Source organism: Mizuhopecten yessoensis, unplaced genomic scaffold (assembly GCF_002113885.1).
Source record: "Mizuhopecten yessoensis strain PY_sf001 unplaced genomic scaffold, ASM211388v2 scaffold1779, whole genome shotgun sequence".
In the NCBI taxonomy this organism is placed as follows: Eukaryota; Metazoa; Mollusca; class Bivalvia; order Pectinida; family Pectinidae; genus Mizuhopecten; species Mizuhopecten yessoensis.
The window spans coordinates 727,212-799,300 of record NW_018404217.1 but is presented as its reverse complement, the minus strand read 5'-3'; the positions used below and the strand labels follow the sequence as shown (position 1 = coordinate 799,300).

At 35.8% G+C, this 72,089-nt stretch overlaps 1 protein-coding gene across 3 annotated transcripts; it reads left to right on the top strand.

Annotated features, from left to right (window-relative positions):
- The first annotated feature begins 18,074 nt into the window (after positions 1–18,074).
- On the top strand, positions 18,075–68,390 carry LOC110440704. Of its 3 annotated transcripts, none has more exons than XM_021483866.1 (4): positions 18,075–18,251; positions 55,455–55,683; positions 56,233–56,271; positions 67,397–68,390. In XM_021483866.1, exons 2-4 carry the CDS (start codon positions 55,473–55,475, stop codon positions 67,531–67,533), a joined length of 387 nt encoding a protein of 128 aa, XP_021339541.1. In that variant the 5' UTR covers positions 18,075–18,251; positions 55,455–55,472; the 3' UTR covers positions 67,534–68,390. The 3 variants fall into 3 exon arrangements, with proteins under 3 accessions (XP_021339541.1, XP_021339534.1, XP_021339547.1); XM_021483859.1 differs by lacking the exon at positions 18,075–18,251 and adding an exon at positions 38,458–38,696; XM_021483872.1 differs by lacking the exon at positions 18,075–18,251 and adding an exon at positions 46,198–46,320.
- The last annotated feature ends 3,699 nt before the right edge of the window (positions 68,391–72,089 follow it).

The window sequence follows — 72,089 nt, the reverse complement described above, 5'->3', positions numbered from 1 at the left end:
CTACTTAAAGGTCGATGTCATTTAAAGTTATGGAAGGTGCCTGCTGAAGATACCTTGCTCTTCACAGCACTGCTTTTAAGTGTACCTAATTTCATGGAAGATGACCCTTTGACTAAGTCTCCGTGTGTTGATATTGGCAGCAGCAACAGACATTTACAACTACCTGGGGTTTGAATGGCCGTATACGTGTCCAGATACGAGACAGCGTGATTCACCAAAGGCAAAGTTGGTGCCGCGAGGACATGTTCATCATTGTACTCAGCGGCCTGGATAAACACTATGATTTGAAATACCAAAATAAAGGTAGGAACCTGTACACGATATTGGTCTGGTACTCGTCTACGTTCTGGTAACCCCTTTAGGCACGCCTCCTGTGTTCATACTTTACCTTTATAATCAAACTAAACTTTCATATTCAAAACAACTGACCTTGTCACTTGAACAGATAGCTAATTTTAACTAGCAAGTTAAACCGGTGGCAAAAGTTACCATTGACAATAAGCTCACACAAAATAAAATAAAATAAATAAATGAAAGACCAGTGATAGCGGAGAGAGATTTGGCATTCAGATACTTTTTTCATATTTAAAGTCACAAATTAAATGGAATGGTTGATATTTTTATATGTTTTTTTTTTCACGCAGAAACCAATCCATAGATATATATACAAGCTCGAGCCCGAAATTGATTGGTATTCTGTCTTACTCGTGAACTGTGGTATTTCTCGAAATCTATTAAACAAGTAAGATGGGTTACAGTATTTTATTACTTGATATTTAAATTCTAAAGATCATTGTCGTTTTTCTCTCGGACACAGTGATAACTGCATATTATGTGCTCATAACACTTTCCTAGAAGACAACATATGTCATAGTGCGCTTGCCCTTTCATAAACTATAAATTAAATATTATTATTATTATAATAAATTATTTTAATTATTATAAATTACAGTTTATTCATCAGTTGGGAAACCCGTCCGACTCTAAAATGTCAAAACCTGCTATTGTGACAGGCACCGACGGACACTGTGCAGTAATAAAGTATTTAAATGCATCACATGATAAAATCTTGATGTTTGATGTTATAATGGGGGTTTTGACATTTGCTGTCACGTTTAGTAACAAAATTACACAACTACGTACTTCTGTCTGAATATTTAAGAAATACAATTATTGAAAATATAGTTGATTGGCCAAATTCCTTAAATGAAATAAGTGAAATTGGACAATTACTCTTCTACAGGAATCAGGTTTTGTCAAATTGATACACGGATTTAATATTCAACAATGAATATCTGATATTGATATATTTCTCTCTAGAAGTTAAAAAAAATCTCTCAATTATTTTATATATCTATATATTTTTCTATTTTGTTACCACTTTGTTAATTGTGTATCGTTATATCGTCAGATAAAATGCCGATGCTTCTTCAATACTTTTAATAGACTTCATATCAGGACAGCTAACGTTATGTTATGAACAGCAGTGTGGTTTAAATATAGATACATGTATATAGCGTAAATTTACAGACATCTACAAGTAACACATCTATTTTTAATCCAGATAGTTTACATTTTTTTCTGAGCAGTAAAGCTTTAATCACATATTCTAATTTTAACAAGTTAACGTAGCATTTTATATAAATCAATGAGATACATGCTAGCGGTAAACATAAGCCCATCCTATTTTTAAATATTATCCATAGTCTTAAATATATATCTACATGTACATTAAATATTCGTAAAGCTGATACTTTGTAATAATATTCGTTTGCTTATTTTTTAAATTTTATTTTTGTTTATTTTGATATTTATTAGCTCAACCAATATGAATTTATGACCTATCATACTGTCTGTGTTTTATACTTCCCAGCACATATTAGGCAACAACATCCAAGTCCTTATGAAGAAAGGTACAAGTTGATATTATGCTGGCAGTTGTTCTTCACATTATTGTCTGATCTCCCGATGGGATTTACTAACAGTTCATCGTTACTGGAGAACAGAGATGTATGTACCAAAATTTAAACTCTAAGGAAATAACTAATCGAATAGTGTTAGAGCAAATGACATGAACGCCTTAAATGTGAAGATACAGTTGTAGAAACCTTGATCCCTGAGTACCTCAATTCTGTTAATATCTAAATGCATAGATAATCTGGAGAAATATATTCATCTTATTACCATCCCTACAGCGTGGTCTGGAGTTTGGTACCTATATGATTATCAGTGATCGGGTGGTGCAGAGGATAGCGCACTTGCCTTTCACCAAGACGGCCGGAGTTCGATTCCCCGATCGGACGTGAAAAGGTTGGGGTCACCTTCCCGAACACATGGGTTTTCTCCAAGTACTCCGGTTTCCACCCACGCGCTAACATCCAGGCCAACAAGAGTGATTAATTGAAGTCGAAATAACTTGTTTCATAATTGTTGTTAAATAAATAAAGTTTATATTATGAGAAGTTGATACATATACGTAAAAAAATGATTTGGACTCAACTGCACCGGAGTCTTTTTTATTTGAACTTAGTACAAAGGTAGCTTCACCTTCACTGGTGGGTTTTTTCTCCTTTTTTTGTGTGTGTGTGTGTGTGTGAGGGGGGGGGGGAGGCTTCAGTTCAGATGCCGTAGTAATTAAATAAGAGGAGAAGTCAACTGAACTTGACTACCACCTCCAAACTCACCCCACTGTATGACCACCACACCATGCTATGTTGGGATACTACCTTAACGGTTCTACATCTGTATTCTGTGCGAACGAGTTATTTTATAGTCGACAAGGCAATGACGCTATTTCCACTTTTGACCAAGTATTCTATCAATAATGGATGGTTGGGTAAAAATAGCAGCAGAAATACCGTTCTCGACCTAAAGCTCAATTGCTAATCACTAATAATATTTACAGTATTGGTCCACGTAAGTAATCTATTGTTAATTACTGCTGTAAAAGTTGGGATTTTGTGTTCTGTTAGTTTATCCGTAACGTGGTTATTTGGGAACACAAGAAGGAATCAAGAACTTCTCGAGCATTGTCAGGTCGAATATCTTAGATGAGTAACGACCAAATAATCAATAGACGTACGAGGAAATGGACCAAATAATCAATACACGTACGAGGAAATGGAGCAGCTATTTAAATATGTGTGAAGTATCTGACGAAATCCAAACAAAATAAACGTCTACTTCCGGTATCATTTGGTTATTACGTGTATTCATCCTGTATCATATGGCTATTACGTGTATTCTTCCTGTATCATATGGCTATTACGTGTATACTTCCTGTATCATATTGTTATAATGTGTATTCTTCCTGTATCAAATGGTTATAATGTGTATTCTTCCTATATCATATGGTTTTAATGTGTATTCTTCCTGTATCATATGGCTATTACGTGTATTCTTCCTGTACTATATGGCTATTACGTGTATTCTTCCTGTATCATATGGTTTTAATGTGTATTCTTCCTGTATAGTATGGCTATTACGTGTATTCTTCTTGTATCATATGGTTATAATGTGTATTCTTCCTGTATCATGTGGTAATTACGTGTATTCTTCCTGAATCATATGGTTATTACGTGTATTCTTCCTGTATCATATGGTTATAACGTGTATTCTTCCTGTATCATATGGCTTTTACGTGTATTCTTCATGTATCATAGTGCTATTACATGTACGTGTATTCTTCCGGTATCATATGGCTATTACGTGTATTCTTCCTGTATCATATGGCTTTTACGTGTATTCTTCCTGTATCATATGGTAATTACGTGTATTCTTTCTGTATCATATGGCTATGACGTGTATTCTTCCTATTCTTCCTGTATCATATGGTTATTACGTGTATTCTGCCTGCACACATGGTTATTACGTGTATTCTTCCTGTATTACATGGTAATAATGTGTATTCTTCCTGTATCATATGGTTATAACGTGTATTCTTCCTGTATCATATGGCTTTTACTTGTATTCTTCCTGTATCATATGGTAATTACGTGTATTCTTTCTGTATTATATGGCTATGACGTGTATTCTTCCTATTCTTCCTGTATCATATGGTTATTACGTGTATTCTTCCCGTATCACATGGTTATTACGTGTATTCTTTCTGTATCATATGGCTATGACGTGTATTCTTTCTATTCTTCCTGTATCATATGGTTATTACGTGCATTCTGCCTGCACACATGGTTATTACGTGTATTCTTCCTGTATTACATGGTAAAAATGTATATTCTTCCTGTATCATATGGTTATAACGTGTATTCTTCCTGTATCATATGGCTTTTACGTGTATTCTTCCTGTATCATATGGTAATTACGTGTATTCTTTCTGTATCATATGGCTATTACGTGTATTGTTCCTGTATCATATAGTTATTACGTGTTTTATTTCTGTATCATATGGCTTTTACGTGTATTCTTCCTGTATCATATGGTAATTTCGTGTATTTTCTGTATCATATGGTTATTACGTGTATTCTTCCTGTATCACATGGTTATTACGTGTATTCTTCCTGTATCATATGGTTATTACGTGTATTCTTCCCGTATCACATGGTTATTACGTGTATTCTTTCTGTATCATATGGTTATTACGTATATACTTCCTGTCTCATATGGCCTTTACGTGTATTTTTCCTGTATCATATTGTTATTACGTGTATTCTACCTGTATCATATGGTTATTACGTGTTTAATTTCTGTATCATATGGTTATTACGTGTTTTATTTCTGTATCATATGGCTATTACGTGTATTGTTCCTGTATCATATAGTTATTACGTGTTTTATTTCTGTATCATATGGCTATTACGTGTTTTATTTCTGTATCATATGGCTTTTACGTGTATTCTTCCTGTATCATATGGCTATTACGTGTATTATTTCTGTATCATATGGCTATTACGTGCATTAACCACTCATCAGTGGTAGTAAAGGTCAACACAATGGGGGAAAGTGCATGTCTTTAACAAATCTAGACTACTAGCACGGGGGTAACCCGATCAGGGTAACTGTAGTTACTCTCATCCGACGTGGCGGAACGAACGAACGGTGAGTTTTAACGGCTGTGAGTTTGCATATTTAACGGGCATATGTGTGACATGTATCAACTGACACCACAAGAAACATATTATTTCTGCGGTTTTGAAGCGTGTACTTGTTGTAAAGAGTATTTGGGAAGTAGATACTGAGCATCGAAAACAACGTGGGATATTGGTAACAGCAAATGTCAATATCGTGATGATATGGGTATCTGCTACTGCGAGATCTGCAGACTGTTGCTTAATTTAGAAAGAAAAAAAACATATAAATTGAAACCAGGTAATATCTGGACAGTTACTGGGTGTGTACGTCGTGTCCCGAGGGCTCGTCCCAATATCAACATTACACGAAGGAAAGAGACTGATCTGAAGGCTGTATACACATCCTACTCGTTTTACATTCCACTTTTCTCAGATACATTTACATACGCGCACACCAGCAGTGCTGTAATGGAATCTGGTCACACTGAGGTAATAACTAATTAAGTACATTTAAAAATAAAATAAAAAAACAGGCAGGGAAACTGGGTAGGTTGTGCCATGTTTTGCACAAGTGAAATAATTTACTTGCCGTCAAAAACGATCGATTATGGCGCAGATACCCATATCGTTGTCAAAATTGCCGAGTCAGTTACCTATATCATCGCATTCCAGTTACCTATATCATGCCAAAATTAACGATGTCAATACCAGCTTAAATACACAAATCATTCCAAACATACCACATCAAATTGTGTTCATATCGATAGAGGTTTCGATGCGTTATATCACAATGTTGATATTATGCTTAGAAATACGCTAATAGACAGCTGTCAAAACGTTTATGTCCTCCACCATGTCGGATGAGAGTAACTACAGTTACCCTGATAGGGTTATCCCCCGTGACTAGGGAAGGCATGGAATATTCAGAGAAAGTGTTTTTCTTCTGCCCACACAACTCCAACAACCTAGATGGAGTATACAATGGTCTTGGATGGGTGTTGCCGTATCTGTACTGTTGCATTCAAGTGAGGTGGCACTATAAATGATACGATTGGAAGCACGGTCCCACTACAAACAGAGCACAATACCTCTCCAGCACACACGCAGGCATACACACATAGGGAGATATTAGCCAGGTGGCATAAGACTAGTAGTTAGCGCCTGATTAGTCAGCTCCTACGAATTCCTCAAAATTGTATTTATCAATGCATATGCTAATTCCATTGATTGTATAAATTGTATATCTATATGTACTGTAAAGCGCTTTAGAGTGGCTTAGTTTAGCTAGATATGGCGCTATATCAAATGTTGTATATACTTATTATTATTATTACTTTGGGATACAACTCATAATTTACACTTGAACCAGTTTATCTAACCCTGCCCATCATAAATTCATACTAAGTGTCTAAAGCTTTAACCAAACCATGGGGTGCATAGACAAACAGCGCCGTCAACCATCTTGTTATGTATATATTCAAATAAAATAAGACACGAAGCTCTTATTGAAATTGGGTTGTATATGTAGAGATAACTAAGTCAGCATTTTTACTACAACATGTTGCCATTTCGTGTGTTTAGAACTTGTATAGGTGAACTCATTTTGTGACGAAACATACATTGTTAATCCTCTTTCAGTTAATTGCTACAACAATATACCTCGTTATTGGGGGTAGGTGGAGACACTCGGCGATAGGATGATACAAAAATTAAATCGGCCTTATTTTGATACTTTTGATATGCTAAATCACAGACAATCAATTAATCTCATGTTTTGAAAATTGAAAATAACCTGCTTGAAAAGACTTAACATAACAATTTTTAGCAATACATAATAACCATAATTAAATCTGTATAATATATCATAATTAAATAACCATAACAAAATCTGTATAAATAGACAGGAAAGAATTAGCACAGTTGCCTTTGGAGAAGGTATTAGTTATACGTAGACAGGTAGTGTGGTTACGGGAATACAATACTAACACAGCTCCCTCAGAGGGTAAGGTGTAAATAACGACAGGTAGTATAAACAATAGAGCAATACTTATATTAGTAAACTTCCCTTAGGAGCAGAACTCAATGTACATTAACATATAGGAACTTTTCTCAATGAAGCAAACTATCCTGCCTACTCCTAGCAGAAACACCATCAGATCGCAATTCCTTCGTGAGAATGTATACTATGAACTTTACAGCAATAAAATGTGTTCTCTGATGAAGTGTACAGTTACGTCAAACTTGGTATCTACTTTCACTTTTGGATGGAATGATATGTCAGTTTCCTGTAGGCGAGGGAGTAAGGAGTGAGGGAGGGAAGTTTAATCCTACCCACCACTCCACACCCATTTATAAAATTACCTCGGTAATGTTACAGCTTTTTGGCGTTACGAATTTATTTATTCACCAAACCTTTAGAAATCTAGCCTTTCCGTCATATCTGTATCCACTGATGGAAATGTATAATGTTTCCGCCCGAGAAAGTATCTAGTTCTATAATACATACTCTTAATACAAACCATCTGATAAATATACGTCACTGCACTGGGAGTGCAAAAACAAATGTTACGCTGGCTGAATTAGTTTATAAAAGCAAATCTCCCGCCATATTTCTTAAATACCGTAATTACATCTGTCAACATATAATATACATTAGAGATTAGCATAAATGTTAGACATTACATACCAAATGTAGTACACTGTACCACCAAGAGTGTTCATGTATTGTCACCCTATTGTCACACAGGTACCAATGTAGACATATCATATCATGGTCAACTGTTTTCGAATCGCAAAATATAATTAGGTACACATGTTTACATTTCATAAAAATACAAGTCACCCTTATTAACATACATTATTATATACTTTGTCACATAAGTGTTAACATATAAATAGACAACATTTGATATAGCGCCCTCTCTAGCTAACATAAGCCACTCTGATGCGCCTTAACATATCAAAGTATGAAAATAAAAATAAATTAAGATGAAAGGCAACTCTTTCGGCCATATTCTGTACAGTGTTTACAGTAACACTATGTAAAACTGAAGGCCAGTACAAAATTGACTCGCACATATGCACGAAACATTGTAGAAGAAATTCATAAACGATGTGATACACACGATTCTATTGCATTGTGAAGCATTGAAGGGGATGTATTCCAAAGCAAATACAACTATCAATAAATAACGACCTACAATACTATCGAGGATTGTACTGAGTAACCCCGGCTGAACCTGGTGACGTCATCTTAAAACAGCTAAAAGTTAAGGAATTCAACAAAAGAGTTAAGTTAATTTACAGCAAACAGAACAACATTATATTGTTAAATTTGTTCAGGGTTTAAAAAAATCTTAACTTGTTCGCATGATACTGAATGTTAAAAGAAAGTGTTAGAATTGCGACGATGTGATCAAAAAGTTATCAGAAAATTCAGGAATTAATATTACAAAACTTGCATTCCGACCTCGGTATTATTTCTGTAGCTTAGGAAAAGGAAGGCACTAAATATGGACCAGTAGCAGACAAGAAGACCTGAATCAGCTGTCACATGCCGCCATTTCTTCCGGTAGTAATGCACACACACTAAACGCCTGACCCGCATCCAACACAAGTGTTCGCTATCTCTACTACGCGACAAATAAAACATAGCACTTACGAAACCCCAAGAGGGCTATAAATGTCCAAGTGGTACAAAACGGTTAGCACCTGCTGGCTCTAAGTATCTTATTTAGATATCGTTGCCTTAAATGGATTTCAAATTTAGAATGAACAAATATGTGTTTATTTACTTAAATTTTATCAAAGAAGCTGCAACGGGGAGTGCGCATATCCCTACATGCAGCTGATAATACAGGGCTGGGATGCATTCTCGCCCGTTAACAATGCCGGAACAGTAAAGCGTTAGATCATAGCCAAACGTTTGATTTGTTATCGACGTGCCTCTTTGTCAAATTCTGTGATATGCCAATAATAGTGTCGCGTAATATGTCTATTTACTGTAAAATCCTTCGTTATTAGTTCGTAGGTTAACTGTTCAAACAGAACACACGGAGAAACGGAAGTGCAAATGATGGAGATCACTCCCCGATGGTACACCGCCGAGCCAGTTAAACGTTATACATGCAAAATAATACATAAACTCTGGAACCAGACACTAATTGTACTTTGTTTAATAATAAATAACAAATTTGAACATTATCAAATTAAATCGTCAGAAATATCATACATGTGTGAAGTGTAGTTTACTTATTTCGAAAGTAACAGTATCGCATGACGTAATTGTAGTTACAACAAGATAATTTGATCACGGTAACACCTCTATGTGCATTGAACATAACAATACAGAACGACCGGGTTAGATAACAGGATACCCTTAGCATACGGGTAGCGCCTCACAGCTGTCGGAAACACGATTTCGGGATCGTCATGTTTCTGTGGAGGGAGACTGGTACCCAGGTGAACAGTTGGCATTCCATATCCGATATAGGTTTAACCGGTCTCACTTGTTCTGAGAATTATTAACAACATATGTACTTAGTTACCTCTCCGCTCGTTCGGAAAAGTACATCTTGAAAGATTTAATGGTTCAGTGTTGATGATAACCAATCAATACATTTTGTTTATGATTTAATTATTCACATACAATGTGAAGTAAAGGTACTCAATTTCATCACAATGTCCTATTAGGAAAATACGATTCCATACAACTGACGCCAGTGCAGAATGATAAATGATTCCATGTAACACTACATGTAAGTGTACCCGGAAAACATAGATGGTACGGCCCTGTCTCACACTGCCTGTTATAATAATACTTTAATTACGCTGAAAACCAAATTGGTTTCCGTAAAATTTGGACGTTAGGTAATAAAACGCGTTTAAAATGGAAGTGTTCATTAGCAGGATATATCATTGTCCCTGTTTATGCCGCCCCTATAAATCACCTGACACAGCTGATGTTCAAATGTACTTCGTGACCTCTTCAGTTTTGTTTAGATACTATTTCCATTGAGTTTCCATCGCCAGGTCACACTTTATAAGACTACTCTCATTTTTTTCTATTTGCAATTAAGTTTAAAAATAATTTTAGTTTCCATTGTCATTACATGAGTTTTAAAATCAGAATATGGATTATATTAGACATTATACTCGCTTCGTTTCTGATTTCTAAGGATGTAGTAACTGTTATTTTTAATGCTTTTTATTTTTAGTTTCAACATATGCTGTGAACAATCCATATAGACACTTTCATATTGTGGAATAGATAAATTGCATATTGATACTTTGAATGATGATGAATGATTATACAACAGCGCCAACACGTCGGGTCAGTCTAAATTGGTAACTGATAGAAAGATGAGAACCGAAGAGAGTCTTCTTAAATTGTGTTATAAGTCCTATCAAATAAGCGAATCAAGTATGACCTGTTAACTAAATAGGAAATTCATGGTTTTATCTAAATAATTAGAAAAGGGAAGTTAACGATCGTGACGACTTAATCACAGTGTTTGACTAGTGAAGTGGCAATATTTATCACAGAGTTTGGTAGTTAGCAGATAATTATTTATTACAGAGTTTGGTAGTGAGCAGATTATTATTTATCACAGAGTTTGGTAGTGAGCAGATCATTATTTATGACAGAGTTTGGTAGTGAGCAGTTTATTATTTATCACAGAGTTTGGTAGTACGCAGATTATTATTTATGACAGAGTTTGGTAGTGAGCAGATTATTATTCATGAGAGAGTATGATAGTGAGCAAAGCAATATTTATCACAGAGTTTGGTAGTGAGCAGATTATTATTTATCCCAGAGTTTGGTAGTGAGCAGATTAATATTTATCACAGAGTTTGGTAGTGAGCAAAGCAATATTAATCACAGATTTTTGAAGTGAGCAAAGCAATATTTATCACAGAGTTTGGTAGTGAGCAGATTATTATTTATTACAGAGTTTGGTAGTGAGCAGATCATTATTTATGACAGAGTTTGGTAGTGAGCAGTTTATTATTTATCACAGAGTTTGGTAGTACGCAGATTATTATTTATGACAGAGTTTGGTAGTGAGCAGATTATTATTCATGAGAGAGTATGATAGTGAGCAAAGCAATATTTATCACAGAGTTTGGTAGTGAGCAGATTATTATTTATCCCAGAGTTTGGTAGTGAGCAGATTAATATTTATCACAGAGTTTGGTAGTGAGCAAAGCAATATTAATCACAGATTTTTGAAGTGAGCAAAGCAATATTTATCACAGAGTTTGGTAGTGAGCAGATTATTATTTATTACAGAGTTTGGTAGTGAGCAGATCATTATTTATCACAGAGTTTGGTAGTGAGCAGATTATTATTTATTACAGAGTTTGGTAGTGAGCAGATTATTATTTATCACAGAGTTTGGTAGTGAGCAGATTATTATTTATCACAGAGTTTGGTAGTGAGCAGATTATTATTTATCACAGAGTTTGGTAGTGAGCAAAGCAATATTTATCACAGAGTTTGGTAGTGAGCAAAGCAATATTAATCAGAGAGTTTGGTAGTGAGCAAAGCAATATTTATCACAGAGTTTGGCAGTGAGCAGATTATTATTTATCACAGAGTTGCTAATGAGCTGACACAAATTACAATACTCTAAGTAAACCTCAATATATAAAGCTGAAGAGAAGGCTGAAATCTCTCTAATTTCAAACACAAAACATCACCATGGTTGAAAAATTCGCTCACCGAAGTCATTGACTTGAAGAGCGGTTGACCAAAACCTATTTCATACGGAGAGTAGCAATGTCAGTTTTGTACAAATGTCTGTAATTTGTAACGTAGCAAATCAATCAAATATGATGATAATAAAATAAGTTTGTGACGAAACCTATTTTTAATAAGGATGGAGATTGGAGTTATCCAAATATCTTCGTAATACTTTTCCAAACATTCCGATCAAATTTGTTTGTAATACAATTCGCTTTTATTCTATTTGTTCTTATCACATGTTTTAAATGTATCACATCGGATTACATTTTTCCGCATGTCGTATGAGGCAATAAATATGTGGCCTTTCACAGAACCGTTTTTCTCTCTGCTTGAATGATATTTTGAAACAATTGCCTTGCTGTTACATTGTTATTCATTTTGTACTTGGGATTCTCATCTTTACATATCATTTCACTATGATTGCAACAAATCAATAATTGGCCCTGTGAAGAAATAAGAGACAGTACAGGTTACATGATGGACTGACAAGAGACCCGAAGCAATGCGCAGTAAACGCATGTTAAAAAACGCTTTTCTTGATGTGATTCACTCAATGGATATCCCTTATATTAATATACCACTACGTTTAAAGAAAATATCTTCTCAAATAATTCTCAAATATGACAATGTTTTCATCATGAAACAATTCAATCATAAGCAACAAGAAGTTTGATGCGGCAGTGTAATTATACATAATTCTTATTGTAGAAATGCAACACGGACCTTGTATAAGTTTAAAAACAATGATAAGGCCGATATGTTTTTGACTCTCTTTATTCGAGACCACATGAAATCAAACGGTTGAATGATTACACAAGAATAATTATAGTTCTAACATCAGGTCATAACTTAAAATCCCTGGAGGTATTTGTACTAACATCAGATCATAACTTAAAATCATCGGAGGTATTTGTACTAACCTCAGGTCATAACTTAAAATCATCGGAGGTATTTGTACTAACATCAGGTCATTACTTAAAATCCCCGGAGGTAATTGTACTAACATCAGGTCATAACTTAAAATCCCCGGAGGTATTTGTACTAACATCAGATCATAACTTAAAATCATCGGAGGTATTTGTAATAACCTCAGGTCATATCTTAAAATCATCGGAGGTATTTGTACTAACATCAGGTCATAACTTAAAATCCCCAGACGTATTTGTACTAACATCAGGTCATAAATTATAATCCCCGGAGGTATTTGTACTAACATCAGATCATAACTTAAAATCCCCGAAGGTATTTGTACTAACATCAGGTCATAACTTATAAATCCCGGAGGTATTTGTTCTAAAATCAGGTCATAACTTAAAATCATCGGAGGTATTTGTACTAACATCAGGTCATAACCTAAAATTCCCGGGGGTATTTGTACCAACATCAGGTCATAAATCATAATCCCCGGAAGTATTTGTACTAACATCAGATCATAACTTAAAATCCCCGGAGGTATTTGTACTAGCATAAGGTCATAACTTAAAATCCCCGGAGGTATTTGTACTAACATCAGATCATAACTTAAAATCCCCGGAGGTAATTGTACTAACATCAGGTCATAACTTAAAATCATCGGAGGTATTTGTACTAACATCAGGTCATCACTTAAAATCCCCAGACGTATTTGTACTAACATCAGGTCATAAATTATAAATCCCGGAGGTATTTGTTCTAAAATCAGGTCATAACTTAAAATCATCGGAGGTATTTGTACTTACATCAGGTCATAACCTAAAATTCCCGGAGGTATTTGTACTAACATCAGATCATAACTTAAAATCCCCGGAGGTAATTGTACTAACATCAGATCATAACCTAAAATCATCGGAGGTATTTGTACTAACATCAGATCATAACTTAAAATCCCCGAAGGTATTTGTACTAACATCAGGTCATAACTTATAAATCCCGGAGGTATTTGTACTTACATCAGGTCATAACCTAAAATTCCCGGGGGTATTTGTACCAACATCAGGTCATAAATCATAATCCCCGGAGGTATTTGTACTAACATCAGATCATAACTTATGAATCCCGGAGGTATTTGTTCTAACATCAGGTCATAACTTAAAATCATCGGAGGTATTTGTACTAACATCAGGTCATAACTTAAAATTCCCGTAGGTATTTGTACTTACATCAGGTCATAACTTATGAATCCCGGAGGTATTTGTTCTAACATCAGGTCATAACTTAAAATCCCCGGAGGTATTTGTGCTAACATCAGATCTGACTAAAAATCCCCGGAGGTATTTTTACTAACATCAGGTCATCACTTATAAATCCCGGAGGTATTTGTTCTAACATCAGGTCATAACTTAAAATCCCCGGAGGTATTTGTACTAACATCAGGTCATCACTTATAAATCCCGGAGGTATTTGTACTAACCTCAGGTCATAACTTAAAATCCCCGGAGGTATTTGTACTAACATCAGGTCATAACTTAAAATTCCCGTAGGTTTTTGTACTAGCATCAGGTCATAACGTATCATCCCGGAGGTATTTGTACCAATAAAGCTCGCGTCAGTTATATAGTTAAAGAGTTACTTGACATGTTCGACAAACCACACCAAGAAGAACCCCTGGTCATCAATGAGGTAAACAAAAAGGAAGGGAAAATTACCTCGGGCAACCTTGAAATTAACGGGGAGACATACAGAGGAAATTAAATCGAGCCTTTCATGGCAACACACATTACATACTTGACGTCGAGCATTTGATGTCGAGATATCAATCTTATTGAATTTCTAGGCACCATGGGCAAATTTAATTTGCTGGCACGCATTTTGTATCTCCGTGTCTATTTGCAGAGCTTGCTCGATTGTACAATGACTGTGAGGTGTTATTTCCGCTGTACCTAAAGCTTCCTATAAGATATATCAAAGTTGTACCCGCGTAGGATCACTAGCGTTACAGAAAATCAACAAGGCTACAAATTTAATTAATCAAAATTTAATTCTGGTATATACAAAAAAGGGAACATCGGAGATCCAGTAAACATGATTAGGAGGATAAATGAGCGACCAAAGGAAAGACACCGTGAACTCTTTCAAAATACAAAGACGAATTTTACTTTTATTCCTACTCGGCTGTGTATTTTCTTTTTTAATCACACAAAGTGACTGTTTTTGTATTCCATCAATTTAATTTATCATAAAATACAGATAAGGAAATGTAAATAAATAAATCAAACTATATTGATAAAAAAAACCTTCATGCTGGGGAAGGTGAACCTATACCTTTTCGCGTCTGATTAGCGAATCAAACCCGGCCATCTTACCGATGGAATACTCGGTACCAGTGCCTGGTCTGTTAGTCTCTACCGTCATGTATGGCTATATTAACTGTCAAGGGGATGGAAGGAGCCGTTTGAGCGACGGCATAAAGAAAATAGTTGGATGGAGTCCATGTTTGACCTTTACGAATATACTGATGACATTTGACTTAAAACTGGGTTTTTTAATTGCTTGTAACTTTCAATTTAAGCAACTCCAAAATCTGAAAATAACGACAAATTTAATGTCTAGAAGCTGACTGGCCGACCTTAACTGCTATTTTTGAATGACCATTACATTCAGTTATCAGTAACGATACCAAAATCACTGTCCACATAACAGGCCTCCTTGAAGACATCTATTCAAATCACTTTTTAGATGTATTTCACTGCACTGAAGTAAGCTGTATACGAGTATGTGGCACTGTAGGCAGACATTCTATTGTATCGAGGAAATAACCTATAGGCTAACGAGGAAAAGATTCGCTTTATCACGTTAAAGCCGTCAATGTATGTTAAACACCGTCAAAACATTATCCACAAAAATGGAAAACAACCCCTTATTAAGGAACAAATTATCGTAACTGTAGCATTGCATTACCAACAAGATCGTCTACCAATTGCCAGGGGGTGTACTACATACGCCTTAATCAGGTATTGTTTATACGAAACAGAGCAGCTACACACCGCTAAAAAATCTAAGTAGGTCTTAAAGGTTTTACATGCATCTGTTTAACATTTATGAGGGTATTCCATGATGCACGTTAGCTTAGAATCTATTGGGCAAAGATTTCTCAGCAGCAACATACCAGTCGCCTCTGCTTATAACTTGTACAGTTCACAGTTGATACGCTCCGGCTGTATGTGTAATGGATAACTACAACTATACGTGGACCTATGTTGACAGTTCTTCTTGAGGCGTTATAATCGTATATAGAACTGTAAAGGGGGTTTAGGTGTCTCCCCATTTTATGTTGTTTTCTTCCTTTTGTTTTGGTGCTTCACAGTCCATGTTATTTACTTCTTTTTCTTTTTGTAGGTTTTAATATCATGTTGCTATCATTTCCATTGACATCGAATTAAGATTGTTTCATTGTCTGTTGACTGAAATTGTTCACGAATATATCTTTAAAATATTTTATTTAAATGAAATCTAGTTGTATTATGATTGTTGGGTTGTTGTTTTTTTTGTGTGTTGTTTTTTTGTTGTTCTGTTCTTTTCTAAAACGGTAATGATTTTGAAGCAGTATTTGCCGAGTGCAGTATAAATTCTGTTTTTTATAATACAATGGGATTTTTTTTCAAGAGTACGTCAAATACGATGTTTATATCTCATTACAGGTAAACAATATACCAGAGTGTCAGCATACTCAGAAAACAAAATAGACCAAACCGGATACGACAGGATAATTCCGCTGTTTGATCATGACATTCAGGTTAATAATTCAAATACTCTACACTACAGGTGACACTTTTTAAAATATTCCAAATACAAAATAGTATATATAACCTTACACATTTGCAAATAACTTCCTTCAGTCTGACATTTCGAAGCACCACCAAATCGTTATTAGTTTATCTTTGAGTTCTAAAAGTCAGATGGTATACAAATTGACTTTTTGCGCTATACAACTCTCCAAACGGATTACTGGCGACAGGTTTTAACAGCAGCGAATTAACGTGCTTTGTAAGGATCGAAGCTGAAAGTCAGAGGTACGCTACAGCCCTTAGACAGTCGTGTATTGTCGACTCGGTACAACAGCCTATCGTCATGCTTTGTTTTGGCGTCTCTTTATTTCTGGTTGTTATCTTTTTGTTTCAATTTTAAATTCCAATGCTTTCCCTGTGTTCTTAAGCTGTCGTCGTGTTTTCATTCCACCATATTGACCTTTTGTTTTAGCAGTAAACATAACATCCAAACTGAACAAAAGAGCTAATTTTTAAAGTTAATAGCTAACCTTAATCTCAGTTTCTCACAAAGCAACGTGACAATGCGTATACTATAATAAATATAAATTTTACTTATCTTAGAACAATTATGAAACAAGGTTAAATCACGCTTTTAGGCCCGGATGTTAGTACGCGGGGCGTCTTAATATGGGAGGAAACTGGAGTACCCGGAGAAAAACCACGTGATCGACAAGGCAACCCTAATACCCTTTCACGTCCGATCGGGGTATCAAACCACGGTCGCCTTCATTAAAGTCGAGTACGTTATACACGCCACACCTATTATAAACGGTGCAGTGTTGGTTCAGAACGTGCAAAAATGTTGTTAATTGGTGTGTGCACTAGTGTAAAGTAGGTAATGTCATGCTATTAAAAAATGTGTGTAGATTAAACATAAATATCCGACATAATTGAATTAAAAATATATTTTCCTGAAAATAAAGCGACAATATGAATCTCATTAAAGTAAAGCAATTAAAAGTATATGTGAGGTAATATACAGAAAGAGTCAAACTAAAGTAGGCATGTTAGACTACTGTGAATGAATTAACGGAGTTTTAATGAGTCGAGGTCCCAAATCTAAGATAAACCCTCCTTTATATATATTCACTGATTCATCTTAACGTATAGCTCTTAGTCATTGAGCTTTATAGAAAGTTATACAAACATGATAGACATGAGTACATCAAAAATAGTCATGATAACAATCATAACATTTTGCAAGGAATCCGAAAAAAAATATTAACAACCTTGGATAATTAAATTTGAATTTATTTTTCACAAAACGAATCCGATTTAAACTTCGTAATTGTTAGTTTCTGGTATACAATAAGGAGATTTAATGTGAATATCATATAGTACAGAAAACAATCATGGGAGTAGTTAGTTCTGGGGCAGCTTATACACAATTCAATTGTTTCAGCACTTAAACAGGAGACACGTACCGATAGCGACACACGTATATCCACTAATCTGTTTATCCCAATTAGCGGCCGCGGCTCCGGCTTGGACAATGGCGGATCTCATTAGCAACCAGGGCATGTGGGGGCCGTGACGTCACTGACAAATTGTCATGCCAGTATATTTGTTCCGATGATTCTATGAGGCGGTCTCTTTTTCACCGCGAAAGTGTAAGGTGTGAGATAGGACGTGAGCAGGCCAGGATTAGAGCAATACACCTGTAGGAGTTATAGTAATCTATCTGTGAACTAAAACTAGCAGCCGACCCGACTGATTGTGCTCAACACCAAGGTAAGGTTTGTTGTCTATTCTGCATGTAAAATATAGCATTTGTTACAAAATATTGTAATATTTGGTTCTGTGGTACTTTGTAAGGATCAAATATGTGAGTTAGTTCATAATTATGTAGTAATTTCCTAGTAGATGACATTGACACAGTGTATAATACGCTCCTAACTAGACAGAGTCGTTCATGTTCAGTTATTTTTAAAATCTTGCTTATTGTTCTTTCACTTTTTTATTTACTATAATCCTTGTGTTCATCGAATAGTTAATATGCTAGAAACGAATCATTTCCTAAGTACGCCATTACATGCCATTAACACTAGGTGCGATTTGGTCCTAAGTTACATCAGAACATGTCTTTGACACAAGGCACGATTTGTTTGTTAGTTACATCAGCACATGTCTTTGACACAAGGCCCGATTTGTTTGTTAGTTACATCAGAAGATGTCTTTGACACAAGGCACGATCTGTTTGTTAGTTACATCCGAACATGTCTTTGACACCAGGCATGCTTTGTTCGTTAGTTACATCAGCACATGTCTTTGACACAATGCACGATTTGTTTGTTAGGTACATCAGAACATGTCTTCGACACAAGGCACGATTTATTTGTTAGTTACATCAGAAGATGTCTTTGACACAAGGCACGATTTGTTTGTTAGTTACATCAGAACATGTCTTTGACAGAAGGTACAGAATAAGGAATAGAATGGGTCTCATGTATACAATTACATGATCGTAGAATCGGAGGTTGTTTCTGTCTTGTCTTCTACGAAGGGGTAATTGAAAGTTTCAAGAATAGACCTGTTATATCCAACTCTATGTGTATAGTAGTGGCGAATTATATAGGGGGAATCGGGGGTTTTCTTGTTACATCCGCTGCTCCCATTGCAATACTTGGGATTTTTTTGTATTTTCTATCTTAACTGTATTTTTGTCATACATGTCGTTGACACAAGATACTTTTTGTGTCTTATTTTCGTCAATAATGGTCCTTGACACAAGGTATTAAACGTTTCTTGACTACGTTATTGCATGTTCCTGTCAGCAAAAAAGGGTGAAACGTTCACTAGATACATCAGTGTTTATTTCGAATTTCAAATGTTCCTTTTGTGATCGGTCAATGCCCTCAGTAGCATGTACATGTATATTTATTTAATCTTTTAGATTCTATAGACCTGTCTAACTTAAATGAAAATAGCAAGCGAATGGATACTGTATTAAGAGATTTTTCATAGATCTTATGAAATCCCTGACCCCGCAGAACGTTCGTGTATTGGAGTTTTATAACTTTAGAGAATAACTTTCATATCCTGTTAGCAGAAGACATGTTATGAATATTGTTAAATTCTCCTTCAATATTACGACTAACTAATTAAGCTGCTTGATTAAGAGTTACCAGTGGTTGGAACGGCTTAATCGGTGATAATTCGCTATGATACGGGCGGGTTCGATGGTAATCTCAAAAATAATTGTTTCCTGTATGCGCAATATTTTTCGATTATTGATAACAGAAGGAAATCCCGCCTGTCCTTAAACACAGTATGACATAAAACTGTCTGTTTGTTCCAAAACATAATGATATGTATAGATTAAGTTATAGAAGGTATACTAAACTTCCTGTAGATTAGGACATTGTATTTTCTCTGGTACAAGCACACCACGCTTTCGTATGTAGAACTGATAATGATGAAATGTTGATCGTGTAGCATTTTTGACTAATAACGCACTGCACAAACGTACTCGATGTAAATGGTGTTTATTGTAATTTTCGCTCATATGTAATTATTATTTTTCGTTTAAAACATGCCTTAATCTAGAATTGAAAGCTGCAATATTGGTCTTTTCTTCTCCTTGAAAAATCGACATTCTTTTGAAGGTCACCAGGCCAGACGCAGGCTGACAACGGATCACAGACCTTAATTATCCATAAGGCATCTAATGTAATTTATCTGGCATTATAGACCTTAACATTTGAGATTTGAAACTTAATACAAGACGTTTTAGGCAGCTACTATTGGATTAACAGTAATCTCGTGTCTGTATTTTATGACAAATGGACATTTGTGTATTGAAGTATAAACTATATAGTGGTCAATTCAGTGAGGTTGTTTAAATGCATTCGTGTATTTAACAGGATATGTAATGACGAGTGTCACTTTTTCGGTCCTGACGAGTAGACATTAGATTTCGGTGTTTCCTTTTGTGTTTCATATATCAATATTATCTGTTCATTTGTCTGAATAAGACGTTTGTATTTGGAATGCTTGATGCGAGAGTAATGAAAATATAAAACGGAATCTTATTTCAGAAAATGTAAGTGATACATTGCATGCGGTTCGAAACTTAACGCGGACACCTTGATTTGTCTTTATACTTCTACACGTAATTAAACATTGATGTTGCGTATATATCGTGTGAGAGGGTTTCATCTTTTCCCATTTTACTTAATATTGTATGTTCAGTCTAAATGAGTCGGGAAAGAGTCTTCTATCACGGGACGTCTGTATGAGTCATGGTTCATCTAGTCGTAGGCAAAGGACATGTTATAGAGATTTTGCCATCATCGTTCCTTATATTTGAAGATAATATTAGCAAAGGTAAAAACAGATCAGACTGAAAATTAGAGAAATTAAGATTGCCGTGCGATTTATTTACTCTAGTTACCAAAACTGGCAGCGGTTTAGTTCACCAATCTTCTGCTTGCAGAATCTACCTATACGAATAACGAATTACTAATAACTAAACTGTTGTTAAAACAAATGACAGGAATAAATAAGCTTTGTACACTAGAGTAATAATTCTGAAATGTATATCATGAAATAATATCACTGTTTTGGTTGAGTAGTGAAGATTCAAGTTTTATGCCAAAATGTTTTACACTTAGGTCATCATTGGGTACTTACTAGGTGTGCTGCTTTACTGTAATACGTATACCAATGGTATACCAGGAGGTATAGGCACGTTCCGTACTTTTATTTACTAAAGTTGGTATATGTGTATCTCATAGAAATAGCTTATCAACATCCAGCATGTCGTTCAAATTATGCATTTATCGTATATACTTGTTCAATCAATAGAACAGCCATCTGTCTAGGGAGGTTAGGTATTATTCGACGTAACAATTATGACATGAACAACTGGTTCATGGTATTCATAGCCGATTTTGAAGCCATCTAAATGACATTGTACATGTATGTAATGTATTATACTATATACTGAACATGACTGTGCGGGAACATATCGGTATTTGTACGATTACAAATATTAAAGTGTTCGTAGTAATATTTCGTTAACAATGAAACGTTGCTTCAGAAACTCATTGCTATACACTAACAATGTGTACAACAGTACATTCTTAATATACTTCATCAAAAAATTGAGAGAAACTTTTGCTTGCTGTTTGACAACATTGTGCAATCATTTGACCACAAAGTTCGTGTTTACACTTCATAATCATATCATCCTTGTATGACAGTCATCCCACGTATATCGATAGGTAGTGACACATTGTCAATAATCATGAAAGACAGTATCATTTTACAGGTCCCACTCTCCTCACTGCATTGTGACACCAACACGCGATCCCGCGTGATATATCACCTTATGTGGTCGATTGGGTATCGACCGCGCATGGTATTACACGTGTAAAACCCGTGGTCATTCATCAATATTCTCTTATGTTTAATGATTCGTTATCAAGATGTTGCTATAAACTGCACACGTATTCTATTCACCTCTACCGTATCCATTTAAAACCTTTCATTTATGGGTTGTTAGATCTTCATTGTGTTGAAATAGCCGTTTGATTTATCAGCTGAATGACATCATATTAACTATTGTCATTGATAGATGCATTTGTGAGCTCCACAGTTCTTTTTGTCGTAAGGCGGAGACAGTTCTCGGAAAGGAATAGATCTTCTACAGATATGGCAAGCATTGAACGGATGATGATGATGACGCGATGGATCATTCTCAATAGCCTGCTTACCGTAAAGTGTCTGTTGTCGTGATCTTCTTTATGTTTGTACAGCTAATCCGTCGTGATCAGCGAGGAGAAATAACTTTCCAATGTGTAATTAAGTAGCTATACTGTGACGTAGGCCCTGTATCGATAATTCATATCGAGGTTCAGACATGCAATCATTAATTGTATCAGTTGTTGTTCTGTGACGTAGTTTGGCTCAACCATACCTTAGCATTGGCTTCTTTTACATAATAAATAAAAGTAAAAACAGTATATTAGTTTGCCAGTGACACAGTACGGTGCATAAATATTTCTGTGCAGATAGGATTATTTATTGTCGCCATATTTGGTCGATGGAATGATAATTATACAACTTAACAAAATTCGTTCGTTGAGAATATGCTGCGTAGGAATGCAGTATTGCTTTGACCGAGGAAGGTTTACCCTACATTGCGCTAACCCATATGCATTGTCCTTTGAATTATCACAATTCTATGAAGATCTTAATTATCTATTTAGCGTACTAAAACTGGTCTCACTAAATGACATAGTGCTGATTAATAGAGAACATGTACAGACATATAGGGACTGGTGGCGTTAACATATGTGTTTTATTACACTGAGATGTCGTATACAATTATGAAGATCTTTAACGCTAATATAATTCATTCTATGAAGTTGTTTTGACGTAAGCATCATTCGTTGTGTTTTTAAAGGTTCAAAAAGAACATATCTTCGATACACAATGACACAATCTTAACTCACAGTCGATGGAAAAGTAAAACTAGACACCAAAACATAAGAAAACACCATGCATGAAAAAACTAAAATGAGGAGGCGATAAAATCGTTTCTGCACCAAACGTGCCATGATGTCTACCGTCATCTCCCGTAAAACCCTGCAAATCACCGACGATCTGACACAGTGAATATGTGTATTACATGTATTTTGTTTATTAAATCAGTTCGTTTGAGATCTTCTGAAAATTATACAGGTGTTTACATTGTCAGATCGATAGTGATACACGGAAAATAATAACATGTCTTCACTGTGTCAAATTATGTGTAGCACCTACGATCTGACACAGTGAACACGTGTGTTATGTTCTGTAGATCACCTACGATCTGACACACTTAACACGTGTATTATGTTCTGTAGATCACCATCGATCTGACACAGTGAACACGTGTATTATGCTCTGTAGATCACCATCGATCCTACACAGTGAACACGTGTATTATGTTTTATTCACCAACGATCTGACAAAGTGAACACGTGTGTTATGTTCTGTAGATCACCTACGATCTGACACACTTAACACGTGTATTATGTTCTGTAGATCACCATCGATCTGACACAGTGAACACGTGTATTATATTCTGTAGATCACAAACGATCTGACACAGAGAACACGTGTGTTATGTTCTGTAGATCACAAGCTATCTGACACAGTGACCACGTGTATTATGTTCTGTAGATCACCATCGATCTGACACAATGAACACGTGTATTATGCTCTGTAGATCACCATCGATCCTACACAGTGAACACGTGTATTATGTTTTATTTACCAACGATCTGACAAAGTGAACACGTGTGTTATGTTCTGTAGATCACAAACTATCTGACACAGTGAACACGTGTATTATGTTCTGTAGATCACCATCGATCCTACACAGTGAAAACGTGTATTATGTTTTATTCACCAACGATCTGACAAAGTGAACACGTGTGTTATGTTCTGTAGATCACAAACTATCTGACACGGTGAACACATGCATTATGTTCTGTAGATCACCATCCATCTGACACAGTGAACACGTGTATTATGTGCTGTAGATCACCAACGATCTGACAAAGTGAACACATATATTGAAATAAGGAAATAAGATTATATCAACCTTATTGTGAAAGGTTTATGATATATGAATTAAAATTCTTTTTTTTTTTGGTTTTTGTTCAGTTTCTTCGGTGTTTTTTGCCTGTGCACTGGAAGTACCCAAGGAACCATTAACGTAGAAGTCGAAACATGTATTTACATATCCACATATTGCATTAGGATTTTTGTTTCGTTGTTTAATTGTTCACTTAACTTTGATTTGACGAAGGTACTACTTTGTAATATTTGAAATGATGCTTTTGACAGGGTATTTTTTCTAATAATAATGGTACTTATACATTTAAAAGCAATTATAGACTCAATTGATTCAATCCTATGATCAATTGTGTCAACTGATCAAATGTTCTTTTCTCTTAAGATCCATTTAGACGTTATTGCTGCCCCATTGGAAGCTTTGTTATACGGGACAAAGACAACAATGTAACTGCGACGCTTTTGAGTTGACTTTAGAATTAGATAGTAGCTTCAATAGGAACGTCACCTGCTCCACATGTCTCTATCATTAATTATTCATGTACTGTTTCTAGTTTCATCACTGACATTAATTCAAGAATGGAAATAAAGGGCAGATGAGATATAAACGCGAAATATACCGAGTCATGAAAACGACAAGAAGGGACCGTAATTTCCTGCGGATAGCCCGCGGGCTATCTGCGATTTGATTTGTTTCCAGACCCCCTGCGGGCTACCAGAGATTTGATTTGTTTTCAGAACCCCTGCGGGCTATAAGTGATTTGTTTTGTTTTCAGACCCCCTGCGGGCTATCTACCGGTGCGGGGTGCTGTTATGTTGGGATTTTTTTACATAAATCGTCTATATCCTGCGGGCTATTTGTAGTTTAAAAAAAAAAATCAAATTGCAAAATATTGTATGCAATAGGCTGTAGCTTTTTGGTCAAACTACCTGGGATAATGGCGATTTCGGTATTGTCTGTTTTGATTTCTGTTCTGTTCACAATCCTGCTTGTGTGCTGTCATAATGTCCATAACAAGGAGTGATTTCGGGGATTCGAAAAACGCCCCGGGCGCTTATGCCAGACACAGTGATTCCATTTAGACATTTCGGTTTCATTCATAGAGCCTTTTTTATTACAACTAACAACATTTCCATTTCAGAATTTTTTTCACTAGGAATTGTCACATGTTTGAAAATGACTATTGGTCGTAGCTTGAACCCGTCCGCCATGCATGACAATACGACCGTAAAGTTAGTTTTTTCGTGACCAGTGGTCACCTAATTAACAGGTTGTGTCCAGACAGCGTCCACTGTACGGTTGGGAGGGGCATCAAATGATATCAGGACTTCGTCCATATGTCCAATATGTTTGGATCTTACTTATATATGTCGTTCGCACGTGTGACAAAGCTATTAAATCAGTCATTTTCTTTTCCCAATCTGCTGGAAGTGCTTGTCTGATCGTAGTAAGAGATCTGACTGACAAGTTCTATCGTTTCGTGAATCCATGATAGCACCATGTAGAACCGTTAACAGAAATGTCCGTCGTATAAGCCGCGGGTTATCTGGCGGTGCGGGCTATATGTTAACATTTTTTACATATGTTGCTAATTTGAGACTGTGCGGGCTATACGGTGTAGCGATCTATCCACAGAAAATTACTATCATTCCGTGTTGTATTTAATCAATGGTCTGTGAATTAATTGCTTTTATTTTGTCCTCAATAAAACTTATGTTATAAGTGATGTATGACAAAGCAATGTTAGAAGTATAAACAGACTAACATCATTCACTGTCACTTCATTTTTACAAAAAATATAAGAAGAATAAATAAGAGTTTACCAAATGCTAGCAAAACTATAATTCGATCTAAAATTGAATAAAACTAGGGAGAAAATACGCAAAACGGGGATATTAACATGCAGGTCCCAGCAATAGCACACGATGTTCCGGAAGGGTAAGCGTCTTGTACATCTTGGTCAAATCCAAGTAATGTAATGTCCTCACATCAAGTACTCGGGTAGCGACAACAAAACCACAATGCACACTTTAATCATGTTAATTGAGATTGCATTTACATGTATATGCCGTTGCAAAGGTAATTGATGATATTCTGTACTGTTGTCGTCCTATTAGTGCAAAATCGATAAAACAAATATGAATCAGTGTTTGAACACGCTAGGACTTAGTCAGAACTAGAAATAGAAATTGAAAGCAAACAAGGAACCAACGAACAACATCTCAAGACGCAGCAAGGTGCCTCGGAATGGTAAACTTTACTGGACCAGCAAGGTGCCTCGGAAAGGTAAATTTAACTGGACCAGCAAGGTGCCTCGGAAAGGTAAACTTTACTGGGCCAGCAGGGTGCCTCGGAAAGGTAGACTGTTCTGGACCAGCAAGGTGCCTCGGAAAGGTAAATTTAACTTGACCAGCAAGGTGCCTCGGAAAGGTAAACTTTACTGGACCAGCAAGGTGCCTCAGAAAGGTAAATTTAACTGGACCAGCAAGGTGCCTCGGTAAGGTAAACTTTACTGGACCAGCAGGGTGCCTCGGAAAGGTAAACTTAACTGGACCAGCAAGGTGCCTCGGAAAGGTAGACTGTTCTGGACCAGCAAGGTGCCTCGGAAAGGTAAACTTAACTGGACCAGCAAGGTGGCTCGGAAAGGTAGACTGTACTGTACCAGCAAGGTGCCTCGGAAAGGTAAATGTAACTGGAATAGCAAGGTGTCTCGGAAAGGTAAACTTAACTGGACTAGCAAGGTGCCTCGGAAAGGTAAACTTAACTGTACAAACAAGGTGCCTCGGAAAGGTAGACTGTACTGGACCAGCAAGGTACCTCGGAAAGGTAAACTTAACTGGACCAGCAAGGTGCCTCGCCTCGGAAAGGTAAATTTAACTGGACCAGCAAGGTGCCTCGGAAAGGTAATCTTAACTAGACCGTCGTGATGCCTCTGTTATTTCCAGGAAAAATTATAGGTCACAAATTATCGAAGACATAATGAAAAAGTATGTAGTCACTGTGAAAATTGAAATATCATGGTATGAAATCGGTTAAAGATTATGACGTGTAACATTTACTATCCATAGTCTAACGCCTCTGTATTTGTATAGTTTATACTGAACAGTTAAATTTATCTGGAAAGTCTTGCTCCGTAAATTAACGAATCAGCTGCACCATATTCAATGCATACGGATGGGAGGGTGTATATTACAACAGAGGTAGTGAATGATGACGACATTAGGTCAAATTGGCCACGTTAGGCACTATGGTGACGATTATTGTCGTACTGTAGGAAAATGACAAGATAGGAAGCTAGCGAATAAAAATCTGTGCTCGATCTTTTATGATAATGAAGACATTATTAATATGTTTGCATGTCAAATTAAAAGGGTATATATACTGTTTATGTATCGGAATTTATGTACTCCTTTTGGTACTGTTTTGTTGCAGAATCCGCTGTAAAAAAAATATTTGAGTGGCTTTGATAGCATAACATCCAGTTCTCCAATGGTGCTGCCTTGTTTTTCTTATTTTCTAAATTTGTCTGTTTCTTCAATATTCAAATGATTTCAAACTTTTAATCAATTCATCTCGCTTATGGAGAAAAATAAGCCATGTTCAGAAATGTCGTTTTTAACTGTTCTTCTTAATGTCCTTTGATGCTGCTGTTCCCATGGTTGTCGTCACAATGCACGACCTAAAGGCAAGCTCTGTTGTTTATTTATTCCTGGGTAATTCAATAATCCACTGAACTCAAAATAGAAGGACCTACACATATTTAGACCTTTCATCTTCATTAATCTCTACGGGGATGGTTGTAAATGTGATTTAACAATGAATGCAATCGAAAAACGGCACCGAAAGGTGCAGCTTATACAGCAGTTCCTCAGAACAATAGCACAGACTGACATTGTATAAGTACTGCTTAACATCTAAGAAAAAATGTGATGCGCATGTGCATGTCAAAGTCAAACACTTATCCACTTAGATAAGGCAGTGCATAACAATATTAGTGTCCTCTTCAACGTTAGACTGACAAAATGCATTCAGTCATGACATGCTCCCGCTGTTTCTATTTTATGTTCTTTTACGCAATATTCCAATATTTTAAAAGCATAAGACGGTAAGGCTTGTTTCAGTATTAAAGCATTTTTTTTATTTCCTATCTATATCACCAGTGAAAGAAAATTCTAAAGTCAAGTCCCTGATTAATAACGATAATAAAGTTACAGAGTTTAGGCCCGTAATTTTGGAAAGACAACTGTCATCGGGATTGTGGTATACGTATTCGTTCGATTAATGAATTGGTAATAGGTATGTTTGTGGATGTGTATATTGATTATACTTCGGGGTTCTGTGATAAATGTGAATCCTTAATTTTATATTATACCGGTTATATACTGCGTAAGGAAACTACGTGTCGTTGGTAAGCTTACAGTCCGGGAATAAGTTACTGGAGCGCATCAGATTCAAAACATGGCCTCATAAAAACATCATATTGTTTGTATACTATATATTGTTTATGCGTTATAACGAAAAAATCATGTCAGTATTGCTTTGATAAACAGGAATTATGACCATGTCCAAAATAGGAAAGATGAACGTTAGGCATACACACACATGTTATTGCATCTATAGAATATGTTAATGCCGAAAATGGAGTAAACTGCACCGTACAGCTTTTTGGTCCTTCTAGGACTCATCGATAGTGGGAGAGGCGGCCAAAAAGCTGGAAATCCCAATAGGTTTAAACTACTGTCGAGACAGAGGGGGAGGTGCATATAACCCCTTACTTATATGAATTTTAAGAAAAATAGGAAAACTTGTTAATTTTAAATGAATTATGAGTAAAGTATTTATATCCTGAACCGTGCCACTACTAAAATGAGATAACTGGGGCCGGCCCATCGAGGCTACAGCGGGGCCGGTCCATCGAGGCTACAGCGGGGCCGGTCCATCGAGGCTATAGCAAACCTCGAGGACTAAGAAATCCACCAGCTAGGTCTACTACCTTGTATCTTGGAAAATGAAAGTAAGACACTCAAAGGTGATTTAAAAAAAAGGTAATTGATACAGTACAAAGTATACATAGAAGACAGCGCTCAGCGCTGATCGTACGAGGACATCCCTACATTAGGACTATATCGGAAGTCAGAATGATTATAACAATAGTTCTGTTTTATGCTGCTATACCAAAACAGTAATATTTTTAAATACAAAGTGCAGTCGCTGTTTTTTCAAGTTCTTGTTTGCGTTATCTTATCCGAGTAGATATCGTCGCAGTAACATCCTTGATAAAGAAGGGGCAATGACTTTTAAATAGCGACAAGATAATCTAAGCGATACTGTGTTATCAGTATATCCAGCTGGCGTGTTTGTTGTAGTGGTAGCTTGGTAGCTAATGAAGTATAACGGCTGTATTAAAGGCGTCAAGCAAAAGCTATATACCTGAAATAATTTATCCTAAAATTTAATTATTTTTGTCGATAGGAATGAATTTTTAGAAATTTATTGTTTTCTGTTCTGTATTTCTTAGAAGAATGATGGTAAAATCGGAGTTAAAGGATTTTGGCCGCGATTTTTCATAATTTCATATTTTACGGTCATACGTGTAGTGACCGAGACCCGGTCTCTCTCGGTACTCAGATGATAGACAGGCCAGGCGACGCCCCATCTATATCAGCCTAGTGAATATGCATATTTTGAACTCGTTACGAGGTCACGTGATGTGTGACTGTTCATTAGGTATACCATTCTGACACGCTTCCGTTACATATTTATGTATTACTGTATCAGCAAAACAGTGACACCAATCAATATATACTAGTATATAATTATGTTGAATGGGTAAAATCATTAATTAACAAATAAAGACATCAATTGTCCGAAAGACAAGTTATACAATTCCGTGCCCGCATCAACTACATTCAGTGTACAATAACTTTTAGCTGGGAGATAGTAATACACAGTTTACACACCTAAATATCTTACCTGTGGATTAAAAGGTATGTAAATTACCTGTAGTTCTTACCAGTTAATACTATATCCAGAGGGCATTAACGATACCTACCTGTAAATTAACAGGTGAACTAATTACCTGTGAATGTCATGGCACCAAAGACAAAGGTAAAGACACCAACACTTGTATACAAATGTTATGGTGATTAATATCGATTATAGTGGAGGCCTGAAGAAAGAAAGAAAAATACCATAGCGTTATTGTTAATTCAATAATTACTAGAAGATCGTATTGTATACTTTTTCCAAATGCATGCAACCTTATTGGAAAAAGTAAAGGCATAATACCGCATTGCTTTGTATAATGTTATCAATTAAAAGATGCTGAATAAGAAAGTGGCTATTTGTTATTGTCTTATGGCTAGTATCATCAGTACTCTCAACATTCTAATTCCAGGATATATAATCAAAAGTTGTGTAAAACTCAATCCAAGAGATACTTGGATCGTGCATTTTTACAGCCACAATTGCAACATATACTTTCATCATTGAACATCAGATTTCATATAGGGTAAAGTAGTTTACTATTGGTTGACTTGATCCACAAGTTAGACACTCTTAATGTTTTAATGTTTCAACTACACTTATATATGTTCTTCACAAAACCATTTCAACATTTCTTTACAATTGTACCCAATATTGGCTCGTACTCTTTGTACATCTCTCCTTTTTAGTGTAAATTTTACTTACAAAATAAGACATGGTTTGTAAACAGCTGTTTATTAGCTGATATCAGCTGATTCGACGGTTGTAACTTAGCGTTAATTGTGAAGGATTCTTTTTACTCGTTCTGACGTTCCTACGTGACATACCACCAAGGAAAAGTGTGTTACTTTAAATTCAGCAGAGGCCTCTAAAATAGTCTTTAAATTATTTACTTGTGTTTTTTATTGATGTGGCGACGAACTTTTGCCAAAATAAATGAACTTGATAACCCTTAAACCACCGGTTGACTCTTGCGTTAAATGATATCAGTACTATCATACCTCGCCCGCTATGCAATCAGGTCCGGTGGCTGGTTGTAGTCCTATCGGATAACAGAAGTACACTTCGTGCTAAATAGTATCAATAGGCACCAAGTAACCTTTGTATTCGCATCCTATAGCAGGTCCTGACTTTCGCTGTAACATAATTCGACTTGTATTGTTGTCACTCCCCATCGATTTTGATTACGAGTTTAAACTCCCGTGTTTAGGCTTTGTGGTATAGTTTCCATTATTTTTAAGTTCACTCAACGGTTATACTTTGATATTAAGTATGTATTTGTACCACTACGTACACTTTATCGCCAACAATACTTTCGCATTAATTAAATGATATATGTACGCATACTTTGGTTATATTTCCTTATCCAAGAGTATTAACAGGTTACCCCAACTTATACTGCGTTCAATATAATCTGACGAAGCTTTGTCGAGTTCGATTGAGTTAAAAAATACACAGATTGGATGTAGTGTTGAACGGTTTCTATCGGTTTACCAGTAGCATGCTGATATATTCTTTTACCAAAACTTCCAAATTGCCTAGCACTTATGGTTTCAACTTTTTTGTTGTTTTATTAGTCTTTGAAGACTTTGAAGTTATAATGATGTCGTAGCGACGATGGGACTCCTCAATGACTATCGATCTATTTCTGGCTGTAGAATTAACCAGATGTCTATGTGTGGTATTTTGAAATGAGGTTAATCACCTTCTTCTGTACTCTATTCCATTATTCAGAAATCAGACGGTAGTAAAGGTGGTTATTACCTTATGTTTACATTGACAATAATGTATTAAATAGTCATTACGTATACAGTGGGTACCACTGTAATTATAAGTTACCACTGTTTACAACTCACCAGGATTTAGTATTGATCGCAGGGACGGTATCAGTGTTATACTGTCCCACAGCATCAAGCTTTGACTTAACTGATCGTATTACATAGTGACCATACCCGTTAAGTGGCTACATTTTAACTGATTCATTTCAACTTGCCATTATTGACAAAATGTTGAACAATTGGTCTCAAGATATTTGTTTCTTTTTGAATGTTGAACGAATCAATGGTGCAATCCGACAATTAAACACACAATTACGTAACTTCGCGATTACTAATGGTTTTCATTGTATTAAGCTTTAAACGGTACCCGCACAGACTGCAGTATGAACATAAAAGGTCTGATGGTCATTTAGCCCAAATCACAAGATACAAAACAAGTGCCCGTCTCTGGTTGTTTTTTAGGGTGATGATATTATGTATTCTTCTTATTCTGTTTGTCGTCATTTTAGCATCCTTTGTGAAGGACGACATGGTATGTTACTTCATTGTATGCAAAATGTGTGACCATTTTAAATGTTTTAGGGACGAAAACATTTAGAAATTGAACGAAAGGGAACATGGATATGTACCAATAATTGGCGCGAAACAGAGTAAAACATATAAAAGTTGAGTTTCTAACCTGCCCGCTCCTTCTACTACAATATTTAGTGTTGTAATTTATAAATTGATGGATATATATACCAGGATCATACCTCACAAGATGGAAAGGGGGAGTAGGGGAACACTTATAATTCACTGTTAAACTGATGGATATATATGTATTTATACCAGGATCATACCTCACAAAGACGTAGATCACTTGTCATACTTGTTTTCTTCAAATCACGTAACGTACGGAGAATATTTACAACATAAGGGATACGTTTTTAATCATAATGGACACCAGTTCAATGTTAGGAACTTTACTGGTGTGAGCGACAGTATTTGGTGTGAGCGACAGTATTTAGCGACAGTATTTGGTGTGAGCGACAGTATTTAGCGACAGTATTTGGTGTGTGAGCGACAGTATTTGCATGTTTCTTAACGTGTTATTTTTTAAAGTGGTTAATAATATTCAATAAGATTTACCATATATATATGTACATTTGTGAGTGAGTACCGTGTCACCTGTTAGACGATACTTAGTGGTAAAACATATGAACTTAAATATGAGTACATTACAACTAATATCACATTAAGATTAAGGTAAATACGCATTTTAACACAGCATGGATTGAGGTGAGCTTGTGTGTAGAGTGAATGCGGATTTTTTCAGATATAATTAGATACTATATATATTATCAGTTTTGAAAGATATTCCAACTTGTTTTTTAAATTGAATGTGTCTCCTTTTCTTTCACAATAATACATACATGTACGTGTTTTCTAACACAACGTAGGGTATTGTGTGTGTCGAACGAAAGCGTATGAGATTACGCATGAGATAGTTCCGTATGTCTATATAGATACTACATCCATTCAAAAAATCAGTATAAAGAATTTGACATATTAAATGAATGAAAGGTGTATGGCGTGAGGGCAATCTATTGTTCGGGAGTTGAACCCAGTGCCCCTAAACCCTGGTAACCTCCATCATTTGTTTAACTCTATATGTTTATATGCATACCTCGGTAAGATTTATGTATATATACACATGGAAATCTGTTATGAGAAATTAAGTCTAAAAAATAGATATCATTTTTGAGTATCAGTTCAAGCAAACAACAGTCTGTGTGTTAGTATAAATACCGATTCCAGACTGCAGGCAGCGTTGATTTAACTGCGAATCCATACAAGCAACGTTGCTAATAAACGCTTTGAAATCATCTGCATAAACGCATTTTAACAGTTATTCATAATGGGAATTCAATGACTGAGGAATTGGTTTAAAAGCAACACACTTTTAATTTAAAATTAACCAGTAGTATGTTGTTCGACTATATATATATATAAGTTATTGAATAATCTTTTCCTGTTTTGGTTTCAACGTGACCAGATCACTAGCAAGCATGCGTCCATTTTAAATAAGCAACATCTATTCATGGCTGAAATTTGCGTTAAGCTGTAATTTAATTGATTGTTGTCCTGTTATTACTTATTTCCGCGTGACGTGATCAAAAGACCATGCTCAGATAGATGCTGAGCTGTAACCTTATTAGATGTTGTTCTTTTTATTATCTTTTTCCGCGTGTTGTGACCGTGTGACCGTTGTCAATATCAGCTATGGAGATTACCACCACACTGACATATCAGATGATTTGTGTCCAACAGACCCATCTCCGTCTAACAGTTATTATAACGTAGTTTTTACGATCATTTATTTTGGAAAATATCTATTTTTTACGAGAATACATTTTCGTGAAATTAATTCAGACTAAAAGATTTTATTTCATGGAAAGAACAACGACATTTTTATCAAATTTTAATTTCGCAATTAACCTTCCTCACGAACTAAAGCTTAAATATGTCTTACAACATTCCAGTACGCGCAAATATCGTTTAACATTTAATTGTCTTCATGATTTGGCATTAAGTTTTGAAAATGATAATTCACAATTCGTATAAAGTCCATAAATGCCCATCTAAGAAGACAAGACAACAGTGTTTAGGTAACCTTTTACCAGTATGACGATTTATTGAACCACTAATATCGTTTGTAAGCATTCTTCGATGAGTTTTGCATTCGATATGCCTTTTAAGGGAAATATAATAAGTTTTGGCTTTGTTTTACTACAACAAAAAATCAAATAATATCGTGTTTTTGCGGTTTTCTGTCATCAGGTGATCCTTCTATAAGGCCATATGTCAGATGTAGAGATGACAATCTAATTCCTAGTCGATATGCCTATTGTAATGAATGCATTGTTGTGCGTATTGACTATGTTGTGTTATTGTAACGTAATACTGAAGATGTCATCGTCAGTCGAGGCAAACATCACCGTATTATACCGAACATGTTGTTTATACATGTCTACATATCCTAGGTCGATTGTTTAGTTTTATCGGACACCTACATCAATCACCTATGCTGTCTTATTGTAACGTAATACTGAAGATGTCCTCGTCAGTCGAGGCAAACATCACCGTATTATACCCAGCATGTTGTTTATACATGTCTACATATCCTAGGTCTATTGTTTAGTTTTATCGGACACCTACATCAATCACCTATGCTGTCTTATTGTAACGTAATACTGAAGATGTCCTCGTCAGTCGAGGCAAACATCACCGTATTATACCGAACATGTTGTTTATACATGTCTACATATCCTAGGTCGATTGTTTAGTTTTATCGGACACCTACATCAATCACCTATGCTGTCTTATTGTAACGTAATACTGAAGATGTCCTCGTCAGTCGAGGCAAACATCACCGTATTATACCCAGCATGTTGTTTATACATGTCTACATATCCTAGGTCTATTGTTTAGTTTTATCGGACACCTACATCAATCACCTATGGCTTCTTTATAACAAGTAGGAGATGAGGAGTTCCATTTTGTAGGATTTCTGATTAGTTTGCCCAGACATAGCTCCTTTCCGTTGTAACTATTCGACTCCCTCTACTGACGACATCCTACTTCCGTCTCTTGTAGCACCATCAAAAATATAGATTTGCCCGCAGCTTTCCACCTCAGTTTTAACCTATGGTGCCTGGTACACTATCGTAGGAGTTTCGTCTGACGTCAGTATTTCTGTCCGGATTTCGTTCAAGTCATAGAATACTGTTGAATAACATCGTATTATCTAATGGCTACATGGTATGAGCGATGACTAAATATTGAATATTCTGGTCGAATTCATTCTATGGAAAGAGCGAAAACAAAATGCTATATCTTGAATACTATTTCGAATACCAAAATAGCAAAGTACCTATCTGTAAGGAGAACTTGTTGGAATAAGAATAGTTAAAAGAGACTTTTCACAAATCATGTTAATGACGATTGTCTTTAGTGGAAGGTAATATAATGAGGAAGCATTACATGTATTTGAAGTAAAAAACATACACGTACTAAGCATTATTAGTACTAGGTATTATTAATACTTAGTATTATTAGTAACAAGTAATTTCAGTAATAAATATTTATAGTTTAAGTTTATGTAAGGAGTAGATAATTTTGGTAGTAAGAAATATTCGAACTGGGTAAGATTGGTAGTAAGTAATATTAGAACTAGGTAATATTGGTAGTAAGTATTATTAGAACTAGGTAATATTGGTAGTAAGTAATAGTAGAACTGGGTAATATTGGTAGTAAGTAATAGTAGAACTGGGTAATATTGGTAGTAAGTAATAGTAAAACTGGGTAATATTGGTAGTAAGTAATATTATCACTGGGTAATATTGGTAGTAAGTAATATTATCACTGGGTAATATTGGTAGTAAGTAATATTATCACTGGGTAATATTGGTCGTAAGTAATGCTAGAATTGGGTTATATTGGTAGTGAGTAAAATTAGAACTGGGTATTAATGGTAGTGAGTAAAATTATAACTGGGTAATTTTGGAAATGTTAACATACAGAACTTTAAGTAATACATCACTGATACCTATATAACCTTAATATTGGCCGTTATGTTACATCACTGATACCTATATAACCATACTGTTGGCCATTATGTCACATCACTTATACCTATATAACCATACTGTTTGCCGTTGTGTTACATCACTGATACCTATATAACCATATTGTTGGCCATTATGTCACATCACTGATACCTATATAACCATACTGTTGGCCCTTATGTTACATCATTGATACCTATATAACCATTCTGTTGGCCGTTATGTTACATCACTGATAACTATATAACCATACTGTTTGCCGTTGTGTTACGTCACTGTTACCTATATAACCATACTGTTTGCCGTTATTTTACATCACTGATACATATATAACCATACTGTTGGCCATTATGTCACATCACTGATACCTATATAACCATACTGTTGGCCATTATGTCATATCACTGATACCTATATAACCATACTGTTTGCCGTTTTGTTACATCACTGATATCTATATAACCATACTGGTGGCCGTTATGTTACATCACTGATATCTATAAAACCATACTGTTGGCCGTTATGTTACATCACTGATGCCTATATAACCATACTATCGGCCGTTATGTTACATCATTGATACCTATATACCCATACTGTTGGCCGTTATGTTACATCACTAATATCTATATAACCATACTGTTGGCCGTTATGTGACAACACTGATATCTATATAACCATACTGTTGGCCGTTGTGTTACATCACTGATATCTATATAACCATACTGGTGGCCGTTATGTTACATCACTGATATCTATAAAACCATACTGTTGGCCGTTATGTTACATCATTGATACCTATATACCCATACTGTTGGCCGTTATGTTACATCATTGATACCTATATAACCATTCTGTTGGCCGTTATGTTACATCACTGATAGCTATATAACCATACTGTTTGCCGTTATGTTATATCACTGATACCTATATAACCATACTGTTGGCCCTTATGTTACATCATTGATACCTATATAACCATTCTGTTGGCCGTTATGTTACATCACTGATAGCTATATAACCATACTGTTGGCCGTTATGTTACATCACTGATGCCTATATAACCATACTATCGGCCGTTATGTTACATCATTGATACCTATATACCCATACTGTTGGCCGTTATGTTACATCACTGATGCATATATATCCATACTGTCGGCCGTTATGTTACATCATTGATACCTATATACCCATACTGTTGGCCGTTATGTTACATCACTCATACCTATATAACCATACTGTTGGCCGTTATCTTACATCACTGATACCTATATAACCATACTATTGGCCGTTATGTTACATCATTGATACCTATATACCCATACTGTTGGCCGTTATGTTACATCACTGAAACCTATATAACCATACTGTTGGCCGTTATCTTACATCACTGATACCTATATAACCATACTATTGGCCGTTATGTTACATCATTGATACCTATATACCCATACTGTTGGCCGTTATGTTACATCATTGATACCTATATACCCATACTGTTGGCCGTTATGTTACATCACTGATAGCTATATAACCATACTGTTTGCCGTTATGTTACATCACTGATATCTATATAACCATACTGTTGGATCCTGTTTTGAGATAGATATAGCATCATTACTACATTGTTACAGCAAGATACATCTCAGTCATATCACCGACTTATTAAAGTTAAAAGATCATTCCCAGAATAGCGGAAACGTACTTAAAAATGTAACACAAAACAATACGTACGCGAACATGAGGTCATGAATAGTTATGCGTAAATAGTATTTGTATGAAATCATGTCAATAAGAGAATGACTGATGGCGGTCTTAATTCAATTGGCCCACCCATGTAACTGTACGCATTTCTAGATAATAGAACGCGGGTGGATTATATGCGGTCCTGCACTTAGACCTATTTCGATTGGCGGTTGGCTATCGAATTTCCCGCCAACATCACCTAGGTGTAGTCACGTGAATATAAGGACGCCCACTTGAGTTCAGGAGGACCATTTCACGACTCGACGGTGGTGATGATGCAACGTGGAGCTCTGTTCAGCTGCTGAATCCAGGGTGATGATATAGGCGCGCGACCGAGTGATACATGAGTGAAGGGATCGTTGGTTCCCTCCTCCTTATATACCCCTTACGTGCGCTCCGTGCCAGGACTTTGGACTGCTATACAAGCAACTGGGAAGTTATGCTGAATTCAGTCAGCTAAATTATTGGATATTATCACAACTTTATTTGGGTAAGCTATGCATCATTTCATTCTATTACAAGACAAGCAAGTTATCATTTTAAAGATAATAAGTTTGTTATTACTAAATTTACTGCGTATATTCTTTATAACGATATCATACTTATCGGTGCTATAGTTTCTGACTTAAAAACGGTAACATTGCTACCTAACAATACTAAACATATTGCTGTTTACCCTGTGTACCGTTTGTTATGTTTTGTTGTACATGTGTTACACTAGCAATAATCCGGGTTTGTTTACTCCCGTTTTGCTATACAAGGTTGAAAATTATTTAAACAGATCGAAACTAATTCCTGAATAACTCTACAGAATGGGAATTATACATAAATAAACAATACAACTGTTAGGTTTATTAGTTGTGTCACATAAAGGTGGCAAGTCAAGTGGACTCTTTTAAAATCTGTTATACAGCATCGTATTGAAGAATGTGAAATTATCAAGATAGAACTTAGTTCATCTCACTGAAGTAAAATTTATTTCATATCATAGAATGATATAACGTAAAGATCAATGTTAGGTAGTTCAGTAAACACGAATTATTTTTGTTGGATTTCTTGACGTCTTTCTGGTGTTATGGTATTACTTCAGTTCGTAAACATGAATTTATATATTTTGAATTTCTTTATAATTTTCCTATTTCATTGATATCTTTTAAATTGCTTTCCATTGAACATGGCGGCTGTTATTCTTGTGCGTTAAAGTTATGATATTTGATATATCAATATCACCCGACAGCTCCTTAATGCAATTTACAATCAGACATATTTTTGCAATTTTGTAATATCACCAATTATACATAATTAAGGAACAATATGAACTCATCACAAGTCCACGGCGGAGTCATGACTGGTAATGCTATTTTCAAGAGTTCTTATGTCTATGGTTTAATTTGTAATGGTACATGCTTTAGAAGAGAATGGTAAACAGAATTGCACTGATAGTTGTTTCTGCGTAGTCTATATCATGAAACCTCAATAGAAATCTCTCCATGTTTATATTTAACTCACTAGATCAGTATGTCAGAATAATAACGTAACAATAACACCAACTGTTATTTGTATGACACGCATTAGATATTCATGATATGTTTCCGTCTTGATGAAGTAAGATAAAAACACCAAACAGTCAATACAAAGAAACAACAACAGGAGCCGAGGAGTCTCCTTTATTGGTAACTTAATGATAATCCATATAAAGAAAATGAATACCAAATTAGGAAGGGAAGCAAGGTACTTGGTCAACATTACTGCTTTGTTTAATTGATCGAGATAATCGTCAACAACATAAATTGAACATAGAAAATAGTGTATTCATAGTATTGTTTTCCTGTGCCAAGATTGAGAATTGAATAGGAAGACATCCCAAACAAAAACAATGCGTGAAATCATTGATAAGACATGTTTCAATAATACAGAATCTGATAGCTCATCCATTTAAGGTCACCTAAGATTTTTCGAATATTTAAAATGACAACTTAAGGAGTTAGCCTGTGATATTAATTTATGCCTACAAGGTAACGATGTCATTATGTATTCCCATTTCAATATTCCTTTTGAAATGAAATGACGGGTGCATAAGGAATTAATTTTGATATGTTTCACGTCTGTTAGGTGGCACAGTCAGGTACATATCTGCAACAAACATACTAGAGACTATTTCTTTTATCACTTATGCCAGGGGGTTGTTTTGTGTCGTCTGTAGTTGTCAGAGTGTGGAGGGTTAGGACAAGTCTTTAATCGTCGGTAATTATCTACAAGCTGAAGTCTATACATTAACAGTTTAGAATATATTTTTGACATTAACAGTCTAAAAACAGTTCAAGCCTTGCAGCAAACTCGCCATAAAAGTAATGTATTTGTTTTAAACTGTCAAAGATAAACGCAATTGCGTAAGAAATTTAAATTGTCCATAACACATAGCCTGATATCAAGATTACAAACGAATTTGGAAGGAGTCAAAAGACGGTTGTATTTTTAAGGAAATAACACTTGTTGTAATACTGGCATAAAATGGTTTTTAGGGTGATAAACACACCACTCTGTTTTGTTTACCGGGTGTATCAGCGTTGGTATGATATACATTGTACTCGTTAAAAACAATACACTATACTTGTTAATATTAGTACATATCTAGTAATATGAATAACCTTCCTGGTATAACTGTGAAAAAAATTAACACCGACAGAGGCCTGCTCTGGTAATTATCACGCCAATGAGATGTTGTGAAAACCCGTAAGGCTTTACATAACAAAGTGTCCTTATTTACAATCAACTAATATTTAATTTCCGTCAACAGTATGTCATAATAAGTATGCAACATCCAAAACAAAGTCTTTCTGATACAATTATTTACAATATGGTATACGCATCGTTGACAACAACTTGCTCATACATTACAGACGTAGGTTTATATATTACTTTGAAATTTCTTAAGAAAAATATTTAAAAAATAAAATTCTCTGTTTCCTCTGCACCGATACCATGAAATGAACCAAATCTGCAGCTTCTGTTCTATCTCGCCTAGCTGCTTTTTTGGTAGTGTTCCTCCTGCCACCTGTCTCTGTATAAGTTCAGCTATTGCGTCCGACGTTAAAGACGGAACAAACAAACACCTTAGTGTATATTCTTTATCACAGTTTAACACTTGTCTCGGTTTATACATCTGGTCATAATAATTTACATACAATAACGGATACCTAAATTGTTTAACCTAGGTTAGCTAACCTGTTACAGAAATACAGCCTGTAGGGTATAAGGTACGACACTCTTCTAAACTACTCACGGTAAGAAACAACAACAGGCCTCGAAAATGCCAAAATATTTATATATACATACAGAACATTAACATAAAATCCGTAGGCGATATCGGATACTCCGGAATGTAAATCACTCCTATCACCACATGTGGCACCTGACAACGTATTTCCTGTGTATCACTAAAATATGTACCAGGTTCAAATGATTATGGACTTGTTGAGCAAGCATTTAATTATTATGGAAATGGTAATGTTTTCGTTTGAAAACTGATCAGTTTGACAATGGTAATAGTGAGGTGTTTGCTGACGCCACTCTGGTAAGTTCACTTATATTGTGGTCCTTCTATATGGTACAAACTATAACACTCCTACACAACCACCCACGGTCTATATGGTACACACTACAACACTCCTACACACCCTCAACGCTCTATATGGTACTAACTACAACACTCCTCCACACCCTCAACGCTCTATATGGTACTAACTACAACCCTCCTACACACCCTCAACGCTCTATATGTTGCAAACTACAACACTCCTATACATCCTCAACGCTCTATATGGTACTAACTACAACAATCCTACACACCCTCAACGCTCTATATGGTACTACCTACAACACTCCTACACACCCTCAACGCTCTATATGGTACAAACTACAACACTCCTACACACCCTCAACGCCCTATATGGTACTAACTACAACACTCCTACACACCCCCAACGCTCTATATGGTACTAACTACAACACTCCTACACACCCCCAACGCTCTATATCGTACTAACTACAACACTCCTACACACCCTCAACGCTCTATATGTTGCAAACTACAACACTCCTACACATCCTCAACGCTCTATATGGTACTAACTACAACACTCCTACACACCCTCAACGCTCTTTACGGTACACACTACAACACTCCTACACAACCACCCAAGCTCCATATGGTACACACTACAACACTCCTACACACCCTCAACGCTCTATATGGTACAAACTTTCCTCCAAATCATCCACGCTCTAATTGTAATAAACTATCACCATTCCGTACCACCCACACCCACGCAACTAACACTTTGTATTGTACAAACGGTACCACTCCTTCAAACCACCGACATGCGGTACGGTACAAATGGTAACACTAGTCCAACCATGCACACTCTGTATGATACAAACGGTAACACGCGTCCTACCATCCACACTCTGTATGGTACAAACGGTAACACTCGTCCAGCCGTATACGCTATGTATGGTACAAACGGTAACACTCGTCCCACCATCCACACTCTGTACGGTACAAACGGTAACACTCGTCCTATCATCCACACTCTGTACGGTACCAACGGTAACACTCGTCCAACCATCCACACTCTGTACGGTACAAACGGTAACACTCGTCCCACCATCCACGCTCTGTATGGTACAAACGGTAACACTCGTCCAGCCGTATACGCTATGTATGGTACAAACGGTAACACTCGTCCCACCATCCACTCTCTGTACGGTACAAACGGTAACACTCGTCCCCCCATCCACGCTCTGTACGGTACAAACGGTAACACTCGTCCCACCATCCACTCTCTGTACGGTACAAACGGTAACACTCGTCCCACCATCCACACTCTGTACGGTACCAACGGTAACACGCGTCCTACCATCCACACTCTGTATGGTACGGACGGTAACACTCGTCCCACCATCCACACTCTGTATGGTACAAACGGTAACAATCGTCAAACCATCCACACTCTGTATGGTACGGACGGTAACACTCGTCCAACCGCCTACACGCTGTATCATACGAATATACCACTCCTTCAAACCACCCATACGCCACTCCTAAAGCCACACACGCTCTGTTTAATACAAGTGGTACCACTCGAGAAATGCTCGCCCTGATGTCGTGAAACCTGCATTTAGTATGGAACGTCACTGTTTTACTTTATTATATATTTATGTTAATTTAATGCATTGTACCACTAAATATATCCGTGTATATGCAATGTATTTATGGCACAAAGACATTTGTGTCTATTGCTGAATAAAGATTATACATAATCTCTATGTGGTACAAACCATAATACGTATTCGAACCACCCCACGCTCTGTAGCGTACCAATGTAGCACTCCTCTGACGCTGTCGTCTCCTACATCATGCAAAATCTCAGTTTCTTCCAAATCACTCAGGCCTTAGTAAGTAACATACTTTACACCTGTTCACGCCTCTAAAATTCACGTCATTCTTAAACACTACGTATTGCTTTCCAAACGCCTTTAGTTTCCAGTGTAGTTCCCAAGTAAGTGTTAATTGTATACAAGACTACCGCCTCATCGGGAAGAGTTAAGTGTAGCTGTACACCAGAATTGGGAGAGGAAAGGTTCGATTTATATGTCAGAGATTTAAATTGAACATGTTATACGCTCAGCGGCGTTATATAATCAAATTTAATTGCTGCGCTCCACCAAAAAGGCAGGATTACCGGATTTGGCCAGAAAGTGTCTAACTGTAAAATCAATCACACTGGGAACACGTAAAATCTTCGTTGGGACGCTTAATAAAATTGAAATAGGTTGATCGCAATATAATCATTCCTTTACGATGTTATAGACATATGAAATTATAAATGGACATTTCTCTATACGTGTAGAAAATAATAAGATTTTGTTTTTTTAATTATTTCAGGTAGGAAATATTGTGCACAACATAAGTTATTTCCTGAATGATGAAAGTGTATAGAACTTGGCTAGCTATATGATATTGATGTTGAAGTTACACAGCAACCTTAGTTTTTTCATGACAACGTAAAACCATCATGTAGGCAAACGCAATCGTAACAATGAAAAACTATTTTATGTTGTGCCATATTCTCACCCATTAGCTGCCTCAAACGACCAGTAGGTGGGAAACATTTCTTAAATATCTTTACAGAGAGAAAACAGTACATTGCTACAATAGAGACATTGCATTATATACAAAGTACAAAAGGAAACAACAATGTAAGGCACATTACGACCACGTTTGCACATTGAGAGGATTGGCTGCGGTAAATTTTATAATGGTATTTATGGAACGTTCTCCCTCCATGCTGTATGATGAAGCATCCATTTCTGTAAGTCATTGCAACAATGGCAAGGGAGCAAAACAAGTCGATAAACAAACTGGGCACCGTATTATTTTTTTAAACAGACCATTATGGACCATCACGCTTAAAATGTTTTTGGAAGAAATAACTTTCTGAACGATGAGGCTTTTTTTCGTTTCCTACCTTCCTGTTTTCTTTCTTTTAATCTACTTTCTCGTACCGGCGGAATCTTCCTATGTCCTCACATGACCCTCGCTAATGACGGTAAACCCCAAACCAACGACGAGTCAAATGTGCGTCATACCTCTTTTAACCACAAAATTCTTTCCTGAAATATTCATCCTGTTAGATTTCTTTTTAAACAGAGGGGACAAACGCAATAATAAACTTAAGCCGATCTTTAATTAACTTTAGATGTTTTCAAAACAAATATGATATGCATTTTCAAGAACATTCAGCAAATAGTATGTGTCTTACCTCATAACGTATTTGTGAACATCCATATTTATTTTTTGACCCATTGGAATGGTGTATATAAGAAGCATGACAGTTAAGATGGAACAAAGAGAAAACATGGCTTTACGAATTGCTATTTGAACTATAGATGTCTTAAACTCAATGACTCGCACGCTCATTTATCTTTAGCCAAGGCAAATGGGCATAATACTTCATATAAAAATCAAATCCAAAATTATTCTTAAACTATTTTGAGGGCAAAAAAGGCGTATATCATTCATAGTTTAGCTATATCTAATCAATATAAATATCTTGATTCACTTATCAATAAAAATAGTACAAAGGATTATATATCATGAGTTGTACAGAGTCCAAATACAAAATAAAAGTCAGACCTGTGAACGGTTATCTTAAAATTGGGTGTGGTAAAAGCACCCTTGTCCCGCGCATTGTTGAAGAAGAATCTATTGTTAGCTGTTAAAATAGAATATACAGATATTAACAAAACTTTATTTTTTGATTTTTCAGAGCAATATTCCCCTTGTATTAATATGCATTAAAAACCTTAAACTAGATAAATAATCTATAACGAAAGTAATCCCTCGCTACGAGGGGAATGTAAGCATTCATTTACTGGATAAAAATCATATCCAGTCACTTAATCACTGAATAACTTATGTAACTGTTCGCATCTTTGTCTTTTCATTGGTAGTGATATCTGTGTTTTGTTTTGCCTATTAAGGCAGCTGATATATTAATAAATCATTACACACAATCACAGGATCACAAACAACCCGAAAGCATTTAACAAAACAAATATAACTTTACAAATTAAACGAAACGATACCACAAACTAAACGAAATCATACCACAAACTAAACGAAACTGTTCCAAATACTAAACATACTATATTCAACTATCTAAATCTTACTATAGCAAAACTAAGCGTAACTTTTATACAAACAAACGGTAAATTTAAGACTAAATGTAGTTATTCCAGAAGCATCATTCGTTTTTCATGCATCGCACACGTGTTTACCATTCCTTCCCCCATGCATCCATTCGTGTTTTTATTTACAATCGTTGTTGTTATTAGATAGTATTCGTCTAAATATACAACTGAATGAGTGTTTATCAGCAGTAAAGGTTGAATATAGCGTGTCTGCCTCCCTGTGAGTACACGATTTGACCCAGTAACACAGGAGAGACCGCGAGCATTGCTCTCACTAGGAATTCAGGAGATAAGTTTGAAAAACTTGGCAGAGCGTTGGTATGGATATTTAAAAGAAAACATCGTACTATGATGATCGGGTAAGCTACTTTAGATTACCTTGAAGCTTATATATGCTGCGAATTGACATGTGTTTCAAAAATGTATGTGTATAGAATTATACAAAAACAAATTGTATCGGTCTACTTCTAAAACGACCAAGATACACTTATCTTTGCTTGTTTTCATTAGATACATGCATAGCAATGGGGTTTTTTTTGTGGTGGTCAATAGATCAATAGATATTCAGAAACAATGTCGAGTTCTTAAGCGCAAGCGATTACTTACCATTTAACCATAAACATTAGCGAAAGATTGGGGGATCTGATCAGGAAATGATACAAATAATATGGACAACAAATTTCTACACTTGTGTCAGTTAAGATAAGTAGTAAACAAATTCAGTTAATAATTGTAAACACGTGTATATCATTATAAAACGATGACCTTTCTGCACTAAAATATTCCATGCCGTTTTTTGTTGTAATGCATGCCTCTGCATGGTGAGTGGAATATTTCCAACTCAGTGACATACTGGCCCATTTATGTTGACTGGGTCACCAAGCATCTGGTTTTTAATTCAAACAAGTCACTCAAAAACAAATGAACTGCATAGCCTAAGAAAGTTCATGCTCACACTTTTGTGAAGTATTTTGATTCTATTATAAATTTTAAACACGACCCGACTGTTATAAGGTTTTTTAATCCTTTGATTAGCGTCGTTAATGTAGAGTGACGTCGTAAAATAAAAACAAAGTAGAATTATTATAAACTTTAAAGAAAAGGTTAAATACGCGCATTTCTAAAAGAAATGTATGCCCTGTAGTCAGAATGCTCATGTTGTTTAGGTGTAATTTAAGTAGATTGCACTTCCTATAAAGTGTGAATCTCGAAAACTTCTACTTCCTAAGGAAATTACATCTTATACAGGTGTACTCCCTACAGAAATTACATCTTATACAAGCGTACTCACTACAGAAATTACATCTTATATAAGAATTCTTCTATATAAATGTACATCTACCCCCTATAGAAATATATATCTCATATAAGTGTACTCCATTTAGAAATATAGAAATAAACATCTTATATAAGTGTACTTCTATAGACATATACATCTATATAAGTTTGCTTTTATAGAAATATACATCTCAAATAAGTGTAATAGAAATAGAAATCTACATCTTATATAAGCGACTCCCTATATAAATATACATCTTATATAAGTGTACTCTCTATATAAACAAACATCTTATATACGTTTACTTCTATAGAAATATACGTCTTATATAAGTGTACTTCTATAGACAATTACATCTATATAAGTTTACTTTTATAGAAATATACATCTCAAATAAGTGTACTCCCTATAGAAATATACATCTTATATAAGTGTACTCTATATAAACAATCATCTTATATAAGTGTACTTCTATAGAAATATACCTCTGATATAAGTGTACTTCTATAGAAATATACATCTATATAAGTTTACTTTTATAGAAATTGCCATCTCAAATAAGTGTACTCCCTATAGAAGTATACATCTTATATAAGTGTACTTCTAAAGACAATTATATCTATATAACTTCACTTTTATAGAAATATACATCTCAAATAAGTGTACTCCCTATAGAAATATACATTCTATATAAGCGACTCCCTTTAGGAATATACGACTTATATAAGTGTACTCCCTATAGAAATGTACATATTATGTTAGTGTACTCCCTATATGATTGTACATGTTATATAAGTGTGACCGTAGAAGTGTACATTCATTACCATTGCACTTCCTTAGAAGTGTCGATTTGAAGAAATTTACATCCTGTGTAAGTGTATATTCTGTAGATGATTACATCCTGTGTAAGTGTATATTCTGTAGATGATTACATCCTGTAGGATTGTACTCCTTCGTGAATCTGTATGCCACGAAAATATTCTTAAGAATTCTTCTTCCTATAGAAGTGTCCGACCAGTAGAGATTATTTTGCTTAAAGGTTTTTAAGAATGAAATTCCATGACTCGCGGCTGATGATTTCATTTTTAATTTCTATCTACTTTTCATTACTTAATTATCTATCTGATGAGAGACTGAAAACTATAGGTCGTAGTTGGAAACTACAACTACGTGAAGAACTCTAATGTTGCGTGGTAATTATTTCTTCTAGCAGGCTGGACTAGTAAGGGGGTCGGTAGTTCCTCATTTCGTTGTCGATTTATCTAGATTTATAACAGTTTGCAGACCTGGCGTTTTTAACTGGATAGAATGCTAGACTTAATCACAGATTTGTCCATGGCTGTGGAAAGCAAAGAAACACGGTTTTAAAAGATACTTTGGAGTGAGATCAAGTTTATAATATTTAGACGAAGCCTTTACATTGATACTGAACAACTCATAGGTTATGATCTTACCTTTAAATTCGACATAGATAAAGAATCAGTGACATCTGAGATATGGATCTCACCTGTTTATTTGGAGGCTCTGTTAATTTGTCGTTAACATGAGCTAATATTTTTGTATTATTATCATGGATAGAAAAGCTGTCAATGGTATAATTCTTTCCGTGTCTCATCAATATGTTCCGTTAATAATGATGTGGAGTTGTTTATCATTTCTATCAGATCGTATTTTACTTTCTTCAATCTGATTAAAACTAGACTTGAGCATTACTTACATTTGACACTTTGCAGATCTGGTTTTAAGGATTCCTCAGCTTCTCCTTATGTTGTTCCTTCCCTGTAGGTATGGAGTGACATATGTAACAGTAGATACAAACATGGATCATAAAATGATTTACAATGCACCTAACATCATGATACTAAAACCGATACATTTTAAAACATAAATAATATAGTTACCAGGAAATACCACAAAAGTACATGTGTCACTACTACCAGCATCTGGAGGGCACGTCTTACCCTTCTATTGTATTGTTTTATACCCCTTGTTTTGTGGGATAATAATGTATATCCATTAATGAAGGTATATTCCATGATGTTTTGCTGTACGGGGGTTATAAAATCGCATTATCCTGTCAGTGTACAGAGTTTAGTTCGGTTTTTATTACCATACGCATGGTGTACAGTACATATGTATATCCAGTTTGGATAAAAGCATTTTTAAATATCAATTGTCGCTCATATAAAATGAATGCATTGTCTATCAAGGGAAGTAATATACGATGACGTCAATGCATTGATACTGGTGTAACACCTGTCGATATTTCGATAGCAGCAGACCTACAGGTTATATCGCTCCTTTAATCAAACTTCTATGTACAGCATCTACTACTTTCAATATCATTTATTCGAGAAATACAAATACGGAAATGGTAATGCAGTCTCTGCATATAGTAGTAAAATATGTCTATATCGTTTACCTCTGGACTAATATTACTGTCCAGAACATTCCAACTTCAAAATAAGAAAAGAAAAAAAATGTTTTAACGGATACACTTCTACAAGTTAAAAGAGATACAGAACAGGTGTACGGGAAGGTTAAGCGTATTATGCTCCATTGCTTAACCTAAGGAACACTTATGAGAATAACAAAATGCGACATTCATTTTCACAAGGAGATATATTTTCCTGTGAGACAATGAAGTAAATTATAAAACCTTGCATTTGACTTTCATCAACTTGCATCTCGTTAAAATCTGTGAATTAAGTTAACCTGTCAACGTAAGGATCTGTTATAGATATTGTGATATTAAAAGCACACTCGTAGTGTGTATACGTAAGACAGTGAGTATAACTATCAAGAAAGGGAAAGTTCATCATCGAAAAATAGAAATCGTCGCGTTATCATACAGCGAGGTTATAACCAGTAAGCAGATATCAACATAAGAGGTTTGTGTATATGAGTCCGTATTTTCCTGATTTCAGGACGGTATCTATTAACTCATATAATAAGTCAAAACCACAGCTTGAAAGGTTTATTTATTACCTACCATGTCAGTTTGTGCGAATTAACATCCAACGCACTATAGTCCAGATCAAAATGTCACCGACAACCACCTCCGAATAGAGGGTTATCAACAGCATGCAGGGTCCGCAGTGTCAATACAAATCCGATCGGTGTCATACATGTCTATGTTCGCGACATTCGTCACCCCGTATCGGCGACTGGAACTTGATATGATAATGTATAAACACGAGACCTTTGTGATCTCGTATGTAAATAAGCAAAATGACCCAATCGAGGGAGCTGGTTCTGCCATTGATGGCATGGACGACACACCCGATACAGTTCATCTGAATTGTCGTATTTTCACGTGAATTTGTGCAGGACTGATAAGGTGGGTAAAAGATGAATCTTCAATGTAACGTTCTGACTGTCCATGCACCAATTTGAGTTGAGTCTTGGTCTATAATATAATCATCACATGTCATACTATAAAACAAACATGATAGTGTTGATCTTAACAACAGGAGCCTCTGTGTTCTTCGTGAGATATTTTTTGAAAAGCAATTTGCGTTCGTTATTGTAACATGATTTTCAACAGTTTGACATGGTCAGAGGCTTGTGCACCACGTTTCAGACCGTAACTTAAGTACCTACGAAAATGTTTTAGTTATTTCTTTTCTTTTTTAGTTAATATTAATTTCGCCTCCGTGTCTTTTGTCTTTCCTATTGTTTTGTGTCTCTTTAATATCTGTTTTTGGTCTTTGTTATTGACCTTGAATTCAGATTTCGATTACTGACGATGAAGTACATTCTTTTCTAGATCACGTTCCAGGACGGCTACGTAGCAATTATCTTGGTTTAACAGTTTGATTATTTTGAAAACATATAGTTACACGTATTCCCTGCCTGGTGGAAATTCATGATTCGATAAGGAAATCAACTACAATCTCAATTATTACTAAATAATATGCAATCTAATAATATAAAGGAAGACATATCTTATCAAGTTGAAGTACAGGTAACGTGTAATTAAATTTATTACATACCTTGGTGAATCTGTACATGGTGATAAAGGCCACGCGATAAAAGGTTCTATACAATACCGGACAAGTACACAGATTTCCTGTTTTGGCTGCAACTCTTTTAATAAGTCGAGGTTCTTATATACCGCTTTATCACAACCTAGTTCTTCGGTCGTCTAAAAGCGGTTCACAAATTATTTTCCGTGATTATAGGTACTCATATGTAGGGCCTTTGCAACCAGCCAATATATTTGTCAACTCCCCGAGGAGCATACAGCCGGTGCTGCCATTTCGGCGCTCACAGTTAGCATTCAACAATTTCACCACAGCCCAACCTCGTACTCATTTACAGCTGAGTAGACAGGAACAAGCGGAGTAAAGTATCTTGTTCAAAGACACAACATAGTGCCGTGACGTGAATCGAACCCGCCACCCTTCGGTCACGAGCCCGGCGTCCTTACACTTGACTACCGTTCCTCCTGATTCTTGGTATCCATTGATTAAATCGACGAATTGAAACATGAATGTGTTCAAAACTTTATATTGCCATTCACCGTATGGTCATTGCGTTCACGATATTATTTCGTCCACTATTGTTGTTCGATAACAGAAGCAAATTAAGCAATTATACGATGTAATCATGAGCAAGTTTTACCGAAACACCGCATTTAAAGAACAATTGCAGGTATTTAAAAAAATGAGAATATTGCCCATATTAAATATTTTTACGTAATTATTTATGGCTTATATCTCTGATATATGTCCAAACTCTGAGACACTTCTCACGTCAAACTCTATCTATAAATACTACCGTGTGTATAGGTAACTTGACAGTAGATAACGTATGAGGAGTAGTGAAGTATGGTGAGTAGATCGCCGATAGAGATAAACCGATTTATATGTAGTGTTGTGATGCTGTTAAATAACGGCCATGTCCAACGTCAACGAATTGAGATCATGGATCACAAAGTTAATTCAGTTTGATAAGAAGTCGGTAATTTTCTAACCTAACAATAGACACTATCACTACTATTGCGATATATTAACGTAGTTCAAAAGAGGCAATTCAACGCGATCGACGTCACAACAAGAACTGATCATAAATGTTATGTTACAGCACTGACATGCTTATTTGACAACCAACACTGTAGCTCTACAGTTAAAATGCTAGGGGACCACTATTAGCTATAATTTCTGAAGCAGTATTTAGCGAAACACGTATCATACTACGAATGAAGGCAATTGATACTGTTGAACAACGTTTATGTGATGAGAGCATATGTAATCTGAGCAAATATAACCGACTGCCTATGACGTTGTTTTTTATTTGTTTATTTATTTATCAATTAGTTTATTTATTTATCTATTTAATATTTATTTATGGACCATGCTTGATGTTTACAAACGATACCAGTTCTTTCCATAGTGTAATGATTTTAAGCCAAGCGGCATAAAACAGCGCTTACTTGAACTCAAGATTTCCATTTCCAATACCGCTATTGGTTGAATGTTATTTTGTTTTTCACAGACATCGCCTCCAGGACGGTTTTTGTTCTATAAATATGCATTAAACACACCTTACCTATAGCTGTAGCACAAATCTTGCGGGGCAAATGCATTGCCTTCTGGCCACAACAATGTTGGTTCAATTGTTTCCGGGTTTCTTTTTATGTATTTGTGAATACGCCGTGTATATTCTGCCTGTAACGTATCCGTTGATAAGACAAAGGTCTGTTTTTACAATACATGAACAAATGAGCGTAGACAGTGTTTTTCTAAAGGGCGTATAGACCATTAAAACATCCTAAGGGTTACTCTCTATGTAACTGTATTTAGAGTATCATAAAATCAATGTCTGTGACAAGTATGAAACACATCAAACCGGAAATATCCACAGCACCTCCAGACAATTGAGTTATGAAAGTAAACCTTCATTATATTTAACTATGATGTTTTAGTGACACGGGTTTTGCAGGAAGTACTTATTTTTCCCGGAGCACCTGATTTCGCCTTCGGTTTTTCCGTGGGGGTTGTTGGCATCTTCCTGTTCTTCGTTACTTTTATTCTCTTCTCGTACTGGCTTTTAGATCGGAGTTTGACCTTGTGTGTTGGCCCTATGGTATGTTTTCTTCATAAGTGAAAGGAAATGTTAACAATGTGACTATAGATATGCTTGTGGTGAATATAAAATGATACATCGGACTGATAAGTCTATACATGTGCGGTGATCGGTGAGCTAACACACTGTTCATGTACTGGTGAGTGGACATGTCTGTTTGTTTGATGATATGATCTTGACCAATGGCGAGATGATTACTTTAAATGTTGAGGTTTCGCGTGTTGAAATGTTCTTGTTGTTTCTCTTTTAAACGAATCGCTGTGCGGAGATTTTCGTGTTGTCAATGGTTCTTAAGTCTGTACATTCTACAAATCTATGAAATTCTTATACATAATATTCACATGTGGATATTTTCGCGCTTATTCCCTCAACGCGAAAAACGCGAGAATTGTTTTCATTTTCTGTAGCGGCGTTCGGTGGGTAGTTATATCTGCAGGACGGTTGAGTTAATATCTGTTTTTATTTATAGATAAGTTAATGTGTGTATCCTAATATTGGTGAGTGGATAAGTTTGCGGTGCTTGTTGAACAGACATATTCCCTTTGAAAAGTGATTTGATGAGTGGATACATTTCGTTTACTTGAAGCGGGTCTGTTATCTATGATTGGTGAGTGGACATGGTTGTGATATTTGTTGAGCGTTGATATATGAGAACTAACATACGACCAAGTGACCGAATCATAGGGTTACACAATATCTGTATACGTTATAACTGTCCCTGAACATTAAGGTAGATGTTAACTGTTGAATTATCGTTTACTTGTCGTTTAATGTTATTTATGCTTTTCATCGATAAAAAAAAACATTATAAAATGCTTTGATAACCGTCAATATATTTATCAAAGTAATATATCAAGTGATCAGTGTGCAAACACTTTTCTGTATTTCTCCGGGAATTAAAGATCCATCAGAAATCTTCGGGGAAAAATATATAATTGGCTGACACTCCATTAGCATTATAAGATTGAATAATTCGTTCATACGTCTAACAGCTTTTGATTAGTGTTTTTGTTTTGACCACTACGGTGGTTGGGTGGTGCAGTGGAAAGCGCACTCGCCTTTCACCAAGGCGACTTGGTTTCGATTCCCCGATCGGACGTGAAAAGGTATATGGTAACCTGCCCGACCACGTGGGTTTTCCCCGGGTACTCCGGTTTCCTACTACATTAAGACCCTACGCGCGCTTACATCCGGGCCAACAAGAGTGATTGATATAAGTTGAAATAGCTTGTTTCATAATTGTTGTAAAATAAAATAAAATTAGTGTTTTTGTTTCTGTTGTATTCGTGATGACTGGTAATATATAGAAGTTACCTGTATTTGCTGTACCCAATGCAATCGATATATCGTCTTATTTTATTTTTTTTGCTATTGTTTTTCAGTAAGCTTGAGAACATCGATGTTTATTTCATTGTGTAGTTGTGCAAGAGCTGAACGAACGAGCTTCGTTTTATAGGTCGACAGAAAACGAGCATCAATTATTTGTTTCAGTAATACAGGATATGGACTAGATTCGTATAATAGCAAAATAAATTTAACTTAATAAAAAAATAAAAACATGATATCCTGCGATTAGTTCTGTTTTTTACATTAAATTACAACCTTGTTTGCTTCTCTGGTTATATTTCATGGTAATTACCGAGAAAAGACGAGAGGCGCCAACGCCATCTTGCGGTTTTTATTACAAGTTTGAATAAACGACGTAGAACATTTTAATTTCCATATATCAAATTATGTGATGAAATTTCCTGCTATCGGTTTTGATTTATTGTTTTGAATAGCAACATAGAGACTAACTCGTACCCAAAAAGACTTTTTTTTAAATTGTTGTTCTAGCATTTTCTCAATTAACAGGACGCCACATAATTGCATACGGTATTGTTTTTGTATTATTTATCTAATTTGTCAGAAAATGTATTGGTCCTTGGCACAATTTTCAGATGCACTAAAGGATTGAGAAACTTCTTGTGATATTTTTTAATATTCTTATTTAATTATCTTGCTCCCTTTGTTTTGTTTATCTTTTAAAACGACTTCTGTACGTTAATGGACCAATTCAATGTCTTCAATACATCAATCATTCACCCAACAAATCTCTATAAAATGCTTGTTTTGTTTGGACAGCTCACCTAATCCTATGGGATGTTGCCACTTCCGAACCTGAACACACTACTCTATGTCTGTCTTGCCTGCCTCTTTCTCGTGGTGCTGGACGCCAGTCCGGTGAGAACCCTCACCAAGCAGGACGTGGAGGCACGAATACTGGATGCAATCACAAAAGATTTCCAAAGAAATCTAGCAAACTACGAAACAGACTATTCTAAGCCATTCCGACATATATGGAAAGACAGTGGTAAGTTTATTTTACCCTTCCCATTTATTGATAAATAAGATATTTAGGATTTTATGTGTACAATTAATACAGGCAAATATAAAATTTGACAAATAACTAAGGCAGAATAGCGTAGTTTTCTTTATGCGTTTACAATATAGCAAACTTCACAGCTGTTCAAGTATTACCTTATGTTTGTGCTTTGTTACCTTTTAAAAAAACAAAAAAAAACACGTGTTGAGTAAAACGCCTAAAAGATCTATGCAATTTCTGAGACGGAACTAAAAGGCCACCTACTGTGTCGGAATCAACGTGACCTGGTTTGTTTCACTGTTCTCATTCTGTTCCGTCTACATACTGTGTTAATGTCTTCAAAGCCTTTCGAGTCATAAACACGTCTGCGCAACATATCAGTACTATATTTGTTCTTATTTCTATTCATTATATTTAAAAAAAAAAAATAATAATAATAATAATAATAATAATATCAAACTGTTAGTTCTCATTTTTGAGACAGTCATCATTGGTAATATTTAAAATGCAAACATTTGGTGGTTTTTGTTTTTGCAGATAACGAAGAAATGTCTAAACATCGTGTTAAGAGAATAGGTGAGTACTGTTTTCTTTATGCATCAACAGAGGTTATTTTAATGTAGCCAAGAGAGAAAGCTTTGTGTAAATCTTGTGGATGCAGCCAGGAATATCGCTTTTAATAAAATCTCCCTTGAATAAATATCTATTGAGTATGACACTATGTTACATATTACATGTTAATCATTTTGTGGTTTTTTAATGTCCGCTATTTGTCACCTCTACAATAAAACAGAAAAAAAAGTCAAGTATGTTATTCTTTTCGACGCAATTAGGAGTGAACCTCTTACCACTTTGTACCATTCTTTTGAAATATAGATTTTGCCGAAAGAGACAATGTAAAAGTATTGCCTTCTAAAGGTCAGATTATCTAAAGGTCAGATCATCTAAAGAAATTCCAATCAAATTAGTTTTAATTTACTTGTTGTTTCAGCGCCATTCAGTAATACAAGGACTTGTTAAATGCATACATGTATCACAACTGACGCTCTATTCCATATCATTATCTTATACAGATTACAAATGAAGTGTTATTTTATATGCTGATCTAAGTAATATTTCAAGATAAAAACATCCGGAAAGAAAACGAGAAGGTCCGAAAAACATAGAGTTTCCAGTACGAAATGTCATATGTAAGCGTTAAAATAGTCCACAGTGAGCAGATACTGATATGAAATTATAGCAATTCAGCTCAGGGTGCGTCTCAGAGTACATCGAATCTCCTCTGTTAGAACACCCTGGTTATGTATCTTAAATGTGGACAGTGCATATTAAATCGAAAAATCCTGATATTTAGATCAGACTACAGATTAACGATTTAACTGCAATATATATATAAGAGTGAATGATACAAAATATACGAGTCAGTTGTGATATAACAGCAGTTTTAAAAAGAAATGACGAAATATTTGTCAAAATACAAGTCGGAAAATGACTGATCAATCTTTAACTATCCTCATTAACACATTCTCATTTATATCCGTGAATCAAATGGAGTTAATGTATCGCGCTCAAACATTTAACATTTACAAGATATATAGTAATGTAAGTTCTCGGCACACTTATGCCACTTTATATGACATACTTAACGTTCACAATTAGGTTTAGTCTTGTAATGAAATATCAAAACGTTCAAACGACGTCGTTAGCAAAGCAATTAAATTCGATCTTCCATCGCTGCAAATTACACAATTCCGTTTATTTCTTGAGTTATCTGCGTATATGTATGAATGTTAGGAGCCTAGTTGATATGCCGTTATCAATCTACCGTAAGATTAATGTATTACAAGAACATATTACCTAGTAATGGATTTCTCAATGTAAACACAAATACATTTCAGGTTAAATATCTGTTACTAAAAAGTCAAGAAATTATACTAGTAACTCCTACGTTTCCCGGTCCTAACTGCAATGCTACAACGCTATGTGTTGGGATGAGGTAGCTAACGTCAATGCTACAATGCTGTGTGTTTAGTTGAGGTAGCTAACGTAAATGCTACAATGATGTGTGTTGGGCTGAGGTAGCTAACGTCAATGCTTCAATGCTGTTTGTTGGGTTGAGGTAGCTAACGTCAATGCTACAATGCTGTGTGTTGGGTTGAGGTAGCTAACGTCAAGGCTATAATGATGTGTGTTGGGTTGAGGTAGCTAACGTCAATGCTAAAATGCTGTGTATTGGGTTGAGGTAGCTTACGTCAATGCTGCAATGCTGTTTGTTGGGTTGAGGTAGCTAAGGTCAATGCTACAATGCTGTTTGTTAGATTGGGGTAGCTAACGTCAATGCTACAATGTTGCGTGTTGGGTTGAGGTAGCTAACGTCAATGCTACAATGCTGTGTGTTTAGTTGAGGTAGCAAACGTCAATGCTACCATGATGTGTGTTGGGTTGAGATTGCTAACGTCAATGCTACAATGTTGTGTGTTGGGTTGAGGTAGCTAACGTCAATGCTACAAGTTGTGTGTTGGGTTGAGGTAGCTAACGTCAATGTTACAATGCTGTGTGTTGGATTGGGGTAGCTAACGGCAATGCTACAATGTTGCGTGTTGGGTTGAGGTAGCTTACGTCAATGCTACAATGCTGTGTGTTGGGTTGAGGTCGCTAACGTCAATGCTACCATGTTGTGTGTTGGGTTGAGATTGCTAACGTCAATGCTACAATGCTGTGTGTTGGGTTGAGGTAGCTAACGTCAATGCTGCTATGATGTGTGTTGGGTTGAGATTGCTAACGTCAATGCTACAATGCTGTGTGTTGGGTTGAGGTAGCTTACGTCAATGCTACAATGCTGTGTGTTGGGTTTGGGTAGCTAATATCTATGCTACAATGATGTGTGTTGGGTTTGGGTAGCTAACGTCAATGCTACAATGCTGTGTGTTTAGTTGAGGTAGCAAACGTCAATGCTACCATGATGTGTGTTGGGTTGAGATTGCTAACGTCACTGCTACAATGCTGTGTGTTGGGTTTGAGTAGCTAATATCTATGCTACAATGATGTGTGTTGTGTTTGGGAAGCTAACGTCAATGCTACAATTATGTGTATTGGGTTGAGGTAGCTAACGTCAAGGCAACAATGCTGTTTGTTGGGGTGACGTAGCTAACGTCAATGCTACAATGCTGTGTGTTGGGTTTGGGTAGCTAATATCTATGCTACAATGATGTGTGTTGTGTTTGGGTAGCTAACGTCAATGCTACAATGCTGTGTGTTTAGTTGAGGTAGCTAACGCCAATGCTACAATGATGTGGGTTGGGTTGAGGTAGCTAACGTCAATGCTACAATGTTGTGTGTTTAGTTGAGGTAGCTAACATTAATGCTACAATGATGTGTGTTGGGTTGAGGTAGCTAACATCAATGCTACAATGATGTGTGTTGGGTTGAGGTAGCTAACGTCAATTCTACAATGCTGTGTGTTTCGTTGAGGTAGCTAACGTCAATGCTACAATGATATGTTTTGGGTTGAGGTAGCTAACGTCAATGCTACAATGCTGTGTGTTTGGTTGAGGTAGCTAACGTTAATGCTACAATGCTGTGTGTTGGGTTGAGGTAGCTAACGTCAATTCTACAATGCTGTGTGTTTAGTTGAGGTAGCTAACGTCAATGCTACAATGATATGTGTTGGGTTGAGGTAGCTAACATCAGTGCTACAATGCTGTGTGTTGGGTTGAGGTAGCTAACGTCAATGCTACAATGATGTAAGTTGGGTTGAGGTAGCTAACGTCAATGCTACAATGCTGCGTGTTGGGTTAAGGTAGCTAACATCAATGCTACAGACCTGTGTGTTGGGTTGAGGTAGCTAACGTCAATGCTACAATGCTGTGTGTTGGGTTGAGGTAGCTAACGTCAATGCTACAATGCTGCGTGTTGGGTTGAGGTAGCTAACATCAATGCTACAATGCTGTGTGTTGGGTTGAGGTAGGTAACGTCAATGCTACAATGCTGTGTGTTGGGTTGAGGGAGCTAACGTCAATGCTACAATGCTGTGTGTTGGGTTGGGGTAGCTAACGTCAATGCTACAATGCTGTGTGTTTAGTTGAGGTAGCTAACGTCAATGCTACAATGATATGTGTTGGGTTGAGGTAGCTAACATCAATGCTACAATGCTGTGTGTTGGGTTGAGGTAGTTAACGTCAATGCTACAATGCTGTGTGTTGGGTTGGGGTAGCTAACGTCAATGCTACCATGCTGTGTGTTGGGTTGAGGTAGCTAACGTCAATTCTACAATGCTGTGTGTTTAGTTGAGGTAGCTAACGTCAATGCTACAATGATATGTTTTGGGTTGAGGTAGCTAACGCCAATGCTACAATGCTGTGTGTTGGGTTGAGGTAGCTAACGTCACTGCCACAATGATGTAAGTTGGGTTAAAGGAATTAACATGTGTGATATAGTGCTGTATCAATGAAGTGCTATGTGAGACACTTTATGAGGACATGATCAGGTCTAACATTAGCCAGATTATACACCACTGTTTAGTGGGTATCAGAGAACACTGAAAGTCTCAAAATAAAGCTGCGCTCAGCCTAGTGCGCAGTTGATAACTTTATGGATAGTGGGGACACATTGAAACCGCTCGATACAGCATTGTTGGAAAGTAACACAAAAGCCGGTTGTAATGGAAAACATTATCACCCAACCTAATCAGTACCAAGCATATATAAGTATTTTATTACAGCTAAGAGTCCCTAATATCTCCTCCTTTATGCAATTACCATGTGTTTAGAACACAGATTCTAGCATAAATCTAATAGAACCACGGCGAGAATAGTATCACCTAGTGAAGAACTGTGCTGGGGAGTATTAAACATGATGTTGGATACCTTTTTAATGCGATTAGCCCTGTACATAATGTGTGTAAAATATATCACCATATTATTGGCAAATCATAATTCTGACACCACTACTAAACAAAACCTTATTATTTCAATGAACATCCATCCCCTTATAAAAAAAATCGTTATTCTAAGTAAAAATTAAACACAGGAACCGAGGAGACATTAACACACAAAGGTAAACATTATTATACGAGGAAAATACGCAGAGAGAAATAAATGTGATCATCAATGGTAATCGCTTTTAGTGCCATATGGGACACCCATCCTGATCCAGAATTTTGTCAGCCACCTGAAAACATTGGATTCTAATATCAAAGAACGGCTCCCATGCAGATTGATTCTGACGCTGACCGCTCGTGCTTACATTACAATAGCAGTCCCGTTTTGTAGAGGATGTAGAGTTTTCACAACATAACAGAGCCAGCGTGTGTGTAGCAGGACTTTAGTACTCATTAAACAAACAAAAATATGAGCTTGATGCGTCAAACGAGGGAATGAGTTACCGGAACATCTGACTCAATCATATCGTCGTGCGAATGGCGAATTTGGCGTTCTGGAAATCAGGAAAGGAAATGCATCCAAAAACAATTTGTCACAAGGATACACTACATAAGAACTAATATCCCAGTTAGAGCCTGCATCACCCACATCGTCGGAACACGGCTAACGTAACAGATAAATCGTGACAGAGAGCCAAAGCAAATCAGTTCGAGTAAACTTATATTAAAGAAGCGTTGGACAGCTTAGACCGTGGCGTCGCGACAGAGACCCTACAGCGCTAATCAGTACTACCGTAGCTTGGACTCTCAGATAAAATGTTATGTTTCAATTACAAATTGCATTAGTGGAGCAAGAATGCACAAGGATGGGACGTTAACGAAAATGTTCTAGGATAAGGATCGGGAAAGCACCAGTGAAATACAAGAAGGTAGCAGTGTTAGACAACAAGGCACCAGAATAAATAATTGAGTAAAAAACACCAGGGTTAGACGTCAACAAGAAGGCACCAGTGTCAGACGTTAAAGAGAAGGGGCCTTGGTTAGACGTTAAAGAGAAGGCACCTTAGTAAGACGTTAAAGAGAAGGCACCTTAGTAAGACGTTAACAAGGAGGCATCTTTGTAAGACGTTTTCTAGAAGGCACCTTAGTAAGACGTTGACAAGGTGGCACCTTGGTAAGACGTTAATAAGAAGGCACCTTGGTAAGACGTTAACAAGAAGGGACCTTAGTAAGACGTTAACAAGAAGGGGCCTTGGTAAGACGTTAAGAAGAAGGCACCAGTGTAGGACGTTAACAATAAGGGGCTTTGATTAGACGTTAACAAGAAGGCATCTTAGTAAGACGTTGACAATGAGGCACCAGTGTCAGACGTTAAAGAGAAGGGGCCTTGGTTAGACGTTAAAGAGAAGGCACCTTAGTAAGACGTTAAAGAGAAGGCACCTTAGTAAGACGTTGACAAGGTGGCACCTTGGTAAGACGTTAATAAGAAGGCACCTTGGTAAGACGTTAATAAGAAGGCACCAGTATAGGACGTTAACAAGAAGGGGCTTTGGTTAGACGTTAACAAAAAGGTACCTTGGTAAGACGTTAATAAGAAGTCATTAGTGTTAGACGTTCACAAGGAGTCGCCATTGTAAAACCTTAACAGACAGGCATCATATAAAATGTTAATATGAAGGCCCCATTGAATACGTAAACAAGGGGGCATCAGTGTTAAATGTCAACAAGGAGGCGCCGTCGAAAGACGTTAACAAGAAAGAGCAATTGTACGATATAAAGAAGGCACCAGTTTAACTTACCAGAACGACCCTTGTGCAACGTTAGCGAGAAGGCACAAAAAAGAACAATTACCAGGCGTCAGCAGAAATAATCAATTCCAAGAGGACACTAATATGATTCTCCGTGGTTAGTATAACTAATGTTTAGGAATGGCATTCCCCTGGTAACAAGAAGGTACCTAAGTTAAACGTTAACAAGGATTCGCCATTGTAAAACCTTAACAAACAGGCGTCATATAAAATGTTACCATAAGGGCGCAAGCGTATGCCATGAACAAGAAGGAAACAGGATAAACTTGTAGAAAAAGGCACCAGCGTTAATCAACAAGAAATCATCATAATAAATCATTATATCATTAACAAGACGTCAGCAGAAATAATCAATTTCACGAAGGCGCTAAAATAATTCTCCGTTGTAAGTGTAATTAGTGTTAAGGAATGTCATTCTGCTGGTAAGTATAGACATTTTTAAAGGGGGCCTAATTTTCTAGCGAAGTATGACTTGGTCAGTATATATAATGTCAGAGGGGTATGTACAATTTCTTTCTTCTATTGCTATTGTTTGAAAGGGAGCTAAGCTAACAATAACACCGAGGTGTGTTTTCAACTATTTACATATGTATAACAGTGATCCATCGTTGGTTGTCAACGACCGGAATTTTATCGTTCAATTATCTAATCAATATCATATTCATACGCATATGATTTTTGTAATAAATTACTGTAATACTGATGTGTTTATTACGAAAAAATCCATTGCACTTCTTTTTGAATAACAACGTAGCAGAATGCAAATAAAATGGGAAAACATCTCTAAAACAAAGTATATTGTTAGATCATTTTGGCTGAAATAATACTTCATTTCCGGTAAAAAGAACTTTGGGAGCGAACGGAATCCAAATAACTAATAACAAGCATTTGCAATTAAAAGGGCCATTATCAATGGACTAGAATTCAGAAATGATAGAAAATTCTGCGGAACCAGTGCAATAGGCTGTATGTTGATTATAATCAATGGACCTCTGAGAAAGTCTAGCGAGTACTTATCGCAGCAAACTTTATATTAATATTCGTACGGTCGTTATTCTTAATAAAAGTGATTAAACGAGTGATGGATAATCAATTCAACGTTTTGGGGAGCCTTTATATAAATCATATATATCATCGTGTTATTGTAACCTGGAGGTCACATACATATCATTTATAACAAATCATGTCAGGACTTTGACTTGAATTATGACATACAAATTAAATGGGATGATTAATCATGCCGACGATTACATGAGGGACAATCAGGTGATTGACAAAAACATTTAGCAAATATTAAGAGTTTACCAGCAAAAAAAGAACCATTTTTTGTCACTATTGTAATCGTAGGGTAGCAATTGTCTTGCTAGTCATAAAAAGCGAAAAAATGTATGACTTCGCTTACAAATACTGAAAGGTTCCAAGAAACCCTCAAAAACTATGTCCAAGTAAATGAGTGGGATATAACAGGCTCTCTGAACATTGTGAATGGGGTTGTCAAATAATACAACACCTTTATTTGAAAATATGTAAAATAAAGACGATATTGATAAACACATCATGAAAATTGCTTGTGAAACTACAAAAGAAATAATACGGGTATTATTTAGATGTTGTCTATAACCTTGGACAGAATTAACTATAACCTCCATTATTTGAATATTCTCTATAACCTTGGACAGAATTAACTATCACCCCACATTATTTAGATATTCTCTATAACCTTGGACAGAATTAACTATTACCCCACATTATTTATATATTCTCTATCACCTTGGACAGAATTAACTATTACCCCACATTATTTAGATATTCTCTATCACCTTGGACAGAATTAACTATCACCCTACATTGTTTAGATATTCTCTATCACCTTGGACAGAATTAACTATTACTCCACATTATTTAGATATTCTCTATAATCATGGACAGAATTAACTATTCCTCCACATTATTTAGATATTCTCTATAACCTTGGACAGAATTAACTATCCCCCTACATTATTTAGATATTCTTTATAACCTTGGACAGAATTTACTATTACCCCACATTATTTAGATATTCTCTATCTCCTTGGACAGAATTAACTATCACCCTACATTGTTTAGATATACTCTATCACCTTGGACAGAATTAACTATTACCCCACATGATTTATATATTCTCTATTACCTTGGACAGAATAAACTATTACCCCACATTATTTAGATATTCTCTATCACCTTGAACAGAATTAACTATCACCCTACATTGTTTAGATATACTCTATCACCTTGGACAGAATTAACTATTACCCCACATTATTTAGATATTCTATATAACCTTGGACAGAATTAACTATCACCCTACATTATTTAGATATTCTTTATAACCTTGGACAGAATTAACTATTACCCCACATGATTTATATATTCTCTATTACCTTGGACAGAATAAACTATTACCCCACATTATTTAGATATTCTCTATCACCTTGGACAGAATTAACTATCACCCATACATTATTTAGATGTTTTCTATAACCTTGGACAGAATTAACTATTACCCTACATTATTTAGATATTCTCTATAACCTTTGACAGAATTAACTATTACCCCGCATTATTTAGATATTCTCTATAACCTTGGACAGAATTAACTATCACCCCACGTTATTTAGATATTCTCTATAACCTTGGACAGAATTAACTATTCCTCCACATTATTTAGATATTCTCTATAACCTTGGACAGATTTAACTTTTACCCACATTTTTTAGATATTCTCTATAACCTTGGACAAAATCAACTATTACCCCACATTATTTAGATATTCTCTATAACCATTGACAGAATTAACTATTACCCCACATTATTTAGATATTCTCTATAACCTTGGACAGAATTAACTATTACTCCACATTATTTAGATATTCTCTATAACCTTGGACAGAATTAATTATCACCCAACATTATTTAGATATTCTCTATAACCTTGGACAGAATTAACTATTCCTCCACATTATTTAGATATTCTCTATAACCTTGGACAGAATTTACTATTACCCCACATTATTTAGATATTCTCTATAACCTTGGACAAAATTAACTATTACCCCACATTATTTAGATATTCTCTATCACCTTGGACAGAATTAACTATCACCCCACATTATTTAGCTGTATTTGTACCAAAACCGCCCAACACCGCTACTTCTTATGTCACCCGTTGTGAGATAGAACGACATGTGTTATGTCCCTCGTTGTGAGAGAGAACGACATGTGTTATTTTCACCGTTGTGAGATAGAACGACATGTGTTATGTCCCCCGTTGTGGGATAGAACGACATGTGTTATGTCCCCCGTTGTGAGGGGAACGACATGTGTTATGTCCCCCGTTGTGAGAGAGAACGACATGTGTTATGTCCCCCGTTGTGAGATAGAACGACATGTGTTATGTCCCCTGTTGGGAGATAGAACGACATGTGTTATGTCCCCCTTTGGGAGATAGAACGACATGTGTTATGTCTCCCGTTGGGAGATAGAACGACATGTGTTTTAAACATTGTAAATAGCCTTTACACTATTGCATAATAATGACGGAAATTAATAAGACTTTTCCTCACTTTGAAACAAGGTTGTCTTTAAGTGTAGGAGTGATATGCGTGAAAGTCGTTTGCGAAAGAGAGTGAAAATAGGTCACAAATCGTCGTATGTATTTGGGTACACATGTTCTGCTGGATAATCTGTCCTACTATTGTCAATATCGGTAGCCTCGTTCTAAACTTCACATATCTCACCGTCAGATTGTCACTACTCTGCCTCACACAGTAATATAAGATTCTGCTATTCTTAATCATAATACGTTGATAACCTAGAATTATTCTCATCCACGTATTCACCTTCCTGACTGATACTGCAACCTGCTTATATATAATCAAATAATTGAACTACGGTGTCATATCAAGGTTTTTACTTCATACAACTTTGATATATAACATACTTCCAAACTGATTAATCTTATTGAATACAAACAATGGTGTTCCTGCGTGATACGTAGAATAGCTGTACGTGACAAAGCGGTTATATTACTTAGTGCTTAATACTGTTGATATAAACTCGTGCACTGATGATGATAAATAGTTGAGATCTTTATCGAATGACCGACCTTCACTGATAACAAGATGTTGACCTAAATGATGTTTACATAATTCCGATAATGTTTGAACTTTACAACTGTTTACTAAGGTCAGCGATCGTGATGTAAAACTGGATATTAAGGATGGTTGAAAACATAGCTGACTGCTAAATCCAGCAGTCCATGATACTTTAAGATTGTAACATGTTTCAGTTACATGCCAGGAGAGAGTATGATTGTATTTAGCAACCCCTATTTGAGCAAATATAATAATCAAAGCCGTACAAGAGAATATAAACTAATGTTCTCTTAAACAAATTAACAATTTATATTTACAAGAACTAGCCCATATTTTCATATCCGGTCACTTTGCTCAAAGCATGACACGCCGTATAAGTGTGACGATGGAAGAGGAAACTCTATATTTACAGTAGACATTGATATCAAAGATAATACATACACAACATCACATGTCTAGACAAGGACATAAAACACGTGCATAACACGTTCCTTGACATGTGCGTGTGCTGCGTTATACATGTTACAGGGCTGACGGCTTAGCTCCTTTCCTGTTCATTTACATACTGAACAGTAAATCTAAAGTCTGAAGAATGAATAAGCGATTAGATAATGTAGTATCGTACAAACTAAATGCATGATTCCACGCCAAGCTTCGTTTTTATTCTACTTTGTCTTAAATATTTATTCTAGTAGGGTTTCATGTTTTCTTCCGGGTTTTATGTTGTTGTGTTCTTGATTCCCGTTCGTGTCTGAATATCGATATGTTTAAGTCCCTGTTTTACTACCTGTGTGTTGACGAAAAGGTTTATTTTCCTTTAGCACTTCAAACTCAGACGTGTAACTTCCTGTTATCTGAATAATTGGTTTATTTATTGGCAGGTATCGCTGGACACGAGAACATGGACAGAATGATGAATACACTTGGTAATAGACCTTCCCTGTCCATATCTGGAAACATGGGGAACATACAAAGTATGATGAACCGCATGATGGAGAAGATGAGGCCGAACGGCTAATCTTACCGCCAGATGACGCCACCGTCGAACCGGAACAACTTTCAGATTCAGTTTTACTTCCGTTTTGTTCGGCAATCTCTGGAGGTCGCCAACTCTGAAGCCCCTCCCTACTGCGGCTAACAGAATCAATTCATCAAACTGTTTTCCATTATTTGGATTTACGACGTTAAGACTATAAACGTGAAGGAATTTGGTTACACTTTTAGTACAATCTTTTGCAACAACTTGCAATTTAAATTACATTGAAATATATCAAAAAAAAATCGTATGCAGAACATCCGATCTAAAACATAGTATTTATCTATTTATCAATCGTCTAGCAACGTGTTCAACGAAAAATGTCACCCCTTTCCAAGAAAAAAATCTTTTACAGTTTGTATCTAGATTTCTTACATATTGATGTTTGTTTTGTTGTTCTACGTTTTCCCATCTCAGTTATAAACAGTTTTGTGACGATATTTGTATTACGTCTCTGAAGTACATTATACATAACCTATTCATTTTCTTTCATATTTCGACACATGTGTACTACCATAACTTAAGCTGAGATTAAAATAAATAGCTAACAAAAATTAGAAAAATTAATTAATTACAAATGAAACAAAAGTTTAGCAAGTCAAATTATTTTAAAACAAATATAAATTCGTAATCTATACAGAAACATTTATATTCTTTGATTGTTACATTTGTAACAAGCACTATTTTTATTTATCTTGTTGAGAAAAGGTTGTCTCCCTTTATTGTAAGTTAACAAGTTTGACGTCAGACATTTATAAACGCCCTAAAATGTTAACTTGTTGTTGAACTATCAACCATTCCTTGGTCATTGTCACGGTGGAAATAAAGTACAAAACGAATGTCGTGTGTTGGATTATCTGTACCCTGTAGAAATGTAAAACAAAAGAAGGACAATTATAAATTAATACAGCAAGTCACTAATGTTACCACACAATGAACAAATCTTTACATTGAGCCAATGATTTTACCGCACATTGAACATATCTTTACCTTGAGCAAATGCTGTTACCGCACAATGAACATATGTTTACCTTGAGCCAATGATGTTTTCACACAATGAACATATGTTTGTTTACATTGAGCCATTGATGTTACCGCACAATGAACATATGTTTACCTTGAACCAATGATGTTACCACACAATGAACATATGTTTGTTTACCTTGTCCGAATGATATTTCCACAAAATGAACATATGTTTACCTTGAGCCAATGATGTAACCGCACAGTGAACATATGTTTACCTTGAGCCAGTGATGTTACTGCACAGTGAACATATCTTTACCTTGAGCAAATGCTGTTACCGCACAATGAACATATGTTTACCTTGAACCAATGATGTTACCACACAATGAACATATGGTTACCTTGAGCCAATGATGTTACCACACAATGAACATATGTTTGTTTACCTTGTCCGAATGATATTTCCACACAATGAACATATGTTTACGTTTAGCCAATGATGTTTTCACACAATGAACATATGTTTGTTTACAGTGAGCCATTGATGTTACCGCACAATGAACATATGTTTACCTTGAGCCAATGATGAAACCGCACAGAGAACATATGTTTACCTTGAGCCAGTGATGTTACTGCACAGTGAACATATGTTTACCTTGAGCCAATGATGTTTCCACACAATGAACATATGTTTACCTTGAGCCAATGATATTACTGCACAATGAACATATGTTTACCTTGAGCCAGTGATGTTACCGCACAATGAACATATGTTTACCTACCCAATGAACATATGTTTACCTTGAGCCGATGATGTTTCCACACAATGAACATATGTTTGTTTACCTTGAGCCAGTGATGTTACTGCAAAATGAACATATTTTTACCTTGAGTCAACGATTTTACCGCACAATGAACATATGTTTACTTTGAGCCAATGATGTTACTGCACAATGAACATATGGCTACTTTGAGCCAATTACTTTACCACATGAATAACAAAAATGTTTACAGCGCATAACTGAGGTTACCGCACAATGAGCACATGTTTACGCCAAACAACTGCTATGCCAGATAACAGCAAATTATTGATGTCATCGCACAATAGATATGTTTACAGTAAACAACTGATGCCAGTGCAAAATGAAGAAATGTTTACAGCAAAGCGTGGATGTTCCTGCAAAATAGGTTTGTTAAATTAAAACAGCGGATGTCACTGCACAATAAGTTTATTAATATTAAATAGCTGATGTCACTGCACTATAAAGAAATGTTAACTGACTGATGTAACTGCACAATAGGTTTATTAACATTAAAAAGCTGATGTCACTGCACTATAAAGAAATGTTAACTGACTGATGTAACTGCACAATAGGTTTATTAACATTAAATAGCTGATATCACTGCACTATAAAGAAATGTTAACTGACTGATGTCACTGCATAATAGGTGTGTTAACATTAAATAGCTGATATCACTGCACTATAAAGAAATGTTAACTGACTGATGTCACTGCACAATAGGTTTGTTAACATTAAATAGCTGATGTCACTGCACTATAAAGAAATGTTAACTGACTGATGTCGCTGCACAATAGGTTTATTAACATTAAATAGCTGATGTCACTGCACTATAAAGAAATGTTAACTGACTGATGTCACTGCACAATAGGTTTATTAACATTAAATAGCTGATGTCACTGCACTATAAAGAAATGTTAACTGACTGATGTCACTGCACAATAGGTTTATTAACATTAAATAGCTGATGTCACTGCACTATAAAGAAATGTTAACTGACTGATGTCACTGCACAATAGGTTTATTAACATTAAATAGCTGATGTCACTGCACTATAAAGAAATGTTAACTGACTGATGTCACTGCACAATAGGTTTATTAACATTAAATAGCTGATGTCACTGCACTATAAAGAAATGTTAACTGACTGATGTCACTGCACAATAGGTTTATTAACATTAAATAGCTGATGTCACTGCACTATAAAGAAATGTTAACTGACTGATGTCACTGCACAATAGGTTTATTAACATTAAATAGCTGATGTCACTGCACTATAAAGAAATGTTAACTGACTGATGTCACTGCACAATAGGTTTATTAACATTAAATAGCTGATGTCACTGCACTATAAAGAAATGTTAACTGACTGATGTCACTGCACAATAGGTTTATTAACATTAAATAGCTGATGTCACTGCACTATAAAGAAATGTTAACTGACTGATGTCACTGCACAATAGGTTTATTAACATTAAATAGCTGATGTCACTGCACTATAAAGAAATGTTAACTGACTGATGTCACTGCACAATAGGTTTATTAACATTAAATAGCTGATGTCACTGCACTATAAAGAAATGTTAACTGACTGATGTCACTGCACAATAGGTTTATTAACATTAAATAGCTGATGTCACTGCACTATAAAGAAATGTTAACTGACTGATGTCACTGCACAATAGGTTTATTAACATTAAATAGCTGATGTCACTGCACTATAAAGAAATGTTAACTGACTGATGTCACTGCACAATAGGTTTATTAACATTAAATAGCTGATATCACTGCACTATAAAGAAATGTTAACTGACTGATGTCACTGCACAATAGGTTTATTAACATTAAATAGCTGATATCACTGCACTATAAAGAAATGTTAACTGACTGATGTCACTGCACAATAGGTTTATTAACATTAAATAGCTGATATCACTGCACTATAAAGAAATGTTAACTGACTGATGTCACTGCACAATAGGTTTATTAACATTAAATAGCTGATGTCACTGCACTATAAAGAAATGTTAACTGACTGATGTCGCTGCACAATAGGTTTATTAAAATTAAATAGCTAATGTCACTGCACTATAAAGAAATGTTAACTGACTGATGTCACTGCATAATAGGTTTTTTAACATTAAACGGCTGATATCACTGCACTATAAAGAAATGTTAACTGACTGATGACAATGCATAATAGGGTTGCTAACATTAAACGGCTGATGTCACTGCACTATAAAGAAATGTCAACTGACTGATGTCGCTGCACAATAGGTTTATTAACATTAAATAGCTGATGTCACTGCACTATAAAGAAATGATAACTGACTGATGTAACTGCACAATAAGTTTATTAACATTAAATAGCTGATATCAATGCACTATAAAGAAATGTTAACTGACTGATGTCACTGCACAATAGGTTTATTAACATTAAATAGCTGATGTCACTTCACTATAAAGAAATGATAACTGACTGATGTAACTGCACAATAAGTTTATTAGCATTAAATAGCTGATATCACTGCACTATAAAGAAATGTTAACTGACTGATGTCACTACATAGTAGGTTTATTTACATTAAATAGCTGATATCACTGCACTATAAAGAAATGTTAACTGACTGATGTCACCGCACAATAAGTGTATTTACATTAAACGGCTGATGTCACTGCACTATAAAGAAATGTTAACTGACTGATGTCGCTGCACAATAGGTTTATTAACATTAAATAGCTGATGTCACTGCACTATAAAGAAATGATAAC

Coding starts and splice junctions, on each gene's coding strand:
- LOC110440704 (XM_021483866.1), top strand. CDS start 55,473: ATGTTGCCACTTCCGAACCTGAACACACTACTCTATGTCTGTCTTGCC. Junction 55,684..56,232: donor ACATATATGGAAAGACAGTG/GTAAGTTTATTT, acceptor TTGTTTTTGCAG/ATAACGAAGAAATGTCTAAA. Junction 56,272..67,396: donor ACATCGTGTTAAGAGAATAG/GTGAGTACTGTT, acceptor ATTTATTGGCAG/GTATCGCTGGACACGAGAAC.